The sequence below is a fragment of the Impatiens glandulifera genome, chromosome 7 (genome assembly GCF_907164915.1).
Source record: "Impatiens glandulifera chromosome 7, dImpGla2.1, whole genome shotgun sequence".
Lineage (NCBI taxonomy): Eukaryota > Viridiplantae > Streptophyta > Magnoliopsida > Ericales > Balsaminaceae > Impatiens > Impatiens glandulifera.
The window spans coordinates 2,368,084-2,440,172 of record NC_061868.1 but is presented as its reverse complement, the minus strand read 5'-3'; the positions used below and the strand labels follow the sequence as shown (position 1 = coordinate 2,440,172).

General features: G+C 29.3%; 4 protein-coding genes and 1 pseudogene across 5 annotated transcripts; 4 read left to right on the top strand and 1 right to left on the bottom strand.

Moving 5' to 3' along the window:
• Positions 1-11,780: 11,780 nt before the first annotated feature.
• LOC124945827 (gibberellin 3-beta-dioxygenase 1-like) lies at positions 11,781-13,108 on the top strand. The gene is made up of 2 exons (XM_047486331.1): positions 11,781-12,332; positions 12,435-13,108. The coding sequence occupies exons 1-2, from the start codon at positions 11,857-11,859 to the stop codon at positions 13,015-13,017; spliced, it is 1,059 nt and encodes a 352-aa protein (XP_047342287.1). The 5' UTR covers positions 11,781-11,856; the 3' UTR covers positions 13,018-13,108.
• Positions 13,109-17,119: 4,011 nt separating this feature from the next.
• Positions 17,120-39,882, top strand: LOC124944909 (gibberellin 3-beta-dioxygenase 1-like). The gene is made up of 6 exons (XM_047485258.1): positions 17,120-17,266; positions 17,542-17,629; positions 17,705-18,057; positions 38,078-38,126; positions 38,403-38,826; positions 39,249-39,882. The coding sequence occupies exons 1-6, from the start codon at positions 17,120-17,122 to the stop codon at positions 39,880-39,882; spliced, it is 1,695 nt and encodes a 564-aa protein (XP_047341214.1).
• A 3,383-nt stretch (positions 39,883-43,265) lies between these two features.
• LOC124910219 (SUN domain-containing protein 2-like) lies at positions 43,266-45,945 on the top strand. Of its 2 annotated transcripts, XM_047450837.1 has the most exons (8): positions 43,266-43,441; positions 43,512-43,618; positions 43,702-43,820; positions 43,898-44,060; positions 44,148-44,368; positions 44,543-44,852; positions 44,931-45,286; positions 45,368-45,945. In XM_047450837.1, exons 1-8 carry the CDS (start codon positions 43,283-43,285, stop codon positions 45,868-45,870), a joined length of 1,938 nt encoding a protein of 645 aa, XP_047306793.1. In that variant the 5' UTR covers positions 43,266-43,282; the 3' UTR covers positions 45,871-45,945. The 2 variants fall into 2 exon arrangements, with proteins under 2 accessions (XP_047306793.1, XP_047306792.1); XM_047450836.1 differs by having other exon boundaries at positions 44,931-45,945.
• A 1,330-nt stretch (positions 45,946-47,275) lies between these two features.
• Positions 47,276-50,667, top strand: LOC124944907. The gene is made up of 8 exons (XM_047485255.1): positions 47,276-47,446; positions 48,248-48,736; positions 49,007-49,093; positions 49,142-49,339; positions 49,421-49,558; positions 49,763-49,876; positions 49,947-50,531; positions 50,641-50,667. The coding sequence occupies exons 1-8, from the start codon at positions 47,276-47,278 to the stop codon at positions 50,665-50,667; spliced, it is 1,809 nt and encodes a 602-aa protein (XP_047341211.1).
• Positions 50,668-63,322: 12,655 nt separating this feature from the next.
• Positions 63,323-72,089, bottom strand: part of LOC124944906 — a 17,460-nt pseudogene continuing 8,693 nt past the window's right edge.

Genomic DNA, 72,089 nt, shown 5'->3' with positions numbered 1-72,089 from the left:
GTTTTATTTATTTTCTTCTAAATTTAGGGTTTGAAAAAAAAAAGGCTTGAATGGTTCATGACATTTGTACATGTTTTTTCACCTTTGTTAGAACATTAATGTTGAATGCATCTCTCCATCTAGTTTAATCTTTTAATGAATTAGGCATAAATAATTTCAACAAAAATCATTTCAACAAAAATCGTAAATTTTGATTATTCATATACTATTTTTAAACCGACAGAAAATATTAAAGTCTATATTATAAAACGCAATGATTGCTTTCAAACGCTCCAAAACATTAAAAATTGTGTATGCATTAAATTAATATCATACAAGAAAATTAGTTTAAAAGCTAGTAAAAATGGGTCAAAAGGGACAATTTTTATTATAGTGGTTGGTCCAAATATAGAAGTAATAGGTCCAAATATAGAAGTAATATCAATAAATATTTATTAATAGTAACACAAAATGGGAGGGATTAAATAGTGACTTATAATAATGTGTCCAAGCTCCGTTACTATTATTTTATTTTTTTAAATTTTGATTCAATAGCTACACATAATACAACCGTCGCTATTACCCAAATCATTTTTTTTAGTAAAAAATTATTAAATCTAAAAATATGAGCTAGACATAAATTTATAGAATTTATTTTTTATATATTAATAAGTTATTAATATAAATAGAATGTTACTTTGTTACTTAAACCTACAATATTGGGGACTAGTTGTTTTGTTATAAACTTCTTGATTCAAAAACTACTTCATGTAGAACAAACTATTATTTTCTTGAAATTTCTACATGGAATTAAAAATAATCTTTGCCTTTTCGGAAGCTAATATCGCTATTTTTTAACTTCTTCCTTCCATGAAGAAATCCTTAATCCTTCTCTATCATTTAAAGGTGTTCTTCATAGTTAACATATAACAATCACCAATGTCAAACTCTTATTTGCTCATGTCATTCAAAACATAATATTTTGATAGGTTAACACCATATCATATTAGACTCACTAACGCTATCAATTTTGTTAATTCACTTCATATCTAAGATAATCGTAAAAGATGCGTGATTGTTTAGGCGATAGTAATTAGTGAAATCACGATGTTTATCTAAAACATCTCTAGACATATGAATGAATAATATTGTTGGATTAATTATTGATAAAATCTTGTCATATCTTGTTTTATATTGGTTTTAATAGGTTCATTTTCATCACAAATATGTGATATTTATGTAATTATCAAATAATAAATTATTTCATACTTAAAAAATGAAATGGTTGCAATTCAACTCTTAAAAGTAGAGCTTTAAACAAGGTTTGAGTAATTGAGAACTCTTCCAAGTGCTTGCGAGATGATAACCGTTCAAGCATAATCGAATGCATTAACTACATTCAAGATTTCAAACAATTAACAAACATAAATGCATCGTTCCTCTTTGTCCAACAATAGTGAGCACATAATTGTATAATATTTAATACACATGACTTCTTAATTCATTCACATTTAATTTCTCCTTTTGCACCAAGCCAAGCTGCAAATTGAATAGATGGTGGAAACCCTTTCTTTCCTTAATTGTGGATACAATAATTTGCATATAAATATATCAAAGGCAATAATTTGAAAAGAATTTGTATTTTGTCATGAAAAGAAGACCAAATAAAGGGGTAATTGTCAATGTTTGTTTGATGCTATAAATGGAAAGATCATGAATTGGTAGCTAGGTGACCACTCTAGGACAACCTAATTACACTATTATTTTTACCCAATAAATGTGGTATGTACTATGTATACATTAGTACAATTCATTAATTAATTTAATTTTAAAATAAAATGTGCCATTTCATGAATTCTTATTATATTTTGAGATATTATTATTATATTTTAATTTAGGAGAACTAGTATGACAACTTGCAGTCACGAACCTTTGTTTGTATCCAAAACATTTTTGATGAAAATTTAACATGTGACATTTTGATCTCTTAGGTCGACTTTTTTCACCGAATATTTTGAGATATCAATATTCCAATAGATATTTTTTTTTATCTATATCACAATAAAAGTCGCATTGAAAATATAATAGGTATATTAAATAAAACAAACCAAGAAAAACACGTCAAGATAATTCAATTATGAAAGAATTTTATTAAAAAGACTTAAGTATAAATCATGTTAGCTTCTTAAAATTAAAAAAAAGGTTATATTATGAAATATAGTATCCATATGTGTTTTTATATCATACAAATATCTGTAATTTTTCTAATTCACTCAATTTTTATACAAAATGAGTGATAAATATTAAACAATATTTAAATATGCTATTAGGCCCAATTGGGAAATAGGTCACCAAAAAGTCTCTAGCAAATAGACCTAATCACTGTCCACTATAAATTATTGATCCATATAGCTAGGTTGACTTGATTGTGACTCCCGATAGATAATTTTTTAATTTTTTTAATTTGAAGTGAGAATATTTTAATTACATCAATTACAAAAACAATAGCTATTTATAGTAAAGAACAATTATTTATTGATTACAAGTTATATTATTCTTTAATTAAGAACAATTAATTATTATGTTTTATGAAGGATGTTCTTGCTATATTATTTTTTAATATGTAAATATTTTGATAATTAATGTGAAGAGAGTATACAATTATTTTGTCTTGTTTAATGCACTTTTGGAATTAAACTTGTATTATTACTGTCGGCCTGTGATCTGTCTGGTGGATATATGGAATAAAAGTTTATGATAAGATCTCTACGGTTGATAAGTAAAGATTTAATAAGATTTTTATCAATTCCCTCCTCATAATTAACTCTATTGTCTGCCATTAGAATTAATATTATATGGGGACAAGATTCGAACATACTACTGTTTAGTTACCAACTTTCTTTGGTGATATCATGATCACAAATTGGAAAGGGAAAATAATAATGTTCTTTTTTTGGTTCTTGCATTATTTATTTTGATAGATTGCGGTTTCAATACATATAGGCGGCATGAATTTAGATTGGCGGTAACAACTATTTATCGGGTTGAATTAAATTTATAAAACGGTAATGTTTTATGGGCGACAGTGACATTGTACTAAACATGAACAAAAGTAAAATTTTATATGAATTATAAGATCGATCTTGGCGGCAAACCTCATGGAGTGGTATTTAAGTCTTTCTAAATGATGCGTGGAGCCACACCTACTGGCTTCTTTTTATGGGTCAAGCTTTTATTTGTCTAAATTGTAATAATTATCTTCTATAATGGAAAATTCAATTGGCTAGGTAATGCTAAAAGTGTAAGTTCAAAAGTGGGATAAAATTTTCAACTGTCGGCAATATTCTATTTGCTCTCCACGGTTAATGGATCGAGTTAGTAAATAATCGAGAGGAGAAAAACATTGTTATCAACTTTCACAATTAATTAAGATATCGATGTTTGTTGTCTAAATTTCTTTTTTGATGCTTTGATTCTTGTTGGATCCTAATGACATTCCTTTCCGCTATGGTTAATCTTCCCAATGTCGTCGTGAGCGGATATTGTTGAGTTTATGTAGTTTGGTTAGATTCTCGATTTGATGTTGGTGGTTTTAATTATCTTGTGACAAAATATGTCACAACTTAATTTTGAAATGAATTTATTTATATTTTTCATTCAAACTTAAATCTAGCTCCATAACATAATTAGGATGTTATTGAAAACTTGTCATATCCATATATATTTAAAGAGGTTGAACCAGAGGGGAGCTCTTCTCATGCTAGAGTTTTATCGTCGTGGTCGTGGTGGAGATGATATTGTCCATACATGATATTATGCAGTAACAAGTCATTGGTTTTATTTTTATGTAGAACATTGGTATAACTTGTTTGGTGAGTTGTTTCCGTAAAATTACGGTTGGAAGAAATTGTGAGAGCCTAAAATTCATTCAAAACTTCGTTTTTTTTGGTTGAAGTGCTATTAACGGTGAATTTTGATGGACGACAGATGCATGAAAAAAGGTTGTTGTCGGATGTGCTTGTGTAGGTTTAATTGGCGTCTCACATTCTTCTGTATTGTCGTAGGGCAACAGGTATTTGAAGTCTCTTTTAAAGCATGACTGGAATTCAATGGGTCATGCTTGAGTCTATCGATAGTTGTTGGGAGATTTGGATCGAGACAATATATATAACGGATATGAATCGTTAAGTTATTATCCTTATTATCTTTTAGTAGACTATATTTGGATAAAAAAGATCGTGATTGTATTCGACCGATATGTATAATCCATAACGTCATAATAACGAGATTTCTGAGATTCTTTATGAAAAGACGTAAAATCAATTGGTGAACTCATAAGCTTTTTTTTTTTAATTTTTGTGCACGTTAATCTATTGATATTCGTGACTTACTATATTTGTTTTCTTTCTTGATATATATATATATATATTTTTTTTTGGGTATATTATCCTTTGTTTTAATGTGTTTAAATGACTCATAATTTAAAAAATCTAATGGATCCTTTTGAAAAAAACATTTTTAGAGTACAAGCATCATTTGTGTCTAACTAGTTATTTATAGAATATTATCTAATTTAAATCAATATACTGAATATACTGACGAGACATTTGACCAAAACAAATGTTTCTAATAAACTCTATATATAATTTCTTATATTTTTGTCTCAAGCTTTAGAAAATGTTTTCAAATAGGCCTATTATCTCTCTTTTGAAACAACTTCTTTTTATAACTATAAAATTATATCTTTCAAATCCAATCATTTTCTTGAAGAAAACACAAATTGGTGAAGAATTAATATTTCCTCAACCCAACTACATACTCCAATTCCAATGAGATATTTGAGCACCCTTTTGACAACTAGTCAAGATGTTCAAAAAGGATCCCTTAATTTCCCGGGGCCTGACCTCATTTTAGGTATATGTAACAACTCCATCTTTTCTCTTTTTGGGTGATGGCAGTTTGCCTTCAAATCTCACAACAATTCAACATTTAATAACATGTTCATGACTAGTAGATGTGACACATGATAATATACTAAAACATGTTTATCTTATGCATGGGCCACATTTAGGTTATCCTTTTGAAGTGTGCAACACTATTGCTTTCTATATTTTAATGTTTTATTTCATAATTGTTTTTAATGATAAATCATCCATTCTTTTTAATTTTTAAGTCTAGAATATTATCCTAATTAAATAACATTTGTCTTTTTCGCATACCCTTTTAAAATTTATATGACGTCGACATAAGTAAACACATTATAGAGACATCCAAACACTTCTAGAAAGTAAGTAATCGATACAAAAATTGGTCGACCGTCAAACATTTCTCTCTTTTGGACGGTGATTAGGACAAATTTCAATCATGTCAATATTGATGAGAAAAGTGTACATAAATATACTGTTCGACCGATTATGAGAAACATTTAGTCGTAAATTTAATTAATATCGATCACATAAACATGTTATGCTCGACTTTCTAACCTTTTCAACTTTTTTCCAATTTATTCGAGGATTTTCACTTTGATCATCAAAAAAAAAAACTTTTCATTAATTAGCATTAGGGTTCCACCTCACAAACATGTCTCTTAAAGTAAAAAAAGAAGAAGTGCACCTTTAATTGACTATTGGCAAGCTTGCGGATGGTCGCGGTTGGTCAGTTTTTTTCATCATCATGAATCAAAACAAATCCGATATATCACTTAAAATAATACACACGAGATTTAATCAAATAACACTATTTTGTTTCTATAGACAATCCCTCTATATCGTAGATATTTTTCACTTGATATTTAAATTAGTTTTAAATGTTATTAGTTAAAGGTTAAAGTAAGTATATTAGACACATTTATGATGAAGTCACAATGATAGGAAACTTCAATGCAATCTATAATCAAACACCCTCCTTAATGACGACATCGATGTCCTCCTCGAAGCATGACAATGTTTTGCCCTACTTAGGTCGCCTCTCTTCCATCCTTGTCATTTTTAAATCGTCTTAAAGCAGACAATAAATGTTTTAATTTAACTGTTTCTGTTGCATTGACATTAACATCCATACATTTTTTGTTTATATAATTGTATACATGTGGGGAAAAAAAGGAAATAGACAAATTTTCTTTATTGTTAATAAGACTTGTAATAAGCCACAATAGACAATTGTCCAACCTTACCACGTTGGAGCCACGTGAATAAGCTATACAAGTATGATTTTCTAGTGTATGATCACGAGTCCATGTCTCATGCATGATGGCCCTCTCTCTATTAATATAGAAATAATAATAATAATAATAATAATAATAATAAATATATATATATATGTGAAGTTGGAGTTGATCTTTTAAAACATCATAACCTTTGTTGTTACCTTATTCTTTGACAAATATCTACTTACAAGTCCATCACCACCCAAAATAGAAACAAGAATAGACCTTTTGTTTTTGTGAGATGTAGCCGAAACATAATTAAGATATATTATTATGAAATAATATTAATGGAGGAAGTGACAAAAATCAATACAAACAAAAATCAAATAAATGTTTCAATTGTCAGTTATTAATAACTGCTAACGGAGGAAATGACACAAAAAAACAATACAAAAAACAAATCAAATAAATGATTTTTGTAACATCCAAACTCGGATATTGTCACCCATAGAAAATATTGCAAATATTCCAGAGAAAAATATATTAAAGATAATCATTAATGTATCTATATTATAATAATTGCATTCTTATAAAAAAGCATACAAATATTTAAATAAATATGGACTACTATAAATAAATTTATTGCTACCTTTTGAATTGGGTTGTGAGCAGGGTTGATTTGAGATATTCGTAATTTATTTTTCTCACGTGTAATTATATCAAAGTTTCAAGTATTAGAGATGTCATTCGAGTAACCCGGTGATAAAAACAAAATGTCATGTAGCTACATCTTAAATACTATGGAAACAGATTAAGTATCATAAATCACTTTTAGAGTTCTAAACTGAGGAAACTCAACAACAAAAAATATGTTTGATGAATATAATTTGTCGTAAGAAGGCTGAACTCCGAGGAAACGTGTTCAACAAACTAAGTGAGCGTGTATAAGAAGTTATTGCGTTGGAGAAATCTACAAAGATACAATGTGGGACATAGTTATTTCCATCTAAACTAGGAAGAAAAACCATAATTCTAGTGTGACAAGGTATGGTGAAATGATATTTTTTTAAATGTCTTTATTTGGATGGTACACATTACATGGAGGTATTCTAACATATCACCCATAAAAAAAGCAACCAAAGGAAAAGTCGATTTTGTATGGGAGCTTAGAAGACCTCCCCCACACATATTCTTACTTCATTCTACATTTATTTGAAAAGTCCGGAGTTTGTTATGAATAACAATTGAAATCGAATGTGTAATGCTACTATCGGGCATTGTTATTACTTAACAAGAAATGGTTCTCCATTTCAATAATCTCCTGGTAGATAATATGGATGGAAGAAATAAGAAAATATTTAGCAACAACATGAATATGACACGTTCAATAATGAGTGTTATATTCATAAAACTGTCGCGAAATTTAGAGTTAGTTACAAATTCTAAATTTATTTATTATTATTATTATTATTATTTTAAATCATATTTTAACAAAGAAACATTTCCTTATTTATTCATGTCATTTTAAGTTAATTTGTGAGTTTTTTTTAATCTTTTAGGAGTATTTTTATTTTATTTTAACGTTATATAATAACAAGGATTTTTGGTTGTCATGGATTAGTGAGAGAAATATTCCTCTCTTAGAAAGTCATGGAAATGAATTTTTAATAATCTTGGTGTATAATTTAAAATAAAGAAAATATTTAAGGTTATTTGACAATAAAAAGAGGCCATTAAAGATTGTTAGGTTCTTATTATGCCATAGCTCAACAAAGTTTCATAGTTTCATCAATCAAAGATTAGTTGAGGTGTGCCAAAAAAAAAGTTAATCTGAAATTACAAAAGCAAAAGCAAAATTAAAATTAAAATTCAAAACATATGAATATTGAGTAATTAGGTATTATATTACAGTTAAGGACCCCCACTTTGGGACCAATATAAAACAAAACAAAAATCCTAACCACAAAAAATATGCATATTAAACCATATAAATTATAAATTATAATTGTTAGTATTTCTGTTTTTTCATCTTTATTATGATATTTTCATTATTTGTAAGAGACAAAAATACCCTTCCATGTGGACTGAATAGGATATGCATGTGGTCACAACTTACAAGTGTGTCTAAGTTCTAGAGTATTGAATGTCCCATTTATAATTGTTGGTATTTCTATATTTTCATTTTTACTATGTATTTTCATTAAAGGACAAAAATACCCTTCCCTATACACTTAATAGGATATGCATGTGGTCACAACTTACAAGTGTGTCTAAGTTCTAGAGTATATATGCATGTCCCATTTATAATTGTTGGTATTTCTATTTTTTCATCTTTACTATGTATTTTCATTAAAGGACAAAAATACCCATCCCTATGCACTTAATAGGATATGCATATGGTCACAATTTACAAGTGTGTCTAAGTTCCAGAGTATTGCATGTCCCATTTATGTTACTTAACTTTTTATTTCATTTTCTTTTATTCAGAATTTGTGACTTAACTATGCCATGCAACAGAATCACTTTCCAAAACGAGAGGAAAAGGACAAGGGTAGTTTAGTTATTTACCCCATAAGGATGGGGTATTCGATCATTAATGAATAATAGTAAACAATATGGGGATTAGGGCCAAACAAGGGTATTTTTGATATTGATGTTTTTCCACTTGAGGACAAAGACAAGGGCACATGGAAAGAAAGGATGAATGACTCCTCTTTCATATAATTAATAATTTATATATATATTTATAATACAAAAACTAAAGATAAATATTGTTTTTACAATGTATTAAATATTTTGTTACCATAATACAAATAGGATTATGCTAGCTGCATATCATATTAATTAGTGTTCACTTAATTGAGACTTATTTACAGATGTAACTAGACTATATTGTGAATTTTTTTTAAAACATTAATTTGTATAGTCAAATGTTAAAAGTTTATTGTTCTTCAAAAGTGGTTGTAGACATTATTAAATGAACCATTATAAATTTTTGTTTGACTTACATTGAAGATACTCATCTCTTGGTATTCCAATTTTCTGGGTTGATTACCAATCACAAAATTCGAGATCTTTTGAATAGTATATTTAATGAAAAGTTTTAACATTTGAAGAAAAATAGTATATACAAATCAAGTTAAATAAACTGTTTTAATATTACATTCAATAAAGACATTCCACTCATATTGGGACAAAGATCATAATGACTTCTAAATTTTATATTTCCAATGCTAGATGATCAATAAAGATGGTCCAACACATTATTATCATCAAATGTAAGGCTGACTTTAGGTACTGGTTGAAGATTTGACATTAACTTGTTTTTTATAATCAACATTAATTAATTTGAAACTTAATTTTAAAAGATCTTTAATTCCTTGTTTTTCTCATTAATTTATTTTGTGTCGTGGAGTGGACTACTATCCTTGTTTGTTTCGAAAGGCATTTTGAAATTTATTATTCAAAATTAAAAATTACAGAAAAATAATAAAATAATAACAATATAATGAGGTAAACAGAAAGTCTTCCATTAGCGACGAATGAAATATCCGTCGCTATTAGAATAAAAGTAAATGTCCCACATAATTATTTATTAAATTACGTTTCTTATGTCTATAGCGACGGAAGAAGAAAAACGTCGCTATTTCCATTTTTACACATAATTCACCTTTAATAATGAATTTTCTCTTTATTTATTTTTTCTGAACTTTGATTTAGTAATTTTAACTTCATCCTTTTTATTACAAAATTTAAAAAGTATTTTTTCCTGATAGAGTTCTCAATATTTATTTCATCAAAATTAATTAAAATAAATATCAATTTCTTTTTATTATGAATCTGCATATCCCACTCAATTCACATGTGCAATAGTCCATGGTCAATAACTAATTATTGTTATTAATCATGTTATTTTATTCATTTGTCTATGTAATATTCCTTATTCAAATTTAAAACATCATAAAATAAAATAAGATGAATAACTCATTTTTTCATATTAAATTTAAAATTTCATAATATAAAATAGAATGGGTATCCACCTTGATTAAGTTGAATGAAGATGTTGTGATGTTGTTTAGGTTTTTGGATATTTGTTGACTAATTAAAATTAAAATTGTTTTCTTCTATGATTTAAAACTTAATTAAATAAATCTATGTCATATTGACTCCTCAAAACCAAATCAATATATATATATATATATATATATATATATATATATATAACTTTTACTTTCCAAAATTAATAATCTAAAAAAATAAAAAAATAAACTCATTTTATTTTATTTTATAAATTTACACTATTTAATACCAATGAGACCAAGTTCAGCTCATGTCTTATCCCTATCACACCCTACCTTTATATTAATAATTAATGGTTCTTTTGACTCTTTTCATTAAATTTTATTTTCCATTTTTTTAAGTGGAATCAATCAAATGAAACAAAATGGATACAACTATTAACACCTATAAAGTATAAACTAATCTATCTTCATAATTATAAAATCAAGTAAATTAACAGAATATTGCTTAAAATTTTAATATCTTAGATAAGACTTTTTCCATTTTAACTATCATATCAGAAGTTTGAATCTCACATTTGTTCTTGGTTTTGTTTTTAACTTATGAAAAGTTACAAAGAATAAGACAAATAGACCCGTTGATAGAAACTTAATTGTTATTATAATTAAGTTTTCAAGAATTAAGCATCTTTCACCCTCCATTTGTGGTCTTATACTGATGAGTTAAGTCTGGTTTGGATTGAAATTTTAGACGGAATCTCGTAATCTTAAAAACATGAATTCTTGCACTCTAAGATATGAGCCTCTACACTATATTTGAATTGGAATTATTTCATAATAACTCAAACCAAACAATTATATGGCTTTTTATTTTTAAATTGCATTATTTACTTTTGTTTAAGCAAAGGACAAAACCGTCCTTTCTACTATTATACTTCCTCCCTTGTCCAATTATAATATTTTTTTTTCACATTCATTCCCTCTCTTCTCTCTCTATGTAATTGGTATGTAATTGGACAAAATGACCATCATTTTAGGAAATGACATATGTCCTATAAATTGGTAAAAATGACCAATTTCAAGAGTCATGAAATATGTGACGCGAAAGGATGACTTGATAATGTTTGTAAAAATGACTTCACGTGATGCGAAAGGATATTTTGACGCACCCCTTCGAGTCACGCGACGCACCCCTTCGAGTCACGCGACGCACCACTTCGAGTCACGCGACGCACCCCTTCGAGTCACGCGACGCACCCCTTCGAGTCACGCGACGCACCCCTTCGAGTCACGCGACGCACCCCTTCGAGTCACGCGACGCACCCCTTCGAGTCACGCGACGCACCCCTTCGATTCACGCGACGCACCACTTCGATTCACGCGACGCACCCTTTCGAGTCACGCGACGCACCCTTTCGAGTCACGCGACGCACCCCTTCGAGTCACGCTAGGTAATTCAGACCATCTTTTCGTGTTTTTAGAGAGGTCAAAAATGTCATTTTTACAAAATTTATTCACCTTTGTCATTTTTTAGAAAAAAAAAGAAAAAGAAAAGATTCATGGTCATTTCGGTCAAATTTCCCCTCTCTCTTCCCTATATATATTCTCTATTCCCATCCCTCTCTATTTCCACCATAACTATCCTCATGCAAAACATCTGAAACCTTTCAATATCTCTCCTCTTTCTCTCTCATCTTTCTTGAATATTAAATCATGCCTTCAATAGTCTCTTCAGTTCATTTAAATCAAAAGCATTTAGACATTAATTCCATGAAAGAGCTGCCCGAGTCTCATGCATGGACCACTCCGGGAAGTGATGATGTTGGATCCGACTCCGATTTCTATCTGTTATCTGGGTCGGATTCGGTTCCGGTTATAGACCTTGACCACCCCATGGTTATGGACCATATGGGTCATGCATGCCGAACATGGGGTGTTTTTCAGGTCCTGAATCATCATATAGATACAAAACTTCTTCAAGATATGGAATCTGCGGGGAATAGTTTATTCTCTCTTCCTATCCAAACCAAACTTCTTGCCGCCCGCCCGCCCGACGGTGTAACCGGATATGGGGTCGCCCGTATCTCCTCTTTCTTCTCTAAACACATGTGGTCCGAGGGTTTCACCATTTTCGGGTCGCCAACGGACCACGCCCGTTCTCTATGGCCCCATGACTATACAAAATTCTGGTATATATCAAAAGATTCATTTTTTTTTAACTAATTAGAGCTTGCTTTGATGTGGGTTATATTTAATTTTTGTACCCAATTAATTTTTGTGTGTTTTTTCAGCGATCTGATTAAAGAATATGAGGATGAAATGAAGATGTTATCAAAAAGGGTGATGTGGTTAATGCTCGGTTCATTGGGTTTATCGATGGACGATGTGAAATGGGCAGAACAATCCGGTTCAGCAGCTATCCAGTTCAATTCCTACCCGTCTTGCCCGGATCCAGATCGAGCCATGGGTTTAGCCGCCCACACCGACTCAACCCTATTCACAATTCTCTATCAAAGCAACACCAGCGGTCTACAAGTACAACGAGAAAAAGCCAAGTGGCTAACCGTTCCTCCAATAACCGGGGCTTTAGTAATCAACATAGGTGACCTTTTTCACATACTATCAAACGGGTCATACCCAAGTATTCTCCATCGGGCTGTAGTGAACCGAACTCAACATAGACTCTCAATAGCCTTTCTATATGGACCACCCGCAAACATTTTAATCTCGCCCATATCAAAACTCGTGGACTCGAGTCACCCGGCTCTATTCCGAGCGGTGACTTGGTCCGAGTATTTGGGCTTAAAGGCTAAACACTTCAACAAGGCGTTGTCAATGGTTCGAGTTTGCGCGAATCGAATTAGTTTTATGTAAATGAGTTATCGTGATGGGTTTAGAAGTTGGTTATGAAAAATGTTAACTAATTATGTTTTCAGTTTAATAAGATGTTTTTTTTAGTTTGATATATCCGTTTGGAACACGTGCCGGTACGACAAAGTAGCCCGTGTTAGTCGGCCAAGTGAGGGAAATGACTTAATCATAAAATAATTTCATTGAATTAAAAAAAATAATAATTAAATGGAGAAATTGGACAAAAGATATATAATCATAATAATCAAGGCAAACAAAAGGGACCCTGTTGGCAATATTTGTCTTTTAGTGGGACAAGTAATTACAAATAGACATTTCTCGAATTTTTAATTTTTTTTTTTATAAGATAATGTTTGTAAAAAATAATTTTGGAGCATAACCCAGATTCTAATTAAATTTAATTGAATTAGGATCTTAAATTTAGTGTTGTTTTTGAATAAAATCGCTATTGTTTAATAGATTCAATGGATAATAAACATGTCAAACATATATAAATTTATATATTATTGCCTTTCCATGGATATGAAGGAAGATCCCATGATCGTCATCTTAACGAAAAGAAGAAGAGAGGGAGAGAGATGAAGATAAAAAAAAAAAACATTTTTTTTTTGGTGAAAAGGAAGTGTTAAATCATTGTGGGATCGTCACAAAGTAAAAAAGTTTCATTTGATGCTAAATGATGGCAAGTATGGAACAAAATAGCTCAGCAACCGAGTGAAAGAAGTAAATTTGGCAGCATTAGCTACTTTGGACTGGACTGCATTTATTTAATGGTTTTTTTTATAAAAAAAATTATTGCAATGATAAAAACAAATGTATAATTAATGAGATACTCATTTGATGAATTATTAGTTGGCAGCAGGGATATAAACATTTTACTTCTTAGGTGGGTAACAATTTTGTATCGCTCTAATGATTGACAATGCTAAGTATGTTGGAGGTATGTGTTTCATTGGTTTTGATTTTTCAAGAAATGAAATGTTTTTGAGTTATCGAGATGAAATCTGTTATCGCAATGGGATGGAGATCATTGGATGCGAACCAAATCAAGGCTAACCAAAAGCATTTATCAATATCACATTCGATTGTGACTAGAAGAACGGTAAATAATATAAATAGAGATATTAAAATTATAGGGCGACATAGAAAGACTAGTTCGTGAGTGTGATTGCAAAGGAATGGGATTCAAGAGGATTTCTTTTTTGAATTAATATATTTTTTTTTTATTGATTGTTAGAATAACATTATTGGGGTTTTGTTAGCATGAAAAGAACAAGGGAAGGCCAAGGGCCTTTTTTAAGGCTTCTTTTGCTTCATCAAAAGTTTTTTTTAGGGCATGTTTGGTTGGGATTGTAAAGATGTTCATCGGAGGAATTATTCTTAATTTATTTTTGTTTATTTATGGTTTAGGGTTTAAAATTTATAGTTTTTCAATCTAACCTTATCATCATGGAGTTAATATTCAATGTAACATTTAGGTTGAACTCTCTTGATCTCTTTCTCTTGTCTTGCGACTCCAATACAATTATGGACGTGTAAAAGATCTTCGCAATATCAAGGAATAACAATAAACCTATCCAAAAGAAAGAGAAAATTAAGAAAATGTTAATTGTGGCTAAACCTAGGATACAAGTAGACACAAAACTAACTAAATGATCATGAAATGATCCATCCAAAATCATGTCTCAATGAAGGTAGTCCGAGTTTTAATCATGCACCTTAATCAAATCCGAACTAAAAAAATCTCAATTCAAAGAAACAATAAATGATGAAACTGTCTTACTCTGACATAATAGGCTCGAGTAATTTGTCCCAAACCAAGGGCTGCCTCGTCATCTTGAATTCGATCTAAAAACAATAAAGCATCAAAGCAAGAAAATCAAGAATAGAGACTACATGAGCGACATCCAAATCATACTATATGGCCGTCAAAACCCAACATCATTCAAAGAAAAACAACGGAGTTCATGAATAGCACAAAGGTATAATCTTTTAATTTATCGTCAAAAAGTGATCCATTGTAATATAATCATATTGAATAACCATATTGAAACTTCATTTTTTACTTTTTGTTATGTGAAATCGTTACATTTTCCAAGATGAATGGATAATGCCGACATAATCTGAAGCATTTACAGGTTCATACTTCATAGTATCCAAATTTGATTGGCCATATTTTTGTTTTTGCCTTGTGGGGTTGGAATCTTAATCTACCGTGGGTCAATTTACTGTATTTGTTTGTTTTGTATTGTCCTATTTGGTTTTGTATTTTTATTTTTCAACATAATTGTTTTTCCCAATCTTCAAATAGGCTGGTTAATTTCTCTCACTTTTACTATTGATAGGTTAGATTTTATAAACCAAATCTAATAATACTTTATATAACTTTAAATAGCTATCAAATAATAAACAAGGGATTTTAGATGATAGATCAATTTAATTATTAAAAACGGAACATACCTTTAGCTTTCATTGTCCTTGATCTTTGGGATGAATTTCGGTTAATGGATCTTCCAATCTAGCACAACCTTTAACTTTACTTTTGGATTTCTCACTCTGTGAATCCTTTCTATCGATGAGAGACAAAAGAGATGTCTTACCTACTAAATGTCGTAACACTACTAATACCAATCGACATGTATTAAGTTCAATGAGCCTAATCCAGTGTAGCGCTATGTAAATTTGTGATCATAATCATCTTTTTTATATTCAGTTATTTATAAATCAACCCTCATAGATATTTACATAATCCTTTGGTCTATATGCATTTATTCTATAACCTACGTACCCCATAAACCTCCTTAATACCGTATTTGATTAGTTTAGTTTTGATTTATTACATAATAGTCCAACACTATAAATATTGCATTCAAGGCCTATACTTATTGAATTAATTATAAATTAATCCAACAATCTCCCACTGGGCCGAATATGTAAATCCACAATAGTGTAACATTATTGCTAGCTTGAATGGTTATTATAAAGTTTAGGGTATCCCTTACAATCTGGGCCATTAACTATATTAATAAAGGATCATAGCGGCTTTCGTTAGCATCGTCGTAACTAAACCTTCCATGGTCACATTACCAACATAGCTAAATGACATAGATCAATTATGGATGCATAGCATGAAAATACATGAATGTGATCACCACACGTCTATTTTCAACTGGTCCTCTTTAAGAGATTAAAAAAAACTTATAAAATTTAATTGAGAGAATAAAATAAATACTTTAAAATGGATAAATCTAATCAATAAAATATCCAAAACTATATTCACTAAAACACGTAAATCTATACGTTTAGAACAAACAATGGAGTATAAAATTAAAATAAATACAAACTCTCACTAACTGATATATCATTGAATAACTTAACACTCATGTGAGCAGTGTGCTCATGAAACACTTTAGGTGTTAATGTCTTAGTTAGTGGGTCTGCTAACATGAAGTTGGTACCTATGTGCTCTATTGAAAGTTGACCATCTTGAATTCTCTCCTTCACAACTAGAAACTTAATGTTAATATGTTTTGACTTGTACGAGCTTTGGTTATTATTGGAATACATAACTGCTAATTTATTGTCACAATATAACTTTAGTGGTCGTTCATTACCCTTTATACGCGCAGACTAGTGACAAAATTTATCAACCATACCCTGTGATTTGAGGCCTCGTAATATGCAACGAACTCTGCCTCCATAGTGGATCACGCAACAAGTGTCTGTTTGACACTTTTCCATGAAATCAATCCATCGGCCCGACCAACATATATACATATCCATATGTAAATTTCCTAATATTTGCACATCTTGCAAAATTAGGTGGCGTTTGGTAGGCAAAATTGTCAGATTAGAATTGATATCAGAATTGGAATAGGTAGAATTGATTTTATAATTCCAATACCATGTTTGGTAAAAATATCAGAAATAATTTTCCAGTTTTTGGTAAGTATTAGAAATAGAATTGAAGTTGATTTAAAATTGACCAAAATACCTTGCAATATATATGTTTGACTGTTATTTTATTTTGCACCATCTCCTTCTCTTCGTGCCCTAAACCCTAAAAACCTTCCCGCCCAACATAATCAGAGGCGAAAATCGATATATGAGTTCAAATGTGGGTATTGTGTGGGGGAAGTTTCGAATAGATCAAAAAGATGTTGGTCCGATGAAGAGGACGCATTGCTTATACAGATTCTACTTGAATTACATAGCACAGGGAAGTACAAAGATGATTGTGAATTCAAGCCTAGTATATATCAGGCCGTTGAGAAAAAAATTGAACAAAGGATGCCCAATTCTGGGATTCGAGCTGAACCCCATATTTACTCTAGAGTTAAAACATTGAAACCAATTTCGGAATCGTTTACGACATGCTGTATCGTTCAACAAGCGGATTTGGTTGGGATCCTATTCGAAAATGTGTCGTTACTGATAAACCTGTCTAGGAATCCTATTTATAGGTACACTTCAATTATTTGTAATCATGTTGTGTTATGTTTAATGTATACTCTGAAAGTTGTGTAGATCCACAAGAATGCCGATGCTTTCAAAGACAAATCATTTCGATATTTTGATGAACTTGCCATTGTTTTTGGATTGGATCGTGCCAATGGTAATGGCGCTATGGATTGTGCACGAGCGGAGGAGGAGGCCATTTGACGTCATGAGCAGGTGGGCCTTGATCTAGATGACAACTTCTTTGACCACGTTTCAACATCCGTTTCCAAACCGATTCCTGAAAGAAGCCCGCTAGATGGAGTAACACCTAGTCGGAAGAGAAAAGCTTCCAAAGATGCAGACTTGGTAGAGGTCCTTAGGGAGAACACGACAATACTAGTGTCTGCCTTTGAGAATGCAACAAAAGATATATGCTATGCAATTACTGGCAATGAAGTTCGCAAGAAAAGGGAATTGCTGAATGGTGAGCTTTCCAAGCTTGTTGGGTTGACTTCAAGAGATCACTTGAAGGCCTATCGGGTGATAGGTTGCAGCAAGGATCTAATCGAGCTCTTCTTTGACCTGCCAGACGAATTAAAAGAGGCATGAGCTTGCTCACTAATCCATGATAGCATGTAAAGCATCACTGATCTATGGTTGAACTTAACTCTTTTAAGTTCTTGAAGAACTCTAATGTAATAGCTAGATTATTTTGAAGAACACTAATCTAGTAGCTATATTGTTTTGATTATAATACTTAATTTTTATTGTATTTCCTTGTTTATTAATGCAAGATGGAAAATGGAAAAGGTGCTTAATCGAACATTATCTTAATTCATATGATTAATCCACTTTATGTATTGCACCATATGTTTGTGTTTGCCTTTGTGAGTGTGAAAACGTTGACATGAACCACCAAACTGCCGATTTCAGCTGTCTGCTCTGTTGCTCGCGCATCTACTGAAATCTGTTAATTATTCTTAATCATATATATAAAATGTGATGAGAAGTCTTATTAAAATTCAATTGTAAGAATAAACATTGTACATGAAATAAGAATTGTACAATGGAAAGATTAAACAATATTAATGATTTGAACTAGTCCACTCATTATACATACTATAAGCTAAGTATTCCCGGAAGGATGTCCAAGCAGCGGATGTCCAGTTCCAGAAGCGTCACCGATAAACAAGACTCTTGTTTGGTGTGTATTATGACTATTTAATCATGTTCTTTACTTTTTTTTAAAAAAAACTATTAATGATTTTTATATATTTTTATTTGTAGTGAGACAACCTGCGGGCTGACCCACCTAACCCACAACCCGCATTGGGTTGAGCTGGGTTGGGGATTTTCATCCCGCCGGGATGGTGGGCCGGTCCTCCGTCGACTCATCAAACAATGAGTTTTGGTGGATAGGCCTGCCCCACCATGAGTTGACCCGTCTGACCGTTCTAATGGAGGGCCAAGACCCCTTTATATAGAACTTACTAGATATTCTAATATCTTTTTAATAATGATGATTGCAATTATCCAAAATTTAGGAATTTCCTAGAATCCAATCTTCCATATTTGGCATGATTTTTTCCTTATATAGAATTCATAGAATCTAATCTTCTATATTTGGTAGATATTTTCCTTATATGGAATTCATAGAATCCAATCTTCTATATTTTGTACCCTTTTTTTTCTTCTAAAACTTTAATTCACGGTAAAAATCTAATATCATTTTTTATGATTTTTAAAACAATATATATATATATATATATATATATAATATCATCAACCAATCATATAAACCATCAACCAACATTCATTTAATCAAAAAACAACAAAAACTAGGGTTTTTGAGAAAACGAATTGAATTATCAAATCCTTGAGAATTAGTGGACGGAAGGCTCGGATACCAATTGTTAGATTTTATAAACCAAATCTAATAATACTTTATATAAACTTTAAATACCCATCACTATCACATGATAAACAAGGGATTTGTGATGATAGATCAATTCAATTACTAGAAGCGGAACATACCTTTAACTTCTATTGTTCTTGATTGTCCTTGAGATGAATTTCGGTTGATGTATCTTCTAATCTAGCACATCCCTTAACTTTACTTTGGAATTTCTCTCTCTGTGAATCCTCTCTGTCGATGGGGAGACAAGAAAGATGTCTTACCTACTGAATGTCGTAACCCTACTAATACTAATCGACATGTATTAAGTCCAATGGACCTGATCTAGTGTAGCGCTGTGTAGATTGGGGACCATAATCATACTTTTTTAAATTTCGGTTATTTATAAATAAGTCCCTCATAGATATTTAAATAACCCTTTGGTCTCTACGCATTTATTTCATAACTTATGTACCCATAAACCTCTTTAATACCGTATTTGATCATTTTAGTTTTGATTTAGGCTAATAACACTTTATATTTTAAATTCAATACCAAATTTGATGAACGCGGGACGTTGGAAAAATATATTTTTATCCGTGTGCATCGCACGTGGATCTTCCTAGTTACATTAAATGCTCAATAATTATTAAATTAATTATAAATTAATCCAACATCATATACTAATTTTTGGAGATTTTCTTATTGTCCAATTGAGAATAATGAAATCTATTGAAATTAAAAAAACTAATCGAGGAAAATAGAAAATATGTCAATTTTCAATCTAAATATTTTGCAACATTTTATCAGAAAATTCAACATGAGTTTAGTTATTTCCCTTGAATTATAACTATTTGAACATAATTTAGATCATAACATAATTTAGATCATACTGAGAATTCAATATGAATTTAGTTCTTCACCGTGAACTAATCTAACCTACTCTAACAACATTTTTAATCATAATTTAATATCAATTTTTTTTTAAAAATATTGTAATACATAATATTAATATTATGAAATGTATAGTCATTTAAGCAAAGACAAAAACATAACAAAAAAACTTAACAACGATAAAGATAAATCAAACAAATAAATATTAATTAATGTGTACGGAGATCATCTAAAAGGGCAATGAGATCTTCAACTGAATATGTCGATTTATTTATCATACATGTAACGGGTGATTAAGATTGGTGAAGATTTTACGATTGTTTTCTTACCAATAACATTTTTAATCATAATTTAATATCAATTTTTTTTAAAAATATTGTAATACATAATATTAATATTATGAAATGTATAGTCATTTAAGCAAAGACAAAAACATAACAAAAAAACTTAACAACGATAAAGATAAATCAAACAAATAAATATTAATTAATGTGTACGGAGATCATCTAAAAGGGCAATGAGATCTTCAACTGAATATGTCGATTTATTTATCATACATGTAACGGGTGATTAAGATTGGTGAAGATTTTACGATTGTTTTCTTACCAATAACATTTTTAATCATAATTTAATATCAATTTTTTTTAAAAATATTGTAATACATAATATTAATATTATGAAATGTATAGTCATTTAAGCAAAGACAAAAACATAACAAAAAAACTTAACAACGATAAAGATAAATCAAACAAATAAATATTAATTAATGTGTACGGAGATCATCTAAAAGGGCAATGAGATCTTCAACTGAATATGTCGATTTATTTATCATACATGTAACGGGTGATTAAGATTGGTGAAGATTTTACGATTGTTTTCTTACCAAATTATCCAAAAAAATAAAAATAAAATATAGTCTCATTATTTTATACTCGCAAGTATAACCGCCTCAATCCATATTTTCCAACATGCACCAATAGTTCTCGACATAACCCAATAAATATTAGCAATGTTCCAAAGAAGACTCAAAATGATCGGTGAAAATGAAGAATCGTTTTAACCGCCTTGAAGCAAAAATGACAATTGACCATGCATTTATCATCGGTGAAAATGATCGTACTCCACTAGAAAAGGAGATTTTTGTGAAAACTCTATACTCCCATCATTTTTTCTGGAAAAACACAATCGAAACAATTTTTATCAAAGTAAAGAATATCAATGCTAAAACTTATAAATATGTTTATATGGCATCACATCTTATTTAAAAGGAAATTCCTTTTATTGACTACTAATAATAAGAACATAAGAACTTAATTACCTCAAACGATCTATTAAAAATACTAAAACCTAAAATAAATTGTAATAAATTATACTACAATTTAATTTTATTTGTAAGAGACTATACTACACGTTAATCAACATGGAATATTTGATTGAAGAGGTGAGCGTTGTCACTTTCGATCAAACCCAAATGTTCTTTCTCTCACACACAGATACACACTCCAAAATACAAATATACACCGAACACTTGACATATGTAATTTTCTTATCTCGCCGCTTCAGTGCTGTGTTTTTTAATTTATATTATTTTTTTAGCTAAAAACTAAATATTGGCCATCTCGTCAAGGCACATAAGTGTATGCCAACAGAACAATTGTCAGTCTAGTAGATACACAATGTATCTTATTATTTTTATATAATAATGAAAATACAATATGCCCTAAACTGAATTATACTCTCAAAAGATAATTACTAACACATTTATTAAATTGTATTTTCTAATGTAAAAATATAGTATATATTTTGAGCTAATTTAAAAAGAAAAATAATGAAAACTAACCAATTTAAATAAAATTGAATGATATGATATTTTCAATTTTATTTGATTTGTTACTGTGTGAGTTTGAAAAAAAAAACTTCCAACTAAATTATATATGACCAAAAAAATTAAAATTTTTAATTTTATATATGATAAAATTTAAGATATACTTTTGTCCCACCACTTAGCATTTGTGTTTTCATCCCCACTATATTAAAAAAAAAAAACTTTTTGATATATAATTTAAAAATATTTTATTGGCATATGTAAGCGTCACTAATACAATTACCGACACTAAATTTAGCGCCGTATGTATTGTGTCAGTATGAAATTTGGCCGACACATAAACTTGCGTATGTAAAATATGTATAATCTTATACATGAAAATTAATTATGCACAGTTAATATTTTCTAATTTTATTTTTGTTGTTTTATTATTATTTTAATTTTAAAATATTTAAAAATTAAGATAAAAGTATAAATTTTAATTATCACATATATTATATTATTAACTATATATACCTGATACAATTCCAAATTATGTTTTAAAAGATAGTAATTACTACAAATAATAATAAATGATTGAACATTATTTCAACTTCAAATGAAAAATTGTTGTTAAAATATTTTATAATATTACCATTAAACTCTAAAACAATTAAGTCATATATATTAATTTAGATTTAATCATTATTTATGTTTGACACTACAGACACATTGAGAGAAGAACCAATTCTCAAAATAACCTAGTTTTCGTCCCATTTTCAAACTAATCTAGTTTAATATTTATTCACAAACTAACCTATTTTTACTATTCAAATTCAGTATTATACCTTATTTTTATTTTTTAATTAATTAATTAATATATTTACATTTAAGCTTATTATTATTATATATATTTAAATTATTATTTTTATAAACTTGATTTATATATATTTCAATTATTATTTATATAAATTAAATTATTTATATTTTGATATATATTTTTAAATTATTATTTATATAAATTTGATTATTTATATTTTGTTTATCCATCTTAGTTCGAATACGCTAGTTTTGATCTCGTTGATTTTTCATCTTTCTTAAATTTTTATTAAGAACAATATTAATATATTTCTCCTAATCATGTGCTATTGGGATGTCCAATATGATTCGTTTAGTTGTGAAAAGACAATACAATAAAAAAAAAATTAACTAAATTACTAATAATAAATTTATTTAGAATAGATTACACAATAAAAAAAAAATTAGACTAGACTACTCATAATAAAAAAATTATATTGAGTAAATATTTATGAAAAAATATAATATAAATATATTGTTATGGAAACAGAGAATGTATTTTTTAGAAAATTGGTGGAAGTGGGTAAAATTATTGATTTTCTTAAGCATTTTTTAAATTGTTAACGCTAAATTTTATTTTAAACTTATTCGTTGATGAATATTTTCTACTTATATTTATATTATTGTTTCTCGAATGTTAATTTCGTTATGTTTTGACTTTGTTTGATGAAACTTTGAACGATAGTATTTTTGTTATGTTTTTCAATATGTTTAAACGATTTTCATTTATATAATATTGGAGAAAACTTATTAAATTTTTTCTTATAAATTAATTGTTGATATATATATATATATATTAAAATACAAATAATGAAATTTATAAAATTAATAATTTAATATATATATAAAAATATCAATAATCTAATTTATAAAAATAATAATTTAAATATATATATCAAATTTATAAAAATAATAATAAATATATATCAAATGTATATAAAAAAAATTTAAATATATAAATAATAATGTGTTAATAAATATATTAATTAATTAATTTAAAATTTTAATTAAAATAGTAGAGTAAGTTAGTTTGAGAATAAATGAACATAATAGATTAGTTTAGGAAGTTGAAGAAGAATTGATTCCATTAAGAAAGAATAAAAATAAAATTGATATTTTAAGAGATAAAAATGTTAAAATTCAATCCATATTAAAAATATATTAAATTGAAGGGAAGGCTTTGTGAGGATATATAGTATTTTGAGACAGAATCATAAATTAAAATAGACTCGAAATTTAAATGGTGCCACATATAGAGTTACAACTATACCAATTTTAGTCATTTAAGGGTTTCTCACGAACGAATCAACTACCATCTTATTACTTTAATATAGTTATAACCCAAGAGATCCCCGTAGCTTAGCACGTGCCAGATGACACATGGCAATACGGGACCCGAGGTGGTTTCAGGTTCGATGGTTTTATCCTTGGTTTGTGTGCCATATAATTTTAAAATAAAATATTATTTTTTAAAATATTTTGATAATACCTGACAACTTTTAATATTAACTAGGTAAAAATAATTTGTTTTATTCAAATTTTAATAATTTAAGGATTTGTTATAATCAAATGACAATTTGAAATCCGGTTTAAATTAATTAAATATAATTAATTTAAGATATTATTATTTATTTGAAGAAATAATTGCCAATTGATCTTAGAAAAATCAATAAAAAGATGTACGTGTATAAACATACTTTATACTAGAGCTTTTATAAGGGGTCCGTCATTTAGTTACGCTCGGGAAAGGGCTTGCGCGTTATGTTCACCGCGCCCGTTGAAAACGATTTTATTTTTTAAAATCCTGGCTATCAAAAGATTTATTTATAGCATTTATTTTGTTTAAATTAGTAGTCTGGAGGTCCTAAACAATGATAAATTTGGATTCCGTTAATAATTGTACAAAATTATCGAGAGGAGTGTACATGCGATTGCGGTTAGAAAAGATTGAGTAAAAACCTGAAATATATATATAAAAAAAGGTGTTAAGATTTAAAAATAAATCCCAAATAGTCAAAATATTTTGAAATCGTTTTTCGACCTATTGGAATCATTTGAAAATGGATTGGGGTTATAAAATTACAAAATAATTTTAGGTTTTGAAAAGTGGAACCAAACAGACCTTACGACCGGAGTCCTAAGGGTCAGATCCGTTTTTGTCGGTTGGGGACCGAAGAGACTCGGTCTAGACCGAGAGAGCCCTTGATGGGAATTCGGGATACTCAGCTAGAAAACCGGAGTCCCTAGGTTTGGGTGCCAAGGACTCTCGTTTCTTGGATGAAATTACTGGTCTAACAAACCTATTGGTCCCCAACTAGCTTTGGGTTAGGTTTCTCGGTTGAGGTGTAGAAACCTCTCTATTTGGGGCTAGCTCTAGGATGAGATTCTTGGTCCCAAGGTTGGACCTCTAGGTCCTAAGACCTAGGAGTCTCGATCCCAAGTTAGATTTCTCGGTCCTAGGTGAAAAACTCTTGGTCGGATTTCTCGGTTCTAACTTAAGAACACTTATCCTAGGGCTCAGTCCTAACTCAAGAACATCGGTCTTTGTTCTCGGTCTTAGGTTGATTTTCTTGGCCCTTAGTCTCGATTAAGACCAAGGATTCTCGGTCCTCGATCCTATAGGACTTGGTCCAAGAACATCAAGTGTTATTCATTTGGTTTAAAGTTGTAGGTTTACAACTTTTGATACAAATCACGAAATCTGTAAGTTGCTATTAACTCAGCTAGATGTAGGGATCACAACCTCTAATCCTAGAAACCGATCAATTGAGCCCTAAGACAGTCAATTTTTTGAAATGATTTCTAGGGCAAGATTTGAGAACTTATGAATTAGGCCATCTCATGGATTAATTCTTGTTACAACATTTTACAAATGGTGTTTATAATAAAACATAACCAAAACAAGAACATCAATCAATCTCGGCAAGATGTTTCAAAACTGAAATTTAAAATTTTGTTTTGAAAATTTCAGTTCGATCAAACATGATCAGGATGTATGTTATATGATTTGAAATTCATCATAACATGTTTACAAACATGTTAGGCAGTTATGTGAATCAAAATCCAAGTTTAAAAGCTCAAGAACTCGAAAATTAAAATTTCTTGATTTTAAAATCAAATTTGAGTGTTTTTGATTGGGGTTAAATTGATGAAATCTCTTTTTATAGAAAGCTTGGAAACCATCTAAGAATCGATTTCACCTATATAAAGTACAAAATTTAACCATAAATAAGTTCAACCAGATTGAAATTGAAAATTTTCAATTTTTAATCACAATATGAATCACAAGTGGTTTGGAAGCTTACTTGTGATTGGAGAGCACTCCTATGATCTTCAAGAAGCTTTCCAAAGGTTCTAGATCAAATCTTAGAATACTGTAACTATTTTTCAAAGATCTTCGAGCAAGCTATGATTGTTGGATTCTTTTCGATGGATTGATAGAAGGAGACCTAGGGAGTATTTATACCCAAGGTAGGTCAGTTTCAAAGTCGAATTCATAATTAATTTCGCTTATGAAGTTAACCCCTTCCTTTATGTTCTGTTTTCGTAGGACTAGTTCTAGGGTAGCATTTGAATTCAAACCCTAGGTGAAATTATGGCGATGGAGAGACGTGTACATGGGCGAAATTTGGAAGGATAAATATGAGGAACGACGAAGATAAGGCTTCTATAAGATATTTGGCGTCGAGCGCGACTCTCCGGCGTTCGCACTGTCTCGCCCAAAAAAGGCGACCAAAACGACGATGTTTCATTTAAATTGGAACGCGCTGTTGAGATCCGTTGGCGATCCATCAACGTCGGGCGTTCCATTAGCGATTCAGCTAACTGACGTCTTTTGATCCACTACGACTTTGGAACACGTCTTCTCGGTTACATCCGGCTACGCGGAGGAGTGTCCTGGCGCGTTGGATAAAGACCAGACACTCATTTGATGCAACCGATTTCTTTAATTTCGGTCACACTATATCATCATTTTTTATTTTTAATAGAAGAGCTATTTGAAATCGAATTTTTAACGCTTTTGTTCATTTTTTCTTCACCAAATTAATACACAAAAATATTTTTGAAAACATAATAAAAATTTTATTCATTTATTTTATTTTTGGGTAATTTGAGTTATTTATTTAATTATTTTAGGCTATAAAGTACACATAATTTATGTCTAAAATTATAATTAAAATATTTAAATTCCTTTTTGGGTTTATTTTGGGTAAAATAAATACAACATTTTAATCTCAATTTTTTTTGGTTTTGTAATTAGTTTTTCTAATTAGGATTTAAATATCACAATAATTCATTCTAATTTTGTTTTAACCTCTCCTCAAGATTTTTTTGAATTAAAAAATTCAAAATATTATTATAAAATTTTTAATATTATTATAAATTAGGGTATGTTAAATGCTCATGTTTACCATAGTAATTTTTTCTTAATCAATTTACCATATTTGTAAAAATAAAATAGTAATTCTTTTATCTTTTCTTAATTATTTTCATACAAACATTTTTAAAACATTCAAATAATATTCGACAGTTTTGAAAATGTATGTCTAAAAAAGTCAATTTAAAATATATAAATGATTAAATTGGTACAACATACACAAAATTACGTAGTTGTAAAGTTTTTCGAAAAATAAATATAAAATATATATCTCTTTAAATTTTCTCAAATATTTTCTAAGATTACAAAAGTTTTTAGTCGCTCAAACAAATTTCAACAAGTTAGAAAGTGCATATTTCAAAAATATTACTTAATTTAAAAAATATTACTTCAAAACGTCTCTAAATATTATTTTATTCGAAAACGTGATAAATTAATTAAACAAAAATGATTAGTTAAAATAATATAAACGTTTTGTTCATTTCACAAAAAGGCTCAACTTATAAAACCAGCAATTTGGCCAAATTAAAATAAATAAATATTAGGCTAGTAATAATATTTTTTTTAAATGGATTTAAATCTAATGCGATAAAGAAATTCTAATTTTAATAAAGAACTTCAACTACTAAAGATGAAACTGTGCATAAAGAATAATATGAAAGAATAAGAAGCATACAATGAATCATTATATAAGTTTAAAAACAATAGGCAAAACTGTCATCCCATTAAATTTTAACAGATGTATATAATGATTTGAAGATACATTCGAAAATAATAAATATTTCTTTTTTAAAATAACATATATGAGTGTTTTGAAGATACATCCCAAAATAATAAATATATTTTCTTATAAAAGGTCACGGGTTTGATTAATTTAAAAGCACTCTAAGTTGAACCAAGTGTCATGGTTGTGTCGTGTCGTGCTAATTCTCTCTGATTCAAAAAACATTAAATATATATATATATATATATATATATATATATATATAATATATATATATATATATATATATAATTTTTAAAATAACATAGATGAGTAGTAAATTATTAATAAAAGACAAGTAAATAATAAATATAATATAATTTTCTTACATGATAATAATGTATTACTTTTATGACATCACATTAATCATCATAGTAAAAAATAAATAGCTTTTAATATCATAAATATTTTATTTACCCAATTTATAAATAATTATTTTGAATAAATAAATTCAAGATTATCAAAATTAAGGTCAAATCATGATTAAATAATTAATTAAAATACTTATTATATTAATTAATTCAATTATTTAAAATAAAGGTCAAGGAAAATAAAATAATTTGAGGTAAATATTGTATTTATCTTATCACAAATTAATTTTAAAGATTAAAAAATATTAAATAAATATTGTATTCATTTTATCCCAAAATAATTATTTATAAAACCTCAAAATATACAAAAGAATTGAAAAAAATCAATTTTAAAAAAGCTCTAATGTTGGAAAAGAACTGTAATCAGCTGCAACCGAAATCAAGAGAAATCAATATAGTAGACCACACAGCCATCAGATGAGCACTGAAATTTCATCCAACACACAATAATGAATTGTGTCGCCTGCTGCAACAAAAGAAGGATGCGTTCGCGAAGAGCGGATCGACTAGTGTGCGCCTCAACGCCATTAACCTAAACGCGGACGAAATGCCCAGACGCAATTGATCGCTGACAGAACGTTGCGCCTAGACGCGCATATGCATTTTTAGCCTAAAACGACGACGTTTCAAAGCCTAGTTTGTCTTTTTCCTTGCGATGAACTAGATCAACATCGGCCAAAATCTTTATTTTTTCAAAAATAGAACTCGGTCGATACTCCACCAATTGATTTGATTCAAAAGCTGAAATGTTCACCTTTACTTGGTGATTATTTCACCTACGATTATAGAAGCAATCATGCCCTATAACGATCAATTAGATGAAGAACAGACAAAAGTCATCAATGAAAATTTTCTAAAATTCGATTCACTTGATCGATGATCTGACTTAAAAATGCTATAATAGCTCATTTTTCCCCACCAAGGTATAAGAGTTGGCTTAAGAATGTCACGGGTTCGACTCCATCTGGAAGTGCTTTGAATTTAAGTGGGGGACCATGGATGTGTGGTGTCATGTTAGTTCCCCTTTAATCCCCCCAAACAATAACTTCCTTTATGCAAACCAAAGTCAAGGATTAGAATGCTAAGCTTTTCTTGAAAATTTTAAAATTTTGTATAAGGCCCTAAGGTTCGATTCTAGGTAATCACAAAACTTTTAAAAGAGTTTAAGAGTGTTCTCCAACTCACTGTAAGCTTCCATTCTGGGTAATTCAACTTATGAACTAAATTGAAATTATACATCTCAGTTCGACCAGTTTAAGATACTGCTTGTTTGTTAAATTTCTTAATTGGAAAATGATCCTCAAATAATTTGCAAGTTTTTTGTCGAAACCAATTTGAATCAATCGATCTAAATTGAAAGTACCCAAATTCGAATTTGAAAATTTCAAAATACGGTTTCTATTCTTGAGTTGTAACTCAAGAAAAGTGACTCAAAAACCTATCTAACACGCTTCTAGAGGTGTTAGGAGTATGTTTAGATCAATTCCAAGAAATCTCGATCATGTTTGATTTAAAACCATTTTTTTATAAAAATAAAAATTGCAGTTCTTAATTGGTTAAAATGAACAATTCGTGTTCATTTTTTTTTATTTGATCTCAATAAATCTTTAAAAACCAATAAATCTTTTAAAACCAAAAACCCGATTTTTGCACAAGAACTGTTTGAATCGAATGGAACACCATCCTGATCGAATGATGCATCGGGATGATGTTATAAATGATCATTGAGGTCAAACGAAGCTCCCCATCCCTTCAGATTGAAGAAAGGAGGATCCAATCGAAAATACCAAACTTGCAACTTGGTATTCTTTGCGTCCGACCGAAGAATTTAGCTGGGTTATATTTTAGACCGAGAAAATCGAACCCTTCCTTGCACTCGACCAAGGAACTCTAGCCTCGATCGTGAACTATCCACACTTGACTAAAGAATTCTAGCCTCGTCTGAGGAATTCAAGTACCCGACCGAGGATCTTTAGCATCCGACCGAGGGAACAATGCACGACTGAGAATTCCCCCACACCTAACCGAGGGATCCTCGCCTCGATCGAAGATTCCTCGCACCCGTCCGAGAGTCTTGCGCCTACAACCGCTTGTTTTTTTAATTAGAACCACTAAACCATTTTCTAAAAATCTAAAAGAATAGAAAATAATTTCAAAATATTTTTAGAATATTTTCATAAAAAATATTTTTATAAAGGGCCTTGTAACCCCCAGAAAATCCTTATCCCGATAAAGACTCAAGGTTCGAGAAATTTCAACATCAGTTTACGTGTTAAGAATATTTTAAATAAAACATTATTTTAAAAGATATATAAAAGTACTATATTCCGACTTTTTGAAATTAATTATAATAATAATTAAATTTTGATCAAATTTTAAATAATCTTTTAGATTTGAAATAATCAAATAAAAATTTAATAAAAGAAATATTTGCTTAAAGTAATTAAAACAATTTATTCAAGAGATTATTTATTTGATAAAGAGTTGTTAATTAATATTTAATTTAAAAATCAATAAAAAAATTATATATATACAAACATATTTTTAACTAGACTTTCTTTTTAGCTCGTAGTTTGGTGATACTCGGGAAAGGATTTTCGCGTTATATCCTTCATACGCGTTAAAACGGTAACTACTTTATAAAATTTTGGCTTTCGGAAAATTGGTTGTATAACGTTTTATTTTAACTAATTATTCTCCAGATCCTAGATATGTACATGTTTTTTTGGAATTTAAAAATTGTAAAAATAATATTTAAATGCTGATACATATAGTTGATGACGACAATTGAAGAGGAATGTACCTAAAAATATCAGTTTTGAAGGTATTAAAAATAAATCCCAAACAAAAATATGTTTTATGAAAATATTCTAAATATATTTTGAAATCATTTTATATATTTGTTAGATTTTTAGAAAATGGCATAGGGTTATAAAATTACAAAAATAAATTTCAAATTTTCAAAAATAGAACCAAACAGACCCACTGGTGTTCTCGGTCCTAGATGAGATTTCCATCGGTCGGGGCTAAAACCATCGGTCATAGGTCCCTTAGGTCGAGGTGCGGGGATTCTCGGTCAAGTATTGAAATCCCTTAGTCGGGTGAGGGAATCCTCGGTCGGGGTGTTAAGTCCCTCGGTGGGGTGTGAAAATTCTTAGTCGGGGTGCTGAAGTCCCTCAGTTGGGTGTGGAAATCCTCAGTTGGAGTGCTAAAATCCCTCGGTTGGGTGCGGAAATTCTTGGTTGGGGTGCTAAAATCCCTTGGTTGGGTGCGAGAATCTAGGGTCAGGGTGCTGAAGTCCCTCGGTCAGGAATCCTTGGTCCTAGGTTAGCCTTGGGCTAAAATTTTTCGGTCCTAGGTGAGAAGGATTCTCAATTGGGCGCGGGAATCTCGGTCCTTAGTTAGCCTTGGGATAACTTTTGTCGATCCTAGGTGCGAAGGATTCTCGGTCCAGGATAAACATGGGCTAAGGTTTCTCGGTCCTCAAGAACACCAAACTACGGGTCTAGTGATTTTGTTTGAGGCCCGGATACTTTGATCCCGGGGCATGGGAAGCTTCATAAGTTCCTAGGATTATATAGAACATTATCCCGATGTGTCATTCAATCGGGATGAGGTCTCATTCAATCAAAATAGTTTTGTCACCAAAAATGGGTTTTCGTTTTTTAGGCTTTGATGAAGCACAAGGAGCTTGTTAATAACTTCCTTATGCTTCATATGGTTGAATGAAACCAAAACATGAACACTGACTATTCATTTTAACCAATTATAAAACTGAATTTTTTATTTTTTATAAAATAATTAATTTTTTATCATACATGATTGTGATGGATTGAAGCTAGTCCAAATAAATCCTAACATCATTTGAAATATGTTAGGAAGTTTTTGGGTTGTTATTAGCTCAAGAACAAAAAATTCGATTTTAAAAATTTTCAAATTCAAATTTAGGGTTTCTGATTTAGTTTCATTGATTGAGTTTTTCTTTAATAAAAAATTTATAAATGATTTTAAGATCGTTTTCCAATTAAAAATCAGATAACCAGATAGTATACGAAAATTTTAAAACTGAAATATAAAAATTTCAATCCAAACTGGTGAATTGAATTATGATGTGATTGGAAGTTTACTTAGAGTTGAAGAACCTTAGTTCTTAGGAAACCTTTTTGAATGCCTAAATTAGAGTCTTTAGGCCTTACACTAAAATTCTAAATTTTCAGAAAAAGTTTAAGGCTTTCATGGCAGATTTATGTTCGGGGTGATTGAGGGTTTGAGAGTGGATCACTTGCCTTCGGTTTGCTCAAGGGAGGCTATTTATAGCTAGCCTCCCAAGGTGGTTCATCACCAAGTGGGTTGGATTAAGTTAAATAGTCATTGATGACATTTTAGATGTTCTTCGGCTAGTTGTTAGTATCGTGATCATTTCATCTTTTTAACAAAGTCAAAAAGATGGAAAAACGAAAAAGATGACTACAAATGTTTATCTGATCGTTGTCGCGAGGAAGACGAAGACGTAGGGTGAAACAATGTCATTTTGAGCTTTCGCATTTGAGCGTTGAGGGAGGGCTAAAACGACAACGTTTTGTGTGCGCGCGGAGACACTGAGAGTTATGTCCGCGTTCCGTCAGCGCTCGGGCGTTCCGTCTGCGTTAGAGGAGACGGCGCTACACATCGCTGTTTGATGATCCACTACATTGCGGACGCGTCTTCCTCCTTTATAGTGGGTGACGCGATGTGTTTCCGGGCATTGGATAATAATCGAGCGCTCATCCGAAGTTTGTAGCTTTTGCTGCAGTTGTTCTGAGTTTGGGTCACACATGCAATTTTCAGTCTATAAGCTTGTTTGAAATTGAATTATTTAAATCCTTTATTGCTCCATTTTTAATTTTTAAAATATACAAAATATTTTTAATAAATATTACATGTATTTTGACAATTTTTTATTTATTTATATTTTTAGGTTTAATAAATAATTTCTTTGGGATAAATGTATACAAAATTTATTCTAAATTATTTATTTTAATTTTCCTTAATTTTATTTAAATTAATTTTAGATAAAATTAATATAACATTTATTTCAAATTATTTTATTTATTTACTTGTCATTATCATTAATTAATTAATTAGGATTTAATTATCATAATAATTAATCTAATTAATCATTTAATCATGTGTTTTTTGCCTTTGTGTTAATTATTTTAATTTTATTTATTTAAAATAATTAATTTAAAATTTATAAATTGGGTAGGTACAATTTTAGTGCTTATAGGCCTATTTGAATTTATTTTTAAATTATAATACCTTAAAACTAATATTTTTTCAAGTACTTTCTCAATAATGATCGACATCAATCGCATCTACTACCATTTAAATATTATTTTATAAATTTAAATGTAAGAAAAACATGTGCATGTTTAGGACTTAAAAAATAATTGATCAAATAAAATTAATTTTTCAAAAAACTAAGATTTTATAAAATAAAGACAGTTTTTTAACAGGTACGAAGGATATAGTGTGAAAGCCCTTTCCCGAGTATTACCAAACATCGAACTCAAAAGAATCTTTTATCAAATATAAGTTTATATATGTATACAAAATATTTTATTAATTTTAAATTAAAAAATCAATTAGCGATTCTTTTATCAAATAAATAATCTTTTAAATTAATTATTTCTAATTAATTTAAAATACATATTTATTTTAATTAAATTGTGATTTAATTATTTTAAATTCAAGGATTGTTTAAAATTGATCATGGGAATTAATTATTGATATAATTTTAGATGTCAAAATACATTTTTAATAAATTTTTTGAATGATATTTTATTAAAAAAAATTGACATGTAAATCGATTTAAAATTTCTAGAATTTCGAAAGTGCTCTTGAAAAATAATTTCAGGGTTACAATTATAAAAAAAATATTACAATAATTTTAATTTAATTTCACAAAAAAAAGTATTACATTTAGGAATGAATATTTGTAAGCATGTTATTTAATTTTCTTACCTACCATATATATTACTTTTATGAGATCACTTGAATCAGCATAGTAAAATATAAGTACATTTGAATATAAAAAATGAATACATTTGTTTTTATGTAATTTCACAAAAAAGTATTACATTTAGGAATGAATATATTTAAGCATATTAATAACAATATAATATAATATTATAATTTTCTTACCTGCCATATATATTACTTTTATGAGATCACCTGAATAAGTATATTAAAGAATAAGTACGTTTGAATATAAAATAAAGTATACAATGGTTTTTATGTAATTTCATAAAAGTATTACATTTAGGAATGAATATTTTTAAGTATATTATAGAATAACAAGGAATATAATGAATATTCACCCTTACTTCATTTTAATTTTTGTAATTATATTTTATTTATTTTATAAAAATTTAACATTAATTTTATTTAAATGTCCATTGATTTATCTTAGTTAAATAAAACTATAGACTTCAAACACCTTAAAATTGACATGAGGTTTATAATGATTTGACAATTAATTTATCTTAGTTGAATAAAACTTTATAGATTTAGAACGTTGTAGATCAAAGTAAAAGTTAGAGTGTTAGGCTATTTTTTTATATTAAAAAAATAATAAAAAAACTTTATAAAAAAAATCATATAAAGTAACTTGAATAGTTTAAAATTTTAGAAAATTATAAATGTTGTGAATGACTGAGAAAAATAACTCTTGAACACAAGGGGATTGGAGTATTTTTTTAATATTATTTTTTTAGTGAAAGGATACTTAACAATCTAAAAATTACATTAATTCCTAATTTTTGGATAACAAGAAGGCGAGCTGATCTGCTTTGATCAAGGAAAAAGTCCAGTCAGCCACCAACTCAGTGCAGGTCACGTGACGCTTGACCTTCGCTTTTTGAGGCTTCCTCTACCCACATCTTTATATGCCCGTAGCACTTCCATATGGGAGAAAGATAGGGTGACCCGAAATTGACTTGTTGGCTTCGCCAAAAGGCCTCATCTCTAGAAACCCGACTTGTGAGGCGTCCCTCTCTTAGTAGGGTTCCAAACCTCGCCTCGAAGTATGATCATACATTCAGCAAATAAGATTCAGTCCCTCGATTTTACTTTTGATAGAGTTCGTGAAATTCTGTCACTCTACTTGCTGTCGAATTGATTCAAATCATGTGATGCTTGAATGCATTTTCATGATATTTTCGACACATCATTTCATGTGAAATTTATCAATCAGATTACCTGCCCCCGGATATGGGAAGGCCCTCGATTCAATCCATCGCGATATGGGACCAAGGCTGAGTAGGAATCGGCAGCGGACAGCCCCGGGTAAGAAGTTTGATCATCTTTAAACTGCTAGCAGATGTCACATTCGCAAACCCACTGCTCCACTTCTCGAGCCCCGGCCACAAAAATATAAAAAAATTATTGACATATAACCCCAGGGACGGATGGACTATAGGGCTGAGGTGGGCTTAAGCCTACCCTTACCTCATCCATATATATATATATATTAATTTTTAATAAGTGTTTAAGTATGGTTTAGAATTTGTTTATATGATTTTTAGTATTTTTTTTTTATAATTTATAGATATTTTTATTTTTTAAATTTATTTATTTAAATAATGATATTAGAATAGTATATTCTAATCTTCTAAAAAATAATAATATTATTATTATTTACATACTAGGTATTTTAGTTACATATTATTTATTTATTTAATTTGTTTTGAAGTTTTTCTCAAATATTATTTTTTATAAGTCTACCCTAATAATATGTATAATTCTTACCATTATAAGAAAGTCTTTTAATAAAAATTAATTATTTTATTCATATATAATTTAATAATAAATGTCTTAGCTATAATTATATTTCAAATGTTAGTACAGGGTCATCCCTTATTTGGATAGACATTTTTATTTATTTATTTTACCTGTTACAAATTGAATTTGAAATATTTTATTTAATTGCGTAAAAATTGAATTAAAATTTTGTTTTACTAAATTTATTTCGGTTTCATAACATATATTTTTTTATATATTACATTATATATAAGAATGATTCTCTTTGAGAGTGGATATAGGTTAGGGTTGAGAAGGGTTTAAACAATTTTTTTTTTTTAATTTTAGAAAAGAGACACGGCTCCTTAATTTTTTGCTTTAATTTTTATTCACTATTTTCTTTTATAAATCTATAAAAAAAGGGTTAAACTCGGGTTCATCCACTTGATAAATCTATAACTTTCTCTTTATTTTATTCAACTCTATCAAAAAAAACATTAAATTTTTTTTAATTTTTTTTCGAGCCCACCCTAACTCTAATTCCTGGGTCCGTCCCTGTATAACCCGTAACATTTTATGTAAATATAAAAGATTAGTTTTTTTGTTGTATCGGTTAATTAATATTTTGTGTTAAATTGAACTATCATTTTTTGGTTGAATATTTGAAAACTTACTTATTTGAACTACAAACACATTAAAAAATATATGAGCCTAAATAATGAAAATAACATTTTTGTTTTTGAGAAGTTAAATGAGAAAAAATAATAAAATAAAGTAAATGAAATTTCATGGGCTAAGAAATATCTAGATTCATACTTTTATTTTATGTAGATAAATATGCTAATTTTTTTTTTTAAAATAGATTTATAATTATGTGATTGAAGCAATTTATCTAATTTTGCAAATTAAGAAAATGTCTGATTGTTGAATATGATACATTTTAGGAGAGGATTGAAGTGAGAAAATAATTAATATTAAGATAAGATTTTAGTAATCAGATTTTTAGCCATCAACAAAAAATATTCAGATAAGATTTCAAATATAAAAATATTCAGATAAGATTTGAAGAATCAAGATTTCAAAAATCTATCTTATTTCTTTTTAGGTAAATTTAAAGCACAAGTTTTATCTTACATCATTCATAGCTTAATATTTTTTTGTGTTAATTTGAACTATTATATGTTATTGTATATTGTTAATTTGAACTATTATATGTTATTGTATATTATAAAAGCTTACTTAAATTAATTACTAACACATTTAAACGGTAGGCTATAAAAATCCAATCCAAATCCATATTTTTATATGAATATAGTTGCTAATTTGCTGTACATAATTTTAATAATGATTCTAAAAGCAATCTATGTATAAGATTTAAATTTAAAAAATTAGTACTAAAATTCAGATTTGTGGATTTGTTTAAAAAATTATCACAATCCAATAAAAGATATCACAAAATTCAATACTTTCTTAGTATTTAGAATTTTAGATAAGATTTCAAGTATCAAGATTTCAAAAATCTAACTTATTTCGTTTTAGGTAAATTTAAAGCAAAAGTTATCTTCTTACATCATTCATAGCTTAATATTTTTTTTGGTTAAAATTGAACTATTATATGTTATTGTATATTATAAAGCTTACTTAAATTAATTAATAACACATTAAAACAGTAGGCTATATAAAAAAAATCGAACCCATATCCATATTATTATATGCATATAGTTGATAATTTGTCGTGCAGAATTTTAATGATTCTAAAAGCAATCTATGTATAACATTTAATTTTAAAAAATTAGTACTAAAATTCGGATTTTTGGATTTGTTTAAGAAATTATCACAAACCCATAAAAGATATATATCACAAAATTTAATACTTTCTTAGAATTTAGATAAGATTTCAAGTCAAGATTTCAAGAATATTACTCTCATTAATTAATTTATTTCTATTATCCTTTATTCACAACCTAATTATCCTTCCATATTAAAAGTTGGTAACTAATTTTTGTTCTTGGTTCAATTTATGTCTTTTACACTTTTTCTTAAATGAAAAAAAATCAAAATAACAATTAATGTTTATATTGCTTATGCAACCATATACTATTCCATTCATAATCTTTATCCTTCTATCCAAATATCTCTCATATTTTTCAATTTAACCATGTCTTATAAAATGCTAAATGTCTTTAGTGGTTATTCAATTCCTTCACACCAAAAGGAATTAGATTTCAGTATCATAAAAGAGTTGCCTGAGTCCCATGCATGGGCGGCGGTTGGTGAGAATATCCATTTTGATTCTGCGATGGAACCTATTCCGGTTATCGACCTTGAGAATCCTAAGGCTATGGAACAGATGGGGCGTGCATGTAGGGAATGGGGCGTCTTTCAGATTCAGAACCATCAGATAGACATGAATCTTCTAGAGGCCATGGAATCGGCGGGTAAGAGGCTATTCTCGCTACCATTGGAAACCAAGCTCGTGGCGGCCCGTCAGCCTGGCGAAACGGCAGGATATGGTGCATCCGGAACCACGAATTTCTTCCCCAAACTCTTGTGGTCCGAAGGCTTCACCATCTTTGGATCGCCACGTGATCATGCACGTTTGCTTTGGCCCAATGACTATATGGAATTTTGGTACTCCTCATTCTATTTTGAATTTTGAATATGGTTGAATAAGTTAAGTGTGAATAATAAATGGTGAATAAACTAGATAAAATATTTAAATTTTAAATGCTTATACATAATTTGATTGATAAATGTGAAAGTAACTTTACAAATGTAATAAAAATATGTTTACCTAATTTTTTAAGAGTTAAATTTGTATTTTAAACTATTTTACTATATTGTGTGTTAAGTCATCAATATTTTAATTTAAAGGATTTTGGTTAATTAAATGTTCTAAAAATAAAAAATATCAAAATAATTAAATTTAAATAAGCTCTTAATTATTAAATAAAAAAATGTAACTTGAATAGTAACACCAACTCAAAACATTAGTTTCTCACAAAAGGTTTCTCCCTTGTAAATAAAACCACATAAATTCTTGTCATTTTCAGTGTTGTAGTAGAAGAATTCGAGAAGGAGCTGCATAAGTTATCACAAAGAATGATGTATCTATTTCTTGGTTCACTTGGCTTATCAATGGAGGATCTCAAATGGGAAGGTGAAAATGGACAAGTCAAAGAAGGTTTTGGAGCTATCCGGTTCAATTCCTACCCAGCTTGTCCTGACCCAGACAGAGCCATGGGCTTAGCCGCCCACACCGACACGGCACTATTCACAATTCTTTACCAGAGCAACACGAGTGGCTTACAAATACAACGAGAAAGTCTCAAGTGGATAACCGTCCCACCGTTGCCCGGTGCGCTTGTGATCAATGTAGGTGACCTACTTCACATACTATCAAATGGGTCATTTCCTAGTGTACTCCACCGGGCCTTTGTGAATCGAACACAACATAGACTCTCTATAGCCTACCTTTATGGTCCGCCTGCTAACGTGAAAATCTCACCACCCGCAAAACTGGTGGACTCGATAAAACCGGCACTCTATCGGCCGGTGACATGGTCTGAGTATATGGGAATCAAGGCCAAGAACTTTGACAAGGCATTGTCGTTGGTCCGATTGTGTGCCCACGAGGAGATTTTGGAGGTGAATGATGAAGTCAAAGATGTTGAAGTTAAAGAATAAATAATGTCAAAAACAAATAGTTGTTTTTATTTATTGTTAAGAATAAATTAACAAGAGAAATATGAGATAGTTGTAAAAATTTAAAAAGACCAATATATCATACAAACAATGTATATATATAATTTTGTAAGATATTGAAGGTATGTTATTTCATTGAAAAGTCATAATATTAATTTGCTGGTAGCTGGAATCAATTTGTTATTAAAAACTTTTAAATATTTGTTAATGATATTATAAGTGTATTTATATGAATCACACTTCATGTACCAAAAAAATTGTGAATGAATTATGGTTTTAATATTTTGTGAGACTAAAGATATTTTGATTTGTCAAACTAAGGGAGTAACAAAAATGAAATAAATATTATTGTTGGAATTTTTAAACTTATTCTATAAATTTCATTAATTAATGAAAATTAGAATGCAGGTAATAAAATAAAATCGATTTCACATAAAATTTAAACGTAAATTGAATATTGAAATTTAATCAAAAATATATAATTTAAATTAATTAATTTAAATAATTGATTTAAAATATACAGATTGTTGTTTATTTTTAGTATGTTACATGAGTTTATTATCTATATATAAAGCACCACATTAATACACTTAATCAATTATATAATCCACATCATCATATATTTTCTCTCCTCTCTCATATTCTCTCCTTTTAATTAAATTTTAAATTTTTAAGATTATAAATATATTTTATCTTATATTTTTTTTTCTTTCCTAATTATTTTCTCTCTCATTAATTATAATATATATATATATATATATATATATATATATTATCATTAATCTTAAAAATATACTTTTTTTTTTCATCATTAATTTTTATATAAATACATTTTATCTTTTATTAAAAAAAATTCTCTCATCATATATATATATATATATATAATATTTTTTTATTAGTATAAATAATTTTTTGATTAATATAAAAATTAACTAATGATAATAAATATAAAATACAAAATATATATAAATACACAAAATAATAAAATTATTTCAACAATATTAAGTGGTCTAGCAATTAAAGTATTCACATTTCATGCTTGAGACTAGGGTTCGAATTCTGAATCATGCAAATTTAGATTTATAAAAATGCATTATTGACTATAATATATGGTGACGCAACTTTTAAACAAAGGATGTGAGACTTCTAAAAGTGTGAGGTCGGAATTAGATGTTGGTTTAACATAAAACTCACAATAAAAAAGTTTAATGGTTACTCAACTTATTTTTTAAAGTGTTGTTACCACTACAACAAAATATGTCAACACTGATCTCTTGTTTAAAATTATTGTGAGTTTTAAATAAATATTTTGGTTTTATTGACTATACTCATATGATTAAGTGTTTAAAAATATTTTGGTTTTATTAACAACTTATTTTTTAAAGTGTTGTTACGTATAATACTCATTTAAATAAATATGTCAACACTGATCTCTTGTTTAAAATTATTCGAGTCTCCAAAATATTAACACTATTCTAGTTGTATTATCTTAATAAAACCTTTTTATTTTGTATTAATCAAATTTATTTGGGTCACGATTATATAAAAAACTGTAAAAAAAATTAAAAAAATATACTACTTATACAAAGATGGTGTAAAATTAACATATCAATATTACATTATTGTGAATCAATTGGTAAGTATTTTGCATTCTTCCTTCTTTTGACATGCATGTATCAAGAACCCAATGATCATTGAAACCAATCCTCTCAAATAATTATTGTCCTTGACAAATACCAACTAATAACTTTCAATAAATAAGTAATTAAGAAATCATTATAAAGATAAGTAACCCTTTTTAGTGTAATGAAACATGTTTTATAATTATTCCAATCAGTTTGTAGTGTAAAAACCATTTTTTATCTTGCAATCTTTTTTCATTCGACATATTCTAAACCAAATTATACAAATAACCTTTTTTCGCGCATTCTTATTGATTTTAAAGTTATATTTATTCATCATTTATGCAATATTAATTGCAATATTTTGACATTGAATATGGTAACCTAAATGACTGCAATCTCAACATTGTAATATTCTTGTCACCTTTTTTTTTTTGTTAAGATTGCAACACTTGCCATGTTTTACATTAAATATATGCAATCTTACCATTTTTATTCAAACGTTTCTTCTTTTGATTATGTAATATTGTCACATTTTGATAGTGCATTCTTATCAATTTCCAGCATGCAATTTTGTTTGTCTTTTCACATGTCATATAATCAACTTTCATGATAGTGCAATATTTTATATTGTCAATATGCAATATCTATATATACACTTAATAATATTGTAATCTCTTTGACTGAAAAGCCTATTTGAAAATAAATGTTTTCTCTATTTCTTATATAAACAGGTTAATTAAATTATTGTTTAGTATAATTATGTGATTTGTTTAAGAAAAAATTAAATTTCTTAATTTCTTAAATCTTCTTTAATTTTATTTAATCTCTATAATATTAATTTTCTTTCTTTCTAATTAATTGCATATCAAGATATAACAGAATTTAACCAGATAAAGACCAAAAAAATTAAATTGAATCGCTTTAAAATTAATTAATTATCATGTTCTTAACTTTATAAAATAATGTTTATTAATTTTTATTTTTTACCTAAAAGATATCTCAAGTTTGCATACAAAAAAAAATGAAACGAGATTTTATATATAAGTTTACACAACAAAACGATTTTACTTTGTAATATGCATGTTATATTTCTTTTTGAAGATTTTATAAATATTTTAATTAACTAAATAAGTTTCTTAAATAGAGTTGTTTCAATGTAAAAGTTTACACAATTTTGTTTTTTAAAAGTTAAATATTTAATATTTGGTTCATATTAAAACTGTTTAAATTAAAGTAAAGATGTTGAGTGGTGTAGTTAATTAAATTTTAAAAAAAATTATTTAAAAGTTTTTGGATTAGTGTTGATTTTGAGAAAGTGGTAAAAAAATTTAAAAGTATTAATATATAATAATAATAATATATTTTAGTTTAGTTTAAATATAAAGTATTTAAATAAATTAATTATTGATTAAGTGATTATATAAGGTGATTGGGCTCATGGGCCTATATTTTGTAGCCGTTACACTTGGTCAACTTGACATTTGACTTTATGTTGAAAATAAATCTTTACAGTTAGAAAAAAAAAACTTTACAGTAAGTTCATATTACTTGTTTGGTTTGTATAATCAAATAATTTAAATTCACATTTAAAAGTAATAAAATTATGTTATAAATTTATCATTATTATAAACTAAAATAATCATAATCCAAACAAGTCCTTATATATTGCAATCCAATTCAAATTGTTTCTTCTTCTTCATTAAGATATATACATCTCTCTCCTCTTTGTACACATTTCTCTGAAGAAATCAACAGTCATGGCGGCTGAACTTCTATTTACAGAAGGAGAAATGGTGCTTCAAAAAGGTCTTGGTTATCCAAAAGCATTCGCTAAGCTCTGTAAAGATCACAGCTTTAATCCGTACTTCCATGGCCCTCCATTCACTTTCATTCCCTACCCTCTGCAACAAATTGAGGTAAGTGTGAATAGAATTTTCAAATTTGATCTCAGATCAACCGAACAATTTCATTTTCTTTAATTTTCAGGAGAAGGAATTCGAGGAAATGTTTCCAATTATCGATCCTAATGCAAAACCCACAATGAAACCCAAGATTTTTGTCAATCTCATTTGGAAGAATCTCAATCATCTGGGGTTTAATTCTCTATCTTTGAAAAGCTTTTTCCCCGTTTCTTTTTCTTGCTTTCTTTTATCTCATTCATGGTTGATCATTTCAGGAACGCCGGATTCGACCCGGATAAGTTCAGGGTAGATCCGTATGGAAACGTACTGTATTACCATGCCGATCCTGCTTCTCCTCTTGCTTGGGAAATTGACCATTGGTTTCCTTGTTCAAGTATGTTTCGATAATAGGGTTTGGATTAGATTTGAATATGAAAATTGCAGAACTAAGAACTGTTGAACAACTTACAGGAGGAGGGATGACTGTTGCAAGTAATCTGAGGATTCTTCAATGGCAGATATGTAAGAAGAAGAAGAATACTTTGGAATTCTTAATACCATGGTGGGATCTTCAAGTGGGTATCTCCATAACCCAGTTTTTATCAATCTTTGCTTCATCAAATTCAGATTTCAGGTATGGGAAAACCCTCCACATTTCTATCTAAACAAATATTCTGTTTGTGATTGACATTAGTTTGGATGCCTGGATCTTGATTAACAGGAATAGAGCGTTTTCATGGCTGTTTATGGAAGGAGCAAATCAAGAACTCAATGTTTCACAGACGGTTGAATCCCATTTGTTTCCCCAGCATTTCGATGAATCAAAAGAAAAAATTGGTCTCGCCCCAGCTGCTGTTGTCTTGACTCGAGGAGAGTTCAATGATACTTCCGTTAATTCTCTTGATTTCAATAGACGGCCAAGATCAAACTCTCCCATAATGGGTTAGTTTGAATATTCCATTCTTCAATTTCTAATATTGTCTAGTTTGATCAGAGTACAGAATTTCAGTTCCATTTTGTTAGTAGCATAGCATAGTTCAAGTTTTTTTCTTCCTGTGATAGAACTGTTTTATTGTAAAAAGCTAAAAATGTACATCTGGTTTGGTTTTGTGACAGGAGCCAGAATATTGAGATCGAATTCGTTGAAGGAGAAGGAGAATGAGAATCCATACAAAGCCATTGTCATGGCAAGAGATTCTCTCCGGCATAAGGAAGCAGCTGAAAATATGCAAGTAGAAATTCAGAAGCTCGACAATGACATGAACGAATTGAAACAAATAGCAGAGGAGGAGAAAATCGCCATACAAGAACTAGAGCTCGTTTTGATCAAACGGAGAAGAAGGGCCGAGAAGTGCAGAAGGGTGGCAGAAGCTCAGTCATCGCACAGAATAATGATCGAGAAAATGATTCGAGATTCAATGCATCAGTAAGAAACAAAAACACAAAAAAAAAAAACAGAGAGTATTTTTTTATTTATGAATCTTTTGTTCATTTGTTTTTACAGGAGTGTAATTTATAAGGAACAAATGAGATTAAATCAGGCTGCTTCCAATTCTCTAATGGCTAGGCTTGAAGCTCAGAGAGCAATTTGCGATTCATCTGAGAAAGAACTACTCAGGAAATTCAAACAACGCGATGAGCTAGAGAAACAGATAATGCATGATCATCATCTCATTTCGGAGCAGACTAGAAAAAGATCAAGATTAATATCAGATAACGATTCTTCTTCTTTAATTGAAGGCAATGATCATAATCCGGTTCTTTACCTGCATGGAGATTCGTCCAAGACTCTTTTGCAGAATGAAGAATCCAACAAGGCCATTGTCGAAGATGAAGAGATGAGAAATCAACGTGGAAAAGGTAATGTGGAGAAATGGCTAAAGATACTAATGGAGAAGAAAGAAGAAGAAATTGCAGAAAACCTAATTCAAGATAATACAGATTGTAACCAGTTACAGAAAGATGGCATTCAAGGTGAGGAAGAAGAAGAATGTTCTTATCCAGACAATATTCAAAACCCAATTCAAGTAAATGCAGATTCTAACCACCACCAGCAACAGCAACAACAACAACAACAACAGAAATTTGACATTCAAGGTGAGGAAGATGAAATAGTTGAGATTGAGCTGAATAAAATTCCATTAAAGAGAGATTACAAAGAAAAAACAGGAAGATTAAGCTTTGATGATGGTAATAAGGATGGAATAAACAGAAAGGAGAAGAAGAAACTGTTTGGAAGGTCTGAAAGTGCCAGAGTTTTCAGAAGAGTGCCGTCTTCTCCTTCTATAATGGAAAGTATGAGAAAAGGAGTTGATTTCATTAGAAAGAAAACAATAGCCATTGATGATAATAATGTGAAAGAAGATGATGAAAACCATGTTGCTGCAAAGAGAAACTTCATTAAGTCATCCATTAGGACAATCAAGAAGGCTGTCAAGTTCTAAACAATAATCTAATGCTCTTATACTGATATATGTATACTTTTTTTCTTTTTCAGCTAAGTTTATTGGATTGTTCTATTTATTTATTTATTAGGGATAATTATGCAAGGCAGATAATACGGGAAATTGGATGAAATGACCCTACAAATAAGGCTATTTGCATCCGTGGTAATGTTTAATAATTTTTGATCTGATGACCACTTATTTTTTTTTGACGATTTTACCCTTTTCGCGTAACGCGAAGGGACTCCGCGTTTCGCGAAGTGAAACGGTATTGATATATATATACTCAAATTTTTTCATTTCTCTCATTTTCTTTCTCTCTCCTCCTTTCTTTCCTCCGGATTTTGTCGCCGGCGGCGTAAACTCCGGCGACGTCGACTATTATGAATGAAATCTACAAGATAAGAAACCTAATCCCCGAATCTATGTTTATATAACAGATTTATGTTCTTATTTGTATTTCTTAATGAAACCCTAACCCTAAATATGTTCTTTTTGGTGATATTTGTTCATATTGAATCATATTTGTTCATATTGGTTATATTTGTTCATATATGTTCATATTTGTTCATATATTGGTTTATTAGTTCATATTGGTTCATCTTATTGATTGTTCTTTTGGCTGTGATGATATTTGCAGATGATATCGTTTCTGCTAGTTACTTAACGAAGCGTTAAGTACTTAACGAAGCGTTATGTACTTAGCGAAGCGTTAAGTACTTAACGCTTCGTTAAGTACTTAACGCTTCGTTAAGTACTTAACGCTTCGTTAAGTACTTAACGCTTCGGCACGCGCGCGTAGGAAGACGAAGAGGCGCGCGTATATGCACGCGCCATACCATATATTTTAAAAAATAAAACATTTGGACATTCATTTCTTTCCCTCTTCTATCCTCTCGATTCCTCTCTCTCTACAACCGTCTCACTGAAGAACACATTGACAAGGCCGATCTTCCCGTCCCCCTCGTGTCCTCCCTCTCTATCATTTATTCCCCATAAATCTCAGGTTAGTTTTATTTTGGTTGTTGCATGTCTTTTTTTGGTTATGGGTTTTCATATTTGCATGTTTAGTTTTAGGGTTTTGGCTGTTTCAGTTTATTTGGTTAGGTTTAGCGTTTAATGTTTGTTTCTGGTTATTGATTATTGCATTATATTTGCATGTTTGTTTCTGGTTGTTGGTTATTGTTTCTGGTTTAGGGATTCGCGAAGTACTTAACGAAGCGTTAAGTACTTAACGCTTCGCTAAGTACTTAACGCTTCGCTAAGTATTTAACGCTTCGTTAAGTACTTAACGCTTCGTTAAGTACTTAACGCTTCGTTAAGTACTTAACGCTTCGTTAAGTACTTAACGTTTGATGTGGTCTATGTATATGATCTTACATTTTTGTTGTTGTTCCTTTTGTAGATGGCAGAAACCACCGTTCCTGATTTCCCTGGACGGATTTCTTGGAAAAGCGCCCTCTGCCTTAAGAAGATTGTAACGAAGTTTGAGGAAATGGATCTTGTGGAGAAGGTGTACAATACCCAATTCCGATATATAGTCTCTGCGCCAGTGTTGCAGTTCTCAGGAACTATTGTACATCACATGTTGCTTAGGAGGGTAACCTCAACCTCCAAGGAGATTACTTTCAATATCAATGGGCAAGAACTTGTGTTTGGTATGAAAGAGTACGCCTTGGTGACGGGCCTAAACTTCGGAAGGTTTCCTGAGGTGAACGAAGAAGAATGCCGAGGTTGTCCACCTCTGTTGGTAAAATATTTTAAAGGGAAGTCGAGTGTAGTAATGCAAGACTTGGAGACTGCTTTTTTGAGATGTAGAGATAAGGAAGATGCCTGGAAGATGGGGCTGGTATGCTTGATTTGCCTGTACCTATTTTCATTTGACCCAAGGAGGGTGGTATTTGCCAAAATCCTCCACATGGTCGAAGACGAGGAAAGTTTCCTCCGATTTCCTTGGGGGAAAGTGACCTTTAGAGCCACCCTCAAGGGTTTGAACAAGAACATGAGACATCTCAGTCACAAATATTATAAGAAGAAGAAGAAGAGTACTACTGATCCTTATGCTCCTTTTGCTTATAACATTTATGGGTTTGCACTGGCATTTCAAGTGTGGACATATGAGGTCATCAAAGGTTTTGTTCCTAAATTTGCTAGAAAGAATGAGCTTAATGATCCTCTACGCCCAAGGTTGTTAGTCTATCATTCCAACAGGAAGAACACCTTGATCGAGATAAAGACTGTCCTGGAGACAACGGATCTGACTGAGATGGAAGAGTCCTCCATGGAGAAGAGGTTATACAGTGGTGAGGACTTTGAACAAATAGATGAGTCAACTGATGAATTTTTTGAGGGATTTACAGAAGGGAAGTTAGTGAAGGAGGATTATGATGATGAAGAGGAGGGAAGTGAACCTGAGGATGAACATGAAGAACCTACTTCCAAACCAAACACCCGGAAGAGAAAGGCTGCGCTTAATCTCAAAGAAGCCGTAAACCTGAAGAGGAAGCTTGCTTATGAATCTAGTCCTGCCCACATTCCTAGCCCTCCATCCGCTACTAGTCCTGGATTACCTCCAACATCTTCTGTTGGATGTAAATGTGAAGAGCTGAAAGAGGAGGTAAAAGCGCTGAAGGAGGAACTCATCAAAGAGGTGAAGGAGGAGCTCAAAGAGATGAAAACAGCTTACGAAGAAACTCAAACAAATCACAAGGCTTATATGAAAAAGTTGGTTGTTAGTATGTGCGAACAGTTATTAGCCAAATCCAACCAAAGGATGGCCACGTTAATTGTCAAATTAGATAGTATGGAGGAGGAGAGGAAGAAGAAGAAGAAGAAGAGCAAATTGGAAAAGAAGGGCAAGACTGAGGTAAGATGAAGATACTTATCGCTTCGTTAAGTACTTAACGCTTCGTTAAGTAATTATCTTTTGTTGTTCTTAACTAACCACACTGTTGTTTTATTTTTGCAGGAAGGGAATGTGGAGGAGATGAAGACGAATGACATGGAGATGAAGGATGGGAAGGTGGAGGAGGAGAGTGAGAAGGTGGAGGATATAACTGAAGTAAGTTTTACTTAGTGAAGTCAAATGTTGTTTCGGGAAGTAAACGCTGACCACACTGTTGTTTTCTTTTTGCAGGATGGGAAGGTGGAGGAGATGATAACGAATGAGATGGAGATGACGGATCGGAAGGTGGAGGATAAAACTGAGAGTGTTAATGTGAAGGTGGATGGTGGGGAGATTGAGAACGATGTGAAGGTGGATGGTGTGAAGGTGGAGGATAAAACTAAGAGTGTTAATGTGAAGGAGGATGGTGGGGAGATTGAGACTGATGTGAAGGTGGATGGTGGTGAGACTGAGAATGATGTAAAGGAGGATGGTGGGGAGATTGAGACTGATGTGAAGGTGGATGGTGGTGAGACTGAGAATGATGTAAAGGTGGATGGTGGTGAGACTGAGAATGATGTAAAGGTGGATGGTGGGGAGATGTTGCTCTCCGATATGATGCAAGAAATAATTGAGAAAAAGAAGGATAAGGTCAAGGTTGAGAAGGTTGAGAAGGTTGAGAAGAAAGCCAAGGTTGGGAAGGTTAAACTCAAGGTTGGGAAGGTTGAGAAGAAAGTCAAGGTTGAGAAGGATGCCACGGATGGGAAGGATGAGAACGATGGGAAGGATGGGAAGGATTCGAGGGCTGGGAATGATGAGAACGATGATGATGACTTCCAATTATACAACACTCCACCTAAAGGAGTAGTTCCCAAAAAAAGAGTGAGGAAGCAGAAGAAAGATGAAGACTACACCAACCCTTCTTTGTCAAAACAGCCAAAGACGAATGATCCATTAACTATCAATCCCCTTCAAAAATTTGATGATGAGTTGTTGGTTCAATTACAGAATTGGTTGAAAGATGAAGCTACCAATGATGAGACAAAGACTGTGTTTACTTGCGAAGCACGAAAGAAGTTGTTTGTTAGAGTTCTAACAAAGTCCACATGGCTTAAAGATCCTGTAAGTCTTGCATTTCATATTAATTCTTTAACTTATGAATAAGGTTTTTGATATATGCTGCCTTTTGTAGGAAATCGACGCAGTGTGCCACTTGTTGCGCAAAAGGATTGAGCAATATCCCAAGACATATAAACATTGTAAAGTATCAATAGGGGATTGCTTATTAGCAGATATGATGAGGCGAGAGTACCCGAACTATAAAAAAGATCCTGAAAATTTTCCAATATCAGACGTCTTTTCTCAGTACTTCTGGGGAGCGCCTCATAGACATATGCCAGAATGGCCACACGTAGACGATATTTACGTGCCTTTGAACATTGGCAACAAGCATTGGGTACTGTGCGTCGTTCGTGTACAAGATAATCACATTGACGTTTATGACTGCGACTCGAGTATTTATAGGAATCTCGATCCATACATGAGACCTTTGTGTGAGATGTTTCCACGAATATATGCAATGGGAGCCAGTGATGCTGAGCTAAAACGGTATCCTAATTTCAATTTCCAGAAACTGACATATAAAAGGTTGCCACACCCAGTCAAAAATGCAGTCGCCAAAAATGGGGAAGTCTCTAGAGCAGAAGAAAGTGGGGATTGTGGTGTATTTATGCTTATGCACATGGAATACTTGACTGCTGGTTTAGGTGTAGAGAAGGTGACTTCCAATGAAATGGACTTTTTTCGACAAAAGATGGCGGTCCGGTTATTTCATCAAATTACAGAACCTTAGTTTGTATTGTAATCGTTTATTGATTTTTGGATAGAACTTGACTTGTGCTTATGTATTCTGAACTTGTATTACTTTTTGGGTAGAACTTCAACTTAAGTTACATTTCATGTTAACATATTTTTAGTTTTAATGTAGTCTGGTTTGTTGGTAGTCTGATATTTTAAAAACCAAAGAATTGAACATATAAATCAATGTACCAAGTAACTAACTTAAACTCACTTAAACCCAGTTTTACTTAACGAAGCGCTTAACGAAGCGTTAAGTACTTAACGAAGCGTTAAGTACTTAACGAAGCGTTAAGTACTTAACGAAGCGTTAAGTACTTAACGAAGCGTTAAGTGCTCCTACAGTAAGCAGATAAACTAGATACAACATACAGATTACAACTTATCCGATTACAACTTATCCGAGTTCAACTTATCCGAGTACAACTTATCCAAAACATAATACAACTTATCCAAAACATAATACAAATTATCCAAAACATAATACAACTTATCCAAAACACTTATACAACTTATCCCAATCCCAATCAATCTAAAGGCTCATATTGTTGAGATGATGGCTCGTGCTGTTGAGAAGATGAGTCATGATGCTTAGATGATGATGCTTTTGCAGTAGATGGAGCAGGCATGACTGCTTTGCATGTGGCCCTATTATGTCCTAGTCCACCACATGAGGTGCATCGTCTCGGAGCCTTACGTACCTCACCTTGAGATGACCTACGCTTTGTTTGTGGACGCCCTTTCTTAACCTTCACGGGTGGTTTTAGACATACTCGTTCCTTGATCATTTCGGGAATATCCCAATCGTCTTCATCACCAGCAGGGTAACATGTCTCCGCATATGCATTCATCCAAGATTCAGTTGTGTAATATCTGTAAGAATGGAAAATAAAACGATTAAACAATTGGTTAAATAGATTGAACATGTGAGCTGAATAATACCTTGAACAAAAGTCATAACAAACCAAATTGCGGTGACGGGCAGCAGCCATTGCATGAGTACAAGGAAGACCAGAAACTTCAAATACCCTACAAGTGCAGTTCATGTCTTTCAAATTGACTTTAAAATGAGACTGATTGTCATGCACATAAAACTCGAATCGGTTAAGCGATGATACTGTATAGAATCTAGCCTTCTCGAATCCCTCACGTAACCACTTTTCATATGTTGGAGATAACACTTTTCGGTGGTTGGACGCTCTTTCTCTTCTCTCATTAAACCAACCTTGTATTGTCACTCTTAAATACTCCGCCATTGAGGAAATGGGGTACTTTCTGGCTTCCCTGCTCTGACTATTAAAACTCTCAGCATAATTGCTTGTTAGTTGATTGTATCGCTTACCGGGGAAAAATGCTCTACTCCATCTTTGAAATCCAATTTCTTCCAAATAGGCAGCAATCCTATTATTTTTAACCCTTATCTTGTCAAAAAAACGATTGAATTCGTGGACGGTGTACGCACGAGAAGCCATATCAAACTCCATATGACAATTATCAGTTTTGAATTTCGCGTTGATATTCATCTTTATGTGATATGTGCACGCACCGTGGTATGCTTCTGGAAAAACAGCACATAAGGCATTGGCGATGCTTGGGTGTCTATCGGATACGAAGACGAGATCATCAACTAATCCAATTGCTTCTCTCAATTTTTGCATAAAATAAGTCCAAGAGTTATTATTCTCTGAATCAACAACTCCGAATGCGACAGGATATAATTGTTCATTAGCATCTAATGCAATAGCCACCAATAGTTGACCTCCCACCTTGTGCTTAAGAAAACTGGCATCAACACACAATACGGGACGACAAAATGCTTTGAAACCCCTAATAGAGAGGCCTAGGGACATGAACATATACTTGAAGTGCCCGAACTCGTCTGTTTGGATGTCTGTTATGGTACCAGGATTATGCTTCTCCAACATGTATAAGTATGAGGGTAATTTTTCATATGAATCCTCAACCGTTCCTCGCACCGCCACTAATGCCATTTCCCTAGCCCTCCAAGCCTTATTATAAGTCAAATTTACCCCATAAGTTGCCTGCATGTCTTCAATTATTTTCTTAGGCAAGTGATTATGGTGATGGTCCATATACTTACTCTTCACGCACTGCCCAATAACCCATGCTGGTGTTTGCATTTTTTTCTCTGGCCTAGATAGAACTGAGCATGAGTGTTGTTGGTCGAATTTCCGGATCTCAAACATCTCAGATAATTTACCTTTCACGGCACGCAATCTCCATTTGCATTTCTCATCCAAACATTTCACATACCAAAGATGTTTTCTTGACTTCTCCACCTTGATTCAAAATGATTAGCCATCGCATATTTATATAGCATCAGTTGTAGTTCTTTTTTATTTTCAAACAAGGCACCGACTTCCAATACAGTTTCAGTAGTTAACGCCAACGCAAATGAGGGGTCTGTCGGTGATATGTCTGTCGGTGATATGTCTGTCGGTGATATGTCTGTCGGTGATATGTCTGTCGATGGTGTACCAAATGATGATCTTCTTGCACTACATGGTGTACCAAATGATGATCTTCTTGCACTAGTAGGTGTACCCGTTGATGCTCTTCTCGCACTATGTGGTGTAGGTATCGATGCATGCAAGTCCTGAGTAAGTGGGATGTGAGGCAAAGAGTTATCTCCGGCTTCATTACTTTCAACAAAGACCTCCGAGGGTAAAGCTTCTGGTACAATTTTCTGAGTAAATTGTGGGAGAATACTTTCTTGAGTTGGGTAGGTAAGTAGTGGTATCTTTTCTTTAGTAAATTGTGACTTCTCTACTACAGACACAAACAATGGTGACACAGTTCTACCCAAAATCAAGCGTGATAAATATATGTTCAGATCCTCATCATCTTCAATAAAAACGGGTTTAGGATTTGTGATATTCGGAATATCATACTTCACTTGCAGCACTAAATCATAGGTAGATTTCTGCACTTGAAGTCTTTCATGGAGTTTATCAATTAATTCAGCATAACGAGTACTTTGGGGTAAATCCAATGTTTTGATTGAAGAGGCATCAAAAAACCATATTCCATTAGCATCAACTTTCCACTCTCCATTATAGAAAACGAAAACTTCGGCTGCAAGATAAATTGGAAACGGGATAATTAATACTGTGAAATGGAAACCCTTCGCGAAACGGGAAGTACTTAGCGAAACGGGAAGTACTTAGCGAAACGGGAAGTACTTAGCGAAACGGGAAGTATCATCAGATGAAACCCTAAACAACGCAGTCATTCGAAAATGCATAAATGAACAACAATAAACTTGAAATACATAAACTTACCAATTGTTACAGTGCTTGTGCTCGTCGTGGAGCTCATTGAGTGCCGCCGTTGAACTCCGTCGCCGGCGAGATTAGAGAGAAGGAGGAGAAAAGAGGAAGGGAAGAGAGAGAAGAAGAAGAAAAGAAATGAAAAAAAGATGGCCGGATTTTATTATATAGTAAGGGTATTCTGGACTTTTCACAGCGTCTCACTTCGCGAAACGCGAAGTCCCTTTGCGTTACGCGAAAAGGGTAATTTCGTCCAAAAAAAATTAAGTGGTCACCAGATCAATTTCAATTATCTGGTGACCACGGAGGCAATTTGCCTTATTTGTAGGGTCATTTAGTCCAATTTCCCGATAATACATTATTATTCATTTAGTTCAATAATAAAAGAATTTATAGAGATATTTATTTATTTATTTTGTATAGTGTAGACTAACAGATTAATTTGGAAATATAATTAGAATTAGGATAAAATTTAATATAGTATGATTATATAATTCATAATTTGCTATTCTTAGTTTTGTAACTCTAATTTTAATATTTTTTTATAATTTTAAACAAAATATTTTATTATCTTTATAGGTAATGTCAAATCATTATCTTAATAATATATATTTAATTTTTTTTTTAAATATAAAAATTGAATTATAATTTATAAAAATTTTAAATACATAAATTAAATTATAATTTAATGTGAATTTCAATACCAATTATAATTTCAAAATCAATTTGACTCGTAAACATTGTTCTGATTATAATTAAATTTATAAAAATCAACAATGAATATTAATATAAGTGCTTTGAGATTAGTTTTTAAACAAATTGCAATATTATATTTTGTATATGTCTATTTTAATTTATAATAAAAAATACAAATTATTATTATTGTATTAAATATAATATATATATATATATATATATTAAAAATATATTATTGATTAATCATAATTTTCAAATAATATAAATATATAACTAATAAAATATATACGTACCAATACACCAAAAGCTGTTATATATTTCAAATAATAAATATATATATTTTTTATAAATAAAATAAGATAATAATCCTTGATAATGGTTATACGAAATTATAAATTTGTTAATATATACTTTATTTCTTTTATTATTAAATAGTAATTATTATAAGAATATTTTATTAATATAAAAAATTTATGATTTTTTATTTTATATTTTGTGTATGATTTTTTCTATTTTAAACAATATAATTATTAATTAATTTCTTTTTGTTTATTATTAATTAATATTTTATTCAAAAACAAGTATTTATTTTATCTTTTTATATTAATATATTTTAAATTTTCAACTTTATTTTTTTTTTGTAAAATAGATTATCAATTTAATATCATTTTTATAATTTATGTTGCAAAAAAATCAAATCAAATATAATATTTAATATCTCATCTGCTTTAAAATTTTAAAAGACACAAAATCAATTAATTAGAGAAATGATACCAATTAATAAGAAATTATCTTTATCTTTTCTTAACTTTTCTTAAAAGAAAAAAAAATCACTAATTACTATTCTTAAAGAAAACAATTTCATAAAAAATAAAAGAAATTAAAGGTTAGTGAAATTATTCTTGAGTTGATTAAAAATTTGTGATTTTATAGTTTGTGTGTATGATTTTTGTAATTTTAAACTATATAGTTATATATATAATTAATTAAAAATTAATTTCTTTTGTTTATTAATTATTTCTATTTTATATATTTATTTTATTTTTGTATATTAATATATTTTAAAATTTTCATTCAAAATTAAAATAATTTACTGTATATTTATTTTAAAAAAATTAATATATATTAAAAATGTATTATTTCAAATAATAATTATATGACTGATAAATCTATATATTTGAACGGATATATATATTTTTTATAAATAAAATAAGATGGTAATACTTGAAAATAATTATATGAGATTATAAATTTTATTATTTTGTTTTTTTTTTGTTAGTAATATAAAAATTTAATTGAAGTATAAAATGAAAAATCTTTATTAATATAAATATTTTATGATTTTTTATTTTCTATTTTCTATTTTGTTTATGATTTTTTACTATTTTAAACAATATAATTATTAATTAATTTCTTTTTGTTTATTATTTTATTTATATTTTATTAAAAAAACAAGTATTTGTTTTATCTTTCTATATTAATATATTTTAAATTTTCAACTTAATATTTTTTTTTGTAAAATAGTACTATGTTATCAATTAAACAAATATATTCTCCTATATTTTAGATAAAATTTCATATTTATTTAAAAAAATTAATATCATTTTTATAATTTATGTTGCACAAAAATCAAATCAAATATAATATTTAATATGTCATCTCTTTTTAAAAGACACAAAATCTTAATTAATTAGAGATATGGTACTATTGGAAATTATCTTTTATCTTTTCTTATTTTTTCTTAAGAAATAGGTTAGTGATTACTTGTAAATATATATATATATATAATCTTCAGCATTAACAATTTATATAAGTTTTTTAATTTTTAAATGATCATTTTGTTATATCTCATTAATTATATCTTATCTATTATCATTTATTTTATATCTCTTAATTAAATAAAAAAATTTATGTAAGGACAATTATCTCAATAACAATGATGATTTGAAAGCTCTTATTGAGATTCCAATGAAGAAGGACGAAGTCGTGTAAAAAAAAAGATAAAGATTATAATTAAAAGTGACGAGAATCAAATAAAAACGCCATTATGATAATATGAATAATGTTGTCGAATCATCTATGAATAGTGGTAGTTGTATTATCAATATCAACATTAACTCAATCACTTACTAGAATCAAGTAAATATTAAATATTGTTGCTCCAAATAAAATATCCATATGTCAAAACTGAAAACTTAATATGAATTTGTGGAGGCTACATTTTCAAAGAGTGCTTTGAATTTGAATTGGAAAGATAACCTGGAGATGGTGGATATGAGGAGTTCATTGCATATATCAAAGGAAAAACACCTCTACAAAGTTATGAATCTCGTTGCTATTAATAGTAGGATCAATATCTTATTTTTGTTAATTATAGAAAATCCATGTATATAAGGGAAATTATTTGTTATGATCATTAATATTGGTTTATGATTGAGAATTTAGTCGAACTGCTAGCTAAGCAGTAATAGTTAAATTGCTTCATAGTTCAATTTAGAGAATATTTGATTATACATATATCTCTTCAAAATATAGTCATAGTTTTAAAATTTTCATTTGTATATATATAAATCCATATGAAATTCACTATTTAAGTATCAATGAAAATATTATAAAGAGGTCAAAATTATTTTGTTTTTGTTATTTTGGATTTTAGTTTATTTTAATATTGGAGGGTGTCTCGTTTTCCTTTCCATAATTTAGATTTCAGTTGGTATTATATTTTGCTCGGTCCGACATCTTGTTTAGTTAGATCGAATTTTTCGTCCCGAATTTTTATAATCCGAATAACACTTCTATATATCATTTAGTGGATCATTGGTTATTTATACCTGCCAAATGTTTTGGTAATGCATTCTCCCCTATATGTAATAGGGGTAACGAAGTTAAGAATAAAAGCAAGTTTACGAATCTTACCTTTTTGTGTCACCTTTGTGTAGAAGAGAAAAATAAAATAAAAATCACACTAAAATAAAAAATAAATATGATAATATTCAAAATATTTTAATGAAATATAGACTGAAATCAAGTTAAAAAGAAAAGTAAAAAAATATATTCGAACAAAGAACATTTTCTAAAAAAATAAAAATAAAATTCTCTCTTACACTTTTGATAAAAACATCTCTAGAACATGTTATGGACAAAATATTCAGGAACATGATTATTTTCCAAAAAAAAAAAATTAATTAATTTTTTCTCAACTTCCTCAGCATGTCACAAAATGCATTATTTAAAAAAAAATTAAAAAATTATTTTTTTTCTCTCTCTTCTATTTAACCGTTTACTTTATTTATAATTTGTTGACCAAATCAATACATCTTCTTCTTATATATTAATTACGAATTATTATTATTATTAAGGATTGTCCTTAGAATTAGTCATTCTAGCCAATTGGGCTTACCGAAAGATAGCTTTATATATATTGAATAGGTTCCGCTTACCCGAAAGAGACTACAATTAATATATTGAATAGGTTCCACTTTTTATTATTTTTTATCCGGTTGATATAATTTAATGTTCTTTGTCTTCATATTTGATTATTAGCATTGTTAAGATTTGATTTGATCATAGTTATCTCAATCAAAACAATGGTTAAGAAGGAAGCTCAGTTGGAGAATCTAAACAAAAAGAATGGGTTCTCATTTAAATCGTGGAGCATAAAAAGAAAGAGGAATACAAGAAACCTTAACCAAATAAACTCTAATGTCAACAATATCACAGAATCTATCGGAAGTTGCATTATCAACAACAACATTGATTTAATAATTCGTGAGATCGATTATGAAAACAACGATGGTGCTGATTGTTCTTCAAGTAATCTTAACTATTATTGTTGAAAAAAAGAGATCCATATGTCATAATTGAAAATTTATTACAAATTTGTTTGAGAATAAGTTTGCAAAGGGTATTTTAAATTGGGAAGATGACATGGAGATTATGGATATGACAATATCATTGCATATTTCAGACTTAATTAAGAACATATCTTTAAAGTTGTATTTTACTATTAATCACCGTTAATTTAGTTTAAAGTTGATTTATATTTATTGGAAAAGAGTTGATTTATATTTATTGGAGAAGAGATGTATATATATAAATATTATATCTTACAATTATTGTTTAGGGTTTATAATTTGAAATTTAGTTCAAATTGTTTGAATAAGAATTGAAATTGTTAAACCTATCTATTTTGTTCATGGTTGTTTTATTTAAGTTTTTATTCTTATAATATACTTATTATGTATTTATATATTATTGTTTATAATATATTTTAAAAAACTAGAAAAATCTATATATTTATATATTTTAACATGTTATCATACGAGATTATATATAAATTTTATAATTTTGTAATTTTGCTAGAATTTAATGAAAAATCTTTTTGTTATTTATAATTTTATAACTTTATTTTTATTTTTTTAAAGGATAAAATTTATTTAATTGATTTTAATTAATAATTTAATATTTACGTTGTTTCTTTTAGAAGTATATATATATATATATATATATATATATATAATTAATTAATTAAAAATTAATTTCTTTTGTTTATTAATTATTTCTATTTTATTCAAAAGTATTTATTTTATCTTTTGTATATTAATATATTTTAAATTTTCCATTAAAAATTAAAATGATGATATGAACTTTTAGTAAAAATGGTTATATAATTAAATAAGGATTAATTTTTTAGTAAAAAAAAATAAGAACAAATAAATGTTACTATATTTTAGATAAAATTAGATCATTTATATTTTATTCAAGTTACTGCAAATATTTAAAAAATTAATATCATTTAATATATCAAATCAAATATATTATTTAATATATCATCAAATAATAAAAACACAAAATCTTAATTAATTTATGTTACACAAAAATCAAATCAAATATATTATTTAATATATTATCTGTTTTTAAACACAAAATCTTAATTAATTAGAGGCATGATACCAAATAATAGGAAATTATCTCTATATATCTTTTCCTATTTTTTCTGTAAAATCTGCATTATTTATAAAGAAAAATCACTAATTGCTATTACCGAAACAAAACATTTTCGGTAAAAAATAGTATTAAAGGTTAGTGAAATTCTTCTTCATCTCAATTATCTATTGATTCCACTTTTGGTATTTTTTATCACTTTTATTTAATTTAATGTTTTAATGTTCTTCGTCACATGTTTAATTAATATTTTGATGCATCAACGATTTGTTTTGAAAAATTATAAAAAAAATTGAAACATTAAACATTATATATAATTCCTTTTCAAATTTATTATATTTTCTTTTTATCTATTATCATTTTTATTATCTCTTTTAATTAAATAATAATTTATATTCTCAAACACAACAATGATTAAAAGAAAACTCTCGTACAAGAAGAATGAGGTGTTATAATTAAGTAATGAAAGTGACAAAAGGATGATGTATATTATATATATAAAGTGAGAGAATCTCATGATGATAATAAAAAATTAATGTTGAATTATATGTTGATAGTTACCAACGTGGTTCAATCACTAAAAAAGCGATTTTTGTTTTATTTCCAAATATACCACTAAAATAAAAATATATAATATTTTTTCTAAATTTATATAAATACATTCTTGCAAGTAATCTAGTAGTGGTGATAAGAGAAACAAAAAAATAAAATCAAGATATATTAACTTCAATATTTGAAAAAAAAAATTATAATAAAATATATTTTTTATTAACTATTATAACACATATTATATAAATAAAACTGTGATTATTGTAAAATAAATTCTGAAATAACTAGGCTAATTTTTTTAATAAAATTTGTAATATATATTACATTAACACTATTAATTATATGATATGATATTATTGCAAATTAAATTGTATTAATATTTAATAGTTTGAAAACATCGTTTGAAATATTCATAAAATACTAGCATTAAGTTTTACAAAAATTTCTGCAATTGTATGGTATCATATTATTAAAAACTACATAACTAAAATATTTAATAGTTTTGAAAATATCTATTAGTAATCTATTATAAATACGTTTAGTATTAACAATTATATATAATCTTTTACCATTATAACGTGCACTAAACTATATCAATTTGTACATAAATTCTAGTTTTTTAAAATATTAATAAATATTTAATGCAAAATTAGTTGCGGTTCATATTAAATTATGTCACATCGATTCTTATTTCACCATAACTTCGGTCAACCACCTTCAACTTTCGTCTCCCACACACTATTGATATCTTTTAATCATTTCATTCAGGTTTCTTATCAAATCACTCTCTACAAAAATATCCTCCTTCAAGCACTTTCTTCAAACACTCTCTTCAAACCACAGTTTCTTATTAAATCTTCCTAATGGTTTCTACTCGTTCTACACTTAATCGTTTCCTTTCAATCACTTCTAGCTCATCCACTTCTCGGTTGATTTTAACCGGAAATAATACCCCATGCTATGACTTAACCTCCAATAGTGAGGACCAATCTGAAAAGATTGTAACAACAACGAAGGTTGAAAGCACCGAGTTGGAAAATGGAGCTTGCATCAGCTATATCCAAAATAGCAAGTCTACAAGCTCAGATAGAGGCTATGAGCACTAATACCACAGAAAATCCCACCTTTTATAATAAAATGCATATTCTCCTAGAGGATATGCGAACAATCAATCATACAACTATCCGGGTTGTCCAAGAGATGACTACAAAGGTATTTCATTTCATTTGTAGAAATTTTGATTCTTTATGCATAATTTTAACTACACATATATATATGTTACAATGTTTGACCTTTGATGAATATTTTGTTGTTTTTACTGATTTCATAGATAAAAGATATGCTTTTAGTTGAGAATAACTTGATAGACTATGTGGTGGGTTCCTTAGATGCGCAAACGATTGAAAGGAGCATGGATAAACCGAAAATCTTAGATAGAAACAAGAAAAGGAAGAATATAGACTGAAGTTTAATGTCATTCATGTTTTTAAAGTTGTTGAATATTTATTACTGGTTATTTGTAAACATTATGATCGTTTATTTTTGAACAATTTATGATTATATATGTTTATTGTTATTTATGTTTTTGGCTTAAAATATTTTCTTCTAATTTTTATTCATAGTTTTGTGTTTTTAAAAATTAAATTATACCTTCAATTTATAACATTTACAAATTTTTAGCCATTTTTTCTATGAAATTTATTGCGAATAATAGTGTTGATCGAATGTCTTGTTTAGTAAACAATTTTCAACTCTCGGCTATAAATTCACTATATGAATGTGCATTAACTTTTGTATTAATCTAGGTTCATTGCCAAATTGCTGCAATTTTGCAATATCGATAATACGTATTAATGCAAAATCTATTACGAATTGAATGACATATTTTGTAAATATTTTTCAACTCTCGTGTAGAAATCCCCTGTATGAGAGTGCATTAAATTTTGCATTAATTCATGCTCATCGTGAAATTGTTGTAATCTTTATAATATTGATAATACGTATTATTGTAAAACTTATTGTGGATCGAATGACATATTTTGTAAATATTTGTCAACTCTCGGGTAGAAATTTTTTGTATGAGAGTGCATTAACTTTTGTACTAATCCACGTTTATTGCCAAATTGTTGTAATCTTTACAATATCGAAAATATGTATTATTGCAAAATCTATTGTATATCGAATGACATATTTTGTAAAATATTTTCAATTATAGGGTAGAAATCTCATTATTTATAGTGCAATAACTTTTGCACTAATCCATTTTTATCGCAAAATTGCTCCAATCTTTGCAATATCGATAATACGTATTATTGCAAAATCTATTGCGCATCGAATGACATATTTTGTAAATATGTTTCAGCTCTCGGTAGAAATCTCCTATTTATAGTGCAATAACTTTTGCACTAATTAATGTTAATGTCAAATTGCTGTAATCTTTGCAATATTGATAATACGTATTATTGCAAAATATATTGTAGATCAAATGTCATATTTTATAAATATTTTTTCACTCTCAAATATGAATCCCTTGTATGAGAGTGCATTAACCTTTGCATTAATCCATGTTTATCGCCAAATTACTATAATATTTAAAATATTGATAATACGTATTATTGCAAAATTGAAATCGCATTTATGTTTTCAAGCTTGAGAGAAACAAAACAATAGAATTAGAAAAACCATCCTACATTAAAGAGGTCATAAACTCTTTTATATAGGTCAAATTACAAATTTAGCATTTAGTATACTCATTAGTACAACTAAGCTCTTTAACTTTTAATACATTTAATTAATTCAACATTCTTACAACCCTTCCTCAAGATAAACATATTTAAGATTCATCTTGTCTCGAAGATTATAAAATAGTCCACGATCTAAATGTTTTGTAAAAATTTCAGCCTCTTGTGATTTAGAATAGACGTGTTGTGGTAGAATAAATCTTTGTTTGAATTTGTCGCGAAAAAGGTGACATTTGATATTCGAATGCTTCGTTCTTTCGTGAAAGACATGATTTTCGACAATATGAATTGCAGCTTGATTGTCACATCTTAAAGGAATTGGCAGCTGAACATAAATATGAAAGTCTCTTAGCAAATTTGTTAGCCATTTGAGTTCACAAACTGTAGTAGCCATGCTTCGATATTCAGCTTCAACGGAAATTCTAAACACAATATTTTGTTTTTTTTTGTTTTCCAGGAAACCAGAGAATCTCTGTATTTAACACAATTATCTATAACGGATCGTCGACTATCGGAGTAGGTTGCCCAATCGGCATCTGACAACTCTCAAGTAGACCATTAGACACACAAGAGTAAAACAACCCTAGTGAAGGAGTACTCTTCAAGTATCTAACAACCTGAAGTGCAGCCTCCTAATGTATTAAAAGGAGTTTATGCATGTATTGGCTTAAATGTTGTACTCTAAAACCAATATCAGGACGAGAAAAATTCAAATATATTAGTCATCCAACCAATCTTCTAAATTTTTCTGTTTCCAACATTGTAGGACTATTTTTATCGTTAAGTTTAATCCCTTTTGACATAGAAACATATGCTGGTTGTTATTTTATAGTTCCTAAATCTTTAATTGAAAACTTTTGATCAAGAAAAAATTTAACATCTTGAATGATTTTCACACTATCTCCTGCAATTAATATGTTATCAACATAAACTAATAATGTAGTAAAACTATTTTATGTTTTTAGTTTGAAAAGACAATTGTCGTTAACAAAATGTATAAATCCATATTCAAGTAAACAATTGAAAAATTAAAATTACATTGTCTTAAGACTTGTTTTAAACCATAAAGACTTTTAGTGAGACGAAAAACCTGGTCAGTCGTTCCTTTAGTGAATCCTTCAAGAGGATATATATAAACATCTTCTTCAAGATTACCATGTAGGAATGCGTTGTTTACGTCGAACTATTGTAAAACCCAGTTGTTAGCTGAAGTTAAAGCAAGAAATAGTCTTACCGTAACAGTTTTGGCAACGAGAGAGAAGCTTTAATGAAAATCAATTCCATCCTTTTGGTTGTAACCTTTTGCAATCAGCCTCGCTTTGTATTTTGTCACTGTTCCATTCGGATTCAACTTTGTTTTGTAAACTCACCAACAACCCATAGATTTCTTTTCATTTAGAAGTAGGACTAAATCCCATGTATTATTATTTTTTAAAGTAGTAAGTTCTTCATTCATAACATCTTTCCAATGTTTTATTTTAGACGCTTCTTTAAATGATTGTGGTTCTTTAATAGTAGAAATATTTCCTAGAAATTTTAGGTATTCATCATTTACACAATTGGATACATATGGAAAGGTTATTTGTGTGTATGATATGCCACTACAATTGTTTATGGTATTATTTGCGTTGACAGTATAATCATTTAATCAGGTAGGATTTTTCTTCTCCCTAGTTCCTTTCTTTTGTTCGGTTTGTAAATATGATGTGTTTTGAAACAGATTTGTATTTATTTATGCAGTTTCAGTATCAGAAATATGTGATGCATCAATGTAATTAATAATAAGATGTGAATCAAAATCTTTAGAAAAAGTTGAATCCGAATAAAAAAAATAGTATTCTTTTCTACAAGAACTTTTTGTCTTATTTGGTATATTTTTCAGAGTGTTATATGGAAAAATGTTTTCATGAAAAATAATGTCCCTTGATAAAATTATTCTTCCATTTTAAACAGCAAAAACTCTATATCCCTTTTAACCTGAAGAATAACCAAGATATATACATTTCCTTCCTCTAGGTTCAAATTTATTTTTGTGTGGTGTATTATTTTTTATTTAACAAAGAAAACCAAAAATTTTCAAACTAGAGTAATCTGATTTTTGCCTATTTAGAAGAAAAAAATGGACATTCCCAATTTAAAACATTTAAAAGAGTTTTGTTTATTATATATTTAGCTATCAAAATTGGAAAAAGCCAAAAATGTAATGGCATTTGTGCCTGAAACTTTAGTGATCGTGCAACTTAAAGAAGATGTCGATGCTTACGTTCTACCACCCCATTTTGTTGTGGAGTGTAGATGAAAGATTTTTTATACAAAATACCATGCTTTTTTAAAAAAAAGATTGACATGCACGACTTAAAAATTCACTACCATTGTCTATGCATTATTTAAAAATTAATAGAAAAATTATGTACTTTATTCTTAGTAACATACTGGGTATCTAAACTTTCTAACAAATAGAGATTTTGAGATAGATGTTTCGTACCTATCATGTTTCCATCTTTAGGGTCATGCAATAAACATCCAGAAGAGGAAAATTAACACATAATATTGCTATTTTTTGTAAGTTTCGATACAAATATCAGATTGTATGAAAAATCAGCCACATGTAGAACATAAATTAACTTTAATTTGTTAGTAAGTCTAATACTACCCATGTTCTTAACATGTTTTTTTGTTCCATTAGGTACAAATAAAGGAATGTTTATTATTTTCTTAATATCTGTCATTAATAACAAATCAGTACATATATAGCATCTAGCTCCACTACGAATAATTCAAATTGGTTTTTCTTTATGACTATGCACAAGTATAAAAGTAGTCTTGTATAAAAGACATACCTGCATAATATGTGTCTTTTCCTTTTGTTTCTAAGAGGCGTCTATTGACAAGATCTTTTAGCGCTATCATGTCCGCATTGCTTCATTTACTCGAAGATTCTGGATGCTCCTCGTAGTTTGAGAAAGGTGTATTAATAACATTAACAGAGTTTTTAACTAATCTTAAGTCTCTTTTTCCTTTGAACCAGTCCGGGTATCCAATTATCTTGAAACACCCATCTTGTACATTTCCGCTTGATTTGCAATATTATCAGAATAAATATTTGTTGTTGGATTTGGTTCCTTTTCCATTGTTTTGTCCTTTACCTTTTCCTTTTGAATTATTTTGATTCCTTTGATGTTAATTGGTAGTGTCTCTCATTAGCATAGCAAAATTTTCATTATACTCTATCATGAGACTTTGAACTTCTTGCTATCTTTCAATGTTTAACAACATAGAATAAGCTTTGTTAATACTTGGTTCTGGATCCATTAAATGAATTTTTTGTCGAACGTTGTCATAGTATTTATTTAAACCCATTAAAAATTGTGTGATCTTGTTGGAAATATCAGATTGTATGTGTTAGAATAAGTAAAAAGAAGAAAAAGAAATAATTATTTAAAGAAATAATTATTTAAGAATAAATGCATTAATTGATTAAAATGAAATTAGGTAAAACTAAGTTAAATTAATACGACATAGTTTTGATGATGAATTCATAAGTGAATAAAACTAAATTGTGCAAATATTTTGCGCAGTTATAGCTCAAGAAGCACAAGTAGACGTCTCAGTACAAACAGGCGTATTGATCTCAAGAAGTTTAAACAGACATCTCAAGAAGACATCTCAAGTTGAGAAAGCACGAGTGAAAGTCTCTCTTCAAGTAAACGTCTCAAGTTGAAAAAATGCGAGTAGACGTCTCACTACGAGTAGATGTCTCACTACGAGTATACGTTTCACTGCGAGCAGACATCTTGCTTCAGCAGCAGTCTGAAGAAGCGCGAGCAAACGTTTTGCTTCAGCAGAAGTCTGAAGATGCACGAACAAACGTCTTGCTTCAGCAGCAGTCTGAAGAAGTGCTCTGCTTATCTACATAGCTCATCAGTATAGTGGACAATAGAGTTCGTTATAAGCATACTTCCTAGTCAACTTACTATAACTATCACCAAGTGCTCAATCATTAGAAAGTTGACACGTATCTACGTATCAGATTCGACCGTTGCCTACATTAAATGACATCAAAGTACAACGTCGAATTCCTGGACTTATGAACAACGAATCACTGTAGCTTTGGTACGACAGATCCCTGAATATCTGGATTTGAGGTACGATAAATCTTTCCTGGTCATTTCACAGTCCAAGAATCAAAGTCGACCGTTGCTACACCTCACTATAAAAGAGCTTCAGAGTACAACGATGATCTCTCTAGTTACCAGTTCCGATTTACAATATTTAACAAGCTTTAAGTTCTTATTCTCTCTCTAACTGTAAAAGCATACTTTGTATAAGTTGAGAGCATATTTATTATTGTAAGTTAAACAGAAAGTTGTTTGTTCAATAGAGTGAGTGCTAGGAGTTCAGAACAGATAGATGTTAAGTCTTGAGTTCTAACTGGGTTTGTATAGACGCTATATAAACCAAAGTCTTCTAGTGGAATCCTTGTGGAAATAGAAGAAGGGGTGACGTAGGAGTTTTATCTCCGAACATCCATAAAACTCTCGTGTTATTTACTTTCCTCATCTTAACATCTTGCATCCATAACTTCAAATCTAAAAAGTATTTCCGCACCTGAAACCGTTTAAGAGCTTGCAAAAATTTATGAAGAATAGAAACATGTTTTAAGTCCCTAATAGGATTAAAACTAAATTGAAAGTCAAGTTTAACTCAACAACATTCAACCCCCTTCTGTTATTGTATTTGATCCTAACAAGTGATATCAGAGCATGGGTTTCTATTCTCAAGCAAAACAATCATCATCATGTCTCTATTAAACAAGATTTCTATGTTCACAAAGAAAGACTGCAATGATTGGTAAATAAGGATGCAAACTCACTTGGTTTCATAAGACGACGATATGTGGTACGTCATTACTGACGGACCAATGAAGATCTGGACAATCAGCACAACCACAACCTCAACCGATGGTATTCTTGAGATGAAGGAAAAGCCAAGACATGAGTGGACTGCTGAAGATAAAAGAAATGCCAATCTAGACTGTGGCCAAAGATATTATGTACAAGACTCTGAACAAGAATATGTTCAGTAAGATCAAGTCTTGCACAACTTCCAAAGAAATATGGGAGAAGCTGACACAACTTTTTCAGGGCAACGATCAAACAAAAGAGAACAAACTTATGGTTTCCACACAAAAGTTTGATAGCTTCAAGATACGGACTGAAGAAACAATGATTGAATTCGATGAATGGTTTAACAACATTGTTATTGAACTCTGTACTTTGGGAAAGACTTACAATAACAGAAATGTTTTTATTAAAGTCGTGAGAGTCCTTCCTAGAGAATGAGATATCAAGACGATAGCGATGAGGGAATCCAAAGATCTCAACAAGATTGAGCTGCACGACTTATTCATCGATATAAAAACCTACGAGTTTGAAATAAACTCAATGAATGAAGATGAGCCATCCACATTGACCATCACAAAGGATCTCGTGACTACTGAAGATCTAGTTACAGCGATGGTTGCGAAATCTGTTAAGGAAATTAGAAACGATGCAATTTCATTCTTCGTCAAGTTTTGCAAATTCTTGAAGAAAAACAATTCTAACTCTAATTTTTATAAATCTAATAATAAACATGAATCAAAAGCTAACCTGGAATGTTTTAACTGTGATAAATCATGTCATTTCAAGACTTATTGCAAAAAGCCCAAGTGGGACGACAAGAAGTAGTCTGACAAAAGAAACATAAAAGAACAAAAAGCTCTACTGGTCGAGGAAAGAAAGAGCAAATTGGCTGACAATGAATCAGATGACAGCTCATCAAGCGAAAGTAAAGATGACGGTGTTAAATGTTTCATGGCTAACTACACTGAGGTATTTGACTTCTTCTCTAATAATTTCACGAGAGATGATCTAGTCATTGCACTCAATGATATGGTAATTGAGTACAAGAAACTGTCAGACTCTTTTAATGATACAAATTTGATAAACAAATCTGACAGTACATGTCTCTCATCTCATAATAATGAACCCAATGTTTTGAAAAATAATGAAATAAAAGAGTTCTCATCTGAGAATGAGAAGCTCAAAGAAACGATCAAAACTCTTTTTGCTGAAAACCAAAGATTGAACTATGTGATTAGTTCCTGGATAAAATCTGGGAAAACTGTTGCACAGATGATTACTGATCAAAGGCCTACCAGATGTAAATCTAGTCTAGTATTTGACAATAGCTCTCCAGATGAGTCCAGTAAAAAATTAAAACCAGTTAAAGGAAAGCTTAAATCCATAAACTTTGTCAAAAGTACTTTAACTAACACTAGAACTAGTCACAAATGTGGTGACTTAACCTTAAAAGATGATTTTAAATATGTTAAGCCGACTTCTAGCTGGCTCAAACCTGAGAAACTGACAGCCAGCTGTTCGGACAAACAAAACTTTGACAAAAAGTCAAAAAGTTTTAATAAAAAAGTATCTTATAAGGTTAAGGGATCATCAGTTGGAAGAAAGACTTCTGTCAAGTCTAAATCTTATACTTTATTGACAACACAAAATGGAAGATCCATAAAAACAACTCAAATATGGATTCCCAAGAAACTAATTAACCATGGACCCAAATAAAGTTGGGTACTAAAGATGTAAATATGTATATATGTAGGTACAACAAGACAGTAGCCTAGAGGAATCTGTTTAGTATCTGGACAGCGACTGCTCCAGACACATGACATTGAATGACATAACAAAATGCACATTACCAAAGATCACATTTGGTGATAACAACAAAGGTAAAACCGTGGGTACACTACAACAAAACATACTTTCAGCGACCCTTATATGCCAACCCATATTAAGCGTGGGTAAAAATTAAAAGAAAAAACTTTTGCCAACCTTTATATCTATGCCACCACCTTTATTTTTTTATATACCAACTTTGTAACTTTTTTAAAACCTTATAATTTAAATATTCTAAATTTTAATAATTTTTATGTTTTATTTTTAAACTTTGTAAATATTTTATTTTAATTTTTTAATTTTTTTAAAATTAAATTTGACTTAAAATTTTGTTAACATTAAAATTTAATTAATATTTTTTATATAATATAATTTTTAAACTTTTTATAGTATTACTAATAAATGTCTTTTATTTAATTATTATTTAAATTTAATTAAATTAAAAGTAAAATATGAGAGAGTTCATTAGTTTCTGAAGTGTTAATATGACATTTATCTCACATCGGAGAAAAGGAAGAAGTTTTTGGTATATAAAATATGAGAGAGTTCATTAGTTTCTGAAGTGTTTTTAAGGTTATAATGTGCTGGAATATGGGTTCACCCTAAGGGTTTAAGGTTATATTCATCAGGTACTTGAGATATGAAGGGCAAATGTGATAATAGTAGAGATAAAAAAATAACATCTAAATGAGATAATAGTAGATATAAAAAAATAACATCTAAAATGAAAATAGAAAAAAACAAATTTTAAAAAATTAGTTTTAAAATAAAATAGACTTTTAGCGACGTTTTTTTTAATTTTGCCAACGCTTAAATAAGCGTCGTTAAAACTTTCGCCTTTCGGCAATGCTTGTACCGACGCTTAAATAAGCGTGGTAAAAACTTGCGCCCACCCTGCTTCTGGCGACGCAAGAATAAGTGTCGGTAATGTTTTTGGCGACGCTTTTAAAGGTTGGCAGAAGTCTTTTTAAGCGTCGCCGAAAGTCATTTTTGTTGTAGTGGCAAGAGTAAGATTATCCATGGTAACCTTACTAATAACGTGTTGTTAGTTGAAAATCTGTGTTATAATTTGATTAACATTAGTCAGACATGTGATAATGGTTATACTATAGACTTTCAAAAATATGTATGTATAGTTAAAGATCAGCAGAGTGCTCCACTACTGATAGGAAGTAGAGTAGAAAACTCATATAAAATTAACTGGAAGCCTATGAAATCTGACCTTATTTGCATTATAGTTAAAAATGATTAAAATTGGTTTTGGCATAAAAGGTTAATTCATTTAATTTTTAAAACTATTAACATCGGTTTAAAGAATCTTGTAACTGGTATACCTAAATTGAAGTTTTCTCAAGATAATATTTTTTCTTCTGTCAAATGGACAAACAAATCAGAACAACTTTTAAAAATAAAGAGAATACTCAATCTGACATGTGTCTGAAATAATTACACAGATCTGTTTGGTAGCCCAAAACTCAGGCCGGTATTATATATATATATATATATATATATATATATATATATATATATTTTTTTTTTTTTTTGTGTTTGACTAATCATAATTTTCAAATAATATAAATATATAACTAAGAAAACATATACCAATAAACTAAAAGTTGTTATACAAGTTACAATGTTATTTTTATATGTTTTATTTCAAATAATAATAATAAAATTAATATTTTATTAAATATAATATATATTAAAAATGTGTTATTGGCTAATCATAAATTAAAAAAAGTATATATATGACTGATAAAAATATACAATTACACAAAAAAAAAAATTGTTATACAAATTAAAATGTTTTATTTTGTATGTACCTATTTTCAATTATAATAAAAATAAAACTTATTATTATTTAATTAAATATATATATATATATTAAATAATATATATATATTTTATGTATTTTCAAAATTAATATATATATATATTTATATTAAAGTAGTTAAATCTATATATTTTACAAATATATATGTTTTAAAAAATAAAATAAAAATAAAATAAGATGGTAATACTTTACTATGGTAATATGTATAAATTTTATAATTTTGTTGGTAATTTAAAATTTTAATTTTAATTTTTTAATAAAAGAGAAATAGACACCAAACAACTATCAACAATTTATTTCGCTTAAACTCAAAGTGCTTACATAACATATGAATGATTATGTGAAATTTTGATCAATTTTAAATTTATTTTATTTAATTTATTATTAAATAGTAATTATTATATGAATATTTTATTAAAATATATAATTTATGAATTTTTTTATTTTCTATGTATATGATTTGTTTTTTTAAATTTTAAACAATACAATTATTAATTATTTTCTTTTTGTTTATTATTTATTTATATTTTATTCAAAACAAGTATTTATTTTTATATTAATATATTTTAAAAATTCAACTTTAAGAAAAAAAAATATTATCAATTACACTAATAATTTATATTTTAGCTAAAATTGATTAGCTTCATATTTATTTAAAAAAAATTAATATCATTTTTATAATTTATGTTGCAC

Bases quoted from the DNA above. Each gene is read 5' to 3' on its own strand.
- LOC124945827 (XM_047486331.1), top strand. From the start codon at position 11,857: ATGCCTTCAATAGTCTCTTCAGTTCATTTAAATCAAAAGCATTTAGAC. The intron at 12,333-12,434 runs GTATATATCAAA...GTGTTTTTTCAG, and splicing joins CATGACTATACAAAATTCTG to CGATCTGATTAAAGAATATG.
- LOC124944909 (XM_047485258.1), top strand. From the start codon at position 17,120: ATGAGTTCAAATGTGGGTATTGTGTGGGGGAAGTTTCGAATAGATCAA. The intron at 17,267-17,541 runs GTATATATCAGG...AAAGTTGTGTAG, and splicing joins TGATTGTGAATTCAAGCCTA to ATCCACAAGAATGCCGATGC. The intron at 38,127-38,402 runs ATTAATTTATTT...CAATTCCTTCAC, and splicing joins CAAGAATATTACTCTCATTA to ACCAAAAGGAATTAGATTTC.
- LOC124910219 (XM_047450836.1), top strand. From the start codon at position 43,283: ATGGCGGCTGAACTTCTATTTACAGAAGGAGAAATGGTGCTTCAAAAA. The intron at 43,442-43,511 runs GTAAGTGTGAAT...TTTAATTTTCAG, and splicing joins ACCCTCTGCAACAAATTGAG to GAGAAGGAATTCGAGGAAAT. The intron at 44,061-44,147 runs GTATGGGAAAAC...CTTGATTAACAG, and splicing joins TCATCAAATTCAGATTTCAG to GAATAGAGCGTTTTCATGGC.
- LOC124944907 (XM_047485255.1), top strand. From the start codon at position 47,276: ATGGCAGAAACCACCGTTCCTGATTTCCCTGGACGGATTTCTTGGAAA. The intron at 49,340-49,420 runs GTGGATGGTGGG...AAGGTTGAGAAG, and splicing joins AGACTGAGAATGATGTAAAG to GTTGAGAAGGTTGAGAAGAA. The intron at 50,532-50,640 runs GTGACTTCCAAT...ATTTTTGGATAG, and splicing joins CTGGTTTAGGTGTAGAGAAG to AACTTGACTTGTGCTTATGT.